The 66373-nt window shown below is 42.5% G+C and overlaps 1 protein-coding gene across 1 annotated transcript; it reads right to left on the bottom strand.

Annotated features, from left to right (window-relative positions):
• Positions 1 to 7879: 7879 nt before the first annotated feature.
• Positions 7880 to 65641, bottom strand: adamts6 (ADAM metallopeptidase with thrombospondin type 1 motif, 6). Its single transcript, XM_030084773.1, has 25 exons — positions 65555 to 65641; positions 62981 to 63405; positions 61892 to 62283; positions 58688 to 58862; positions 57822 to 58033; positions 56739 to 56822; positions 55391 to 55536; positions 54155 to 54198; positions 51550 to 51655; positions 48580 to 48726; positions 44055 to 44196; positions 40485 to 40592; positions 37557 to 37702; positions 34393 to 34456; positions 31074 to 31176; positions 29745 to 29878; positions 26792 to 26915; positions 25315 to 25395; positions 22052 to 22215; positions 19838 to 19976; positions 17995 to 18124; positions 15794 to 15998; positions 15183 to 15359; positions 11304 to 11460; positions 7880 to 9222 (listed from the first exon to the last, which is right to left on the bottom strand). Exons 2-25 carry the CDS (start codon positions 63078 to 63080, stop codon positions 9113 to 9115), a joined length of 3390 nt encoding a protein of 1129 aa, XP_029940633.1. The 5' UTR covers positions 63081 to 63405; positions 65555 to 65641; the 3' UTR covers positions 7880 to 9112.
• Positions 65642 to 66373: the final 732 nt, after the last annotated feature.

The following is a 66373-nucleotide window of genomic DNA, read 5'->3' as shown; positions in this document are numbered from 1 at the left end:
AACACGACTCCCCCAGCCAAACTTTCGGGGTACCTACTGTCGGATTTACAAACGCCGTAGACACACCGCTTCACCATTTTGTTTTTTGTTAGAGCTTGACGGAACGTGTTTATGTGATAACGGTTGCTATGATGTGTGATTGGACAATGAACGTTTGGGGGCGGGACTTTACAAGGGTTTGAATATTGGCTCATAATAACAGGTGAGTTTTATTCTTTTTTATTAGTTATCTGAGGATTAACAAAGTCAAAGGAGTTTTTTTTTATTACAATGGGAAACTCATATTGACCAGAATAAACCCAAACCTGAATGCCACAGGTCCAAACCAAACCAAACCAAACTAAACTAAACTAAACCAAACCAAATTACACTAAACAAAATTAAACTAAACCAAACTAAATTAAACTAAACTAAACTATACTAACTAAATACTAGTTTAAACAGTTAAGTATCCACAAAGCTGCCCTAGGAGCTAGAATGCTGTGGGAAGTACGGTGCACTGAGCCCTGTCCTCCTCTAATGTCTGAATGTTATTCCCTTTAGTCCGTTCATTGCTTTTCACCTGTTGTCCCCCCCTTCGAGGGGGAGTCTTCTCCAGTTTCAGTTGCTGACTCCACTATTACGAGGGCCTACGAACAAGCTCCGTCCGGACCGGGAGGACACTCCTGTCGGTCCTGCCCGTGGACTGGCTTCGGTTCTACTGCTGGGATCCGTGGTTCTTGTGCTGGACCGTCCAACTGACTGTACTCAACATTGTCTTAGGCTTTACTTCTTATTGTCTCATGCTAGCTGTTGCCAAAGCTGTCCGTCCCTGGGAGAGGGATCCCTCCATACTGTGGTTCTCCCCAAGATTTCTTCTTTTCCCACTGGGTTTTTGGAGTTTTTTCTTGCCGGATGTGAGGGTCGAAGGCAGTGGTTGCTTCGTTCTGTCTCGTTACTGTAAATATTGACATATTACCATTATGCTTATTCACTGTTTTTACTTTTACCGACCAATGTAACATCTTGAAGCCCTCTGAGGCAACTGTTGTTGTGATACTGGGCTATACAAAAATAAATTGATTGATTGATTGATTCTAATCAGTGTCTTCATCTGGAATACCTCACCTGCACTTGCTCAGTCCACGCCTAAAAGCCAGACAAGTCCGGCAAAAACAGATTTCTTTGGTTTTGCTCATCAGGTGGTGATGAGCAAAGCCAATGAAAGTCATTTTGCATGTCATTCTTGTTAAACCTCTTTTCCTGGATGTCTGCACCCTTGAGTCCATCCCACATTTTCTTGAACAGACTGAGCGAAATGAAACTGCATGGACCGTACACTGACTTTGTTTTTCGAGAGAGTTTGGAAAGCAGCTCTTTCACAAACAGTAACACTGAGCGTTTGTACTGCAGATTTCTCCGTTCCTTTGCAGGAGTTGCAGGAAGCCTTTCCATGTTGACTCTTACTGACAGATAGTTAAGAAAAAGTGATCCTTGCAGTCTTTCTCCACCTTTTGGGGTGTCTGAGAATGTTTCATTTGTAGGTCGAGTCGACAGAATTCTGAAAAATACAGTCTGATACTTTGCACAGCCTGTCCATTTGAGTGAATTTCTTGGATATCAGTATTACAGATGTGCTCTAAAAGCAGATCTGAAAACACTGACGTCTTCCCATTACTGTTCTTTCCATGATCTATGTGGATGTTCCAAAGGTTTCAAAAATTTAGAGCACTAGAAAATCTTCTTTGTGTCCTTACTCAGCCAAAACTGAGATAAGCATCTACTACTAAAACTGCTGAGTTCTCACTCCCTGAACAGATAAATATTTTCTCTCAATTTCATGCATCTCCACTGAGGGTGACTTTTCAGCAGTGGTGTGGCATGATTGATGTGATAGCTGAGAAAATTATGGAGGTGGAGATAAAAAAAAAAAGCCTATTGAAAAAGATTGTTCTGAGTCAATATTGAGCACAGCCTTTTTTTCAAATCTGCTCCCTTGGAAGTCAAAATGCTGCATGTTTTAAGCTTCCATACATGAGTCATTTTTAACGAAATCTATTTACATGAGCATGCAGTTCAACTTTATCCAGAATCTTAGTAAATGAAATCTCATGACTGCCGTAGGGAATCACTGAAATAGTTTATGCTTTGTGTTTTTGTCATTCATCACTCTCTTGATGTGTGCTGACCATAGCAGTTTGCTGAATTTTCTTGTTTTGTTTTCCATTATGCACTTTCTTATTAAATAAAAAGTCCTTCAGGAGAAACAAAAAGCTTCCAAATAGTCCAAACAGATAATCTGCAGTCAGAGCAGCCATGCCATTGGTTTGCTTGTTGCCACATGTCTCCTATTCCCATATCTAACTTGCCTTTTGGTCCCGTTCACTCAGTTGTCATGCGTCCATGCTTGATTTTAAGATTTTCCCTCAGGTGGAATGAAAGACATACATCAGGGTCTGCAGCACCGCCTGCACGTGGCAGCACGTGCCACCGGCAACTGCCACTTCCTACTTGGCAAAAGCATACAAATGCATTTCACTGTGACACTCTCTGATGTGACAGAGCACTTAGAGAACCATCCTGTGGAAATGTCAAGGTATAGCATCCATACACAGAGTAGCATGTTAGGTTCACAGCTGATAAGGGAAGTGCAGAGCTCCAGACGGTGGAGGGAAACACAGCTGAAGCATTTCTTGCCACATCTTTGAAGGTGTGAAGGAAAAAAAAAAAAAAAAACATCCTCCCATTGAATGGGGTGGCGTTTGCCCTCTCCTCTGTGGCTTTGATCTCATGCATGGCAGTTCGGTCTGTGCCTCAGCTGTGGGAAAGGAGCACCGAAGGCTTAACAGAACGGAGCCCAAACAGAGCTCAGCAGATAGCAGGTGCTGGAGCCGTGACCTTCCCATCCCAGGCCAGCATTCCTTCCTGTCAGACCCCCCTCGGTCCGCGCATGCACTGTCTCCCACCACACCATCTGGAGCTGGTTGTCCTGCGAGCACTGTGTTCAAATTGGAGAGTGTTTTAAACGCTTCAAGCACTCATCGCACACACTGTAGTACCACAGCGGCTTTGATTAAGCGCAGTGAATCCTCAGGGAGCTACTGTATGTTGATTGCCACTGTGCTAATCCTCACACCTCGTAGTTGGAGAATAAAAGATACAAACAGCTGCTGGACTGTAAGTCTGGAGCTGTGATATGTCCCCAGGACCGCAGCCAAAGGCAATGCCGCAGGTGTTTGGGGTTTAAAACTTCGACGAGAGGCTCATTATTAAGTTTGACACATTGCAGAGGGCTTCCTGAGGAATTTAGACACATTTTCGAGCTTGACCTCTCATCAGTCTTATCACTGGTGTATCTTTGCAAAGGCTTTGTTTTGTCGAGCAGCTTGTGAGCGATATTTTATCGCTGCTAAGCCCTGGCAATGGCTTCTCTCATTGTCAGTTGCTTTCTATTTGAAGTGAAGAATCCTGAAGAGGAGGAGAAATCTGTTCCTCATCCTCCGTACACCTCTTATCATAAACAGATTCTGAGCTTCCACTGCACAGGGAACTCACCCAGTCCCTTGTCCAGAGAGGCTAATATTATCCCTTCAACTAATAAAGAGGATAAAAAAGATCACAAAGCACTTTTTCACAGCTCTTGTTATAAACAGTTGTGATCGTGGAGTGAAAGCCTGATCTCGCTGGCGTCTCAAACTGCCATTACTCACCCAAATCTTGGTTTATTCCCACCTAAGTGCTGGTATTAATGGATTCTCCTGTAAAATACCATCAATCTGAATGACTTTTTTTAAAGACTTTTGTCAGTTTTGACCTTGAATTTTGCATGGCTTTAACAATAGGAGATCCATCTTCACTGTGATGACCTTCAGCAAGACGTAGAGCCTCGTCTGTTTCAGTGAATTGTTTCTTTAGTTTCGCAGCAGTGGAAACAGTTGCAGGGCTGAAGTCAACAGTAAAAACATGTCTTTAAACAACACAGAGTCTCACTTAGATTCACCAACTTCTAAGAAAACTGTCGGATGTATAAGTGAGGGGAGGTCTTTGTGTACATCGTGAGATGAGCTATTCATATCATCAGGAGGCTATCAATGGAGATGATAATGTCTGTGGCCTGAAGCAGTTAACAGGCATCGTCTTCATCCACAGCCAATAGAAGGACCCAAAAGAGCGTGAAAGACACTGGAGGAGCCACATGTGCAGCGACACCTGGGTTGGATTTAAAAGTTTAAAGCTCACAACCAAACCAGCAGTAGCATCTATCTCGCTTAGAATTATGTACAACAATTCATCTTGTTACAGGGACTTTACTCGGCTTGCTGCTGTACTGGTTTACTGCTTTGCAGCAGATTCACACACTGCAGAGTCCATTATAATCTAGTTGTGAGCTTTCTCTATTTTTCACAGACTTTTAAATTGCATCAATTGATTATGGGATCCTTTTTCTGGACTTTGCAGCTTATTTCCCCAGACAAGAAAGTTATTTTGAGATCCTCCCTCTTCTGCATAACAGAAAGTAATGTATTTTGGATTTTTGGGAAGCGTGTTTGCACTATAGGGGTCTGCCACTCTTGCTGTTTCTTCTTGTTTCTTCAATTACTGTGGATTGAAGCAGGATTCAGTGTGGAGAAGTCACAGGTTCATCACAGGGGAAACAGAGAAACAATTACATCTTACATTCACATCAAGCACTGATGAAAAGAGTAAATAAACAAAACAACGCCAAGAAGCATTCTGCAAAGGTATTCAGACTATTGTAGTTGTCCTACTTTCAGAGGTGACTCGGGTCTTAGAATCCACTAAAATGCTTGTACGTCAAAAGGTAAATCTTGTTTTCATTGTCTCTTCATGCGGCTGCCACGTGGCAGTGTGTACATGCACAGTACGCAGTGGATGGTTTTTGTCTTTCTCTGCCTCTGTGCTGAATGTACAGTGATCTATCGTCGACGTATGCGCGCATGTGTGTCTGTGCGTCGTCTTTCAAGTCGGCCACCTCAGAGTCGCGCGAGTTGTCGTCTGCAGACGCGCGCTATTTTTCACCCTGAACTCTGCACATTAGGACTAATGTAATCACAGACGCTCGCAGAAGGGCCCGGTGCACGAGGTAAAAGCCGAAAGAGACGTACAGGTATTCTGAACTGGTTGCTTTAAAACAAACAGGCCATCTGTCTCCCTCTGTAATTGGACACTGTGGATTAGGAGGAGACGGCAGTGTTTCCCGGCCAAGTGAGCCAGTTACTGTTTATTTAGAATTAATTACCAGGGAGAGTAAAGACCTCACAGCTCATTTATAGCGAATACAGACTCTTGAGGTCGGGATGAGAGGAGGGAGAGCGCCGTCGAAACACTCGCAGAGGAGCTAGGACAAATCGTCAAGGTGTTTGATGTTTATTATGCTTGAATCTCAGATGATGGTGATGCAGCTGGAGCGGTGGAGTTAGACAAGAACAAAAGCTCCTTTTCTAATTCGGTCACCCCAAACTGAAGCTGGGAGTGAATGGACTGGTAATGAGTATCCCTGGTGTGATGCCATTAGCTGTTCTCATGCCATGGATGCTTTCCAAATGTCGAATAAAGTTTATAACTCTCCTGTGTGACAGTCTGGGGCCGGCTACTTTTTTTGTCCTGGGAGCATGAAGAGAAACCTCAGAGAACCAAAAATCCTACAATCCATATGTAACATGGTTTTTAAAATGCTAAATCTGATGAATTGATTGATTTTGATATCTTTTCAAGTGAAGAATCGATCGCTTACACAGGGTCTCTTTAAAAGCTGCTCTTTTTATTGTATCTACTTAAAAAAATGTTGGTGAAGGGCCGTATCACTGCATTTTTTTCACTATGCTAAAATTCAGTTTGCATGCAGTGAAATAAATGTACAAGTGAAACAACGCAATAAATTAGCATATAATTTACATTTGAAAAAAAAAAATTAGTAACAGTGTACCAACATTAATACTGAATACAAAATATACGCAACTAATCACATGATGCTTTTCATTTCTTTTGCACTTTAGGTACAGGTATAAGCAATGTGACATTCAAACATCCAAGTTCACAGCAATGAGTACCAGTTTGATCGAGTTCACTTCTCTTTTGTAGAGGTTCCGTATTCGATCAGTAGACGAGTGAGTCCAAGCTGTCTGAGCGACTCGCATCATCCACCGTCCCCTCCCGAACCGCCTCATTCAAGGTAACCAATAAAAAAAATGTGTTCGACATTGTCATACTGAAGGTGGCTACAAAAAAGTAGCAGCAGCAAAATTAGAATTTCGTTGTTAACAGCTTCGATGAGTGAGATCCTCTCACATGACAACATTGTCTCTCCTCCTGTACTCCATAACAGGCTTTTTTTTTCTTTTTTTTTTCCGCCCTTTCACTGGCCTGGGTGAAGGGGATCGGACACGACCGGGCGAGCGTCCATTTTTTTGTTGGTTAAACAAACAACAACACGCGGTTAATAATGCTAATTCCCAGTGTGAGGTATAAACAGGTACAAACAAAACAATATCATGACCAGCATTTACCACCAGAGATTATTTGACACGTATATTAATTTCATATTGTTTGGATCCAGCCTCACTTTTTAAGCACACTGGAGAGGGTTTGAATGGAAGCACCCACTTGATAGCACCAGACAGCCTGGGAAGGCCGTAACCCTCGGAGCATAGCAGGAGGAAAAGAAGAGGTAAACACAGTACTCCATGGAAGTTTAAAAAAAAAAAAATACAAGAGGAGGAAAAGCACCATCAAGTTGGCTGGGATTTGTTCTTTTCACTCGGGGACAAAGAAGACGGGAGTAAAAGGGAAAGAGGACGAGAGGGTAACTTGATCGGGGGAGTAGTGTGGACCCCCGATTCTTAGTCTGGCAAGAAACAAAAAAGAAAGTGTGTATGTAAAACAGGAATGACTTAACATTTGAGGGGAAATGCTTCATCACTTCTTTTGTGAAAAAAAATCCCAGTAATCTTATGTCAAGATGGCATCTCAGCTCGGAAAACAATAGAAAACAGAAACAGTTTGCCTGGTTAAACTCATTTAACTAGTTCATTCTGGTTAGTTCAAGCTTGACTGAAACAGGATAACATTTAATATAGAGAGCAGATTTCCTTTTACCTGACAATCTTACTGAATGGTTATCTAAGTTTGGACACATTAAAAAAAGATCAATCATGAAACCAGCAGCTAAGAAGCTGCAACATCCGAAATGGGCTTTTTTTATGATCAGGCACTGATCATTTGGATCAGTATGTTTTTTTCTAAAGTTGAGAAAAGCTGCGTGATTTCATTCATTGTTTAAATTCATGCATGCAGAGTCATTTTCTGTCTTTTAAACTGCATGTTTCCCCATTTAAAGTTGACAATTTGATTGCAAACGTACAATCTCACACTGTCCTCTTGTTTGAAAGGAAGAAGCCTTATTTGTACATTACAAAGAGATTACAGATTACATGCACCTGCAGCCACACAGATTCCATGTTGCATGAAACAGCAGCATTATTTTGGTAAATAAGCTGAACAACCGTGACACATCAGCTGAGTAAGGAGAGTTCCTTCAAGAACACAGTGTAAGATTACAGTGAACATGTACAGATAACACTGTACAGGTGTTGTTTCATGTGACACTAAACAATGCACACCTCAGATGTACAGATTAAACAGATATGATTTAAAAGACTTCATCATCATGAAGCCTTGCCACAGTCTGATAAAAACACTTAACTTGCTGTAAGTTACTCTTTATCTTGTGAACATCCAGATCTCACTGAAACACAAACCGCGATCAGCTATTTTTTTTTTTTTCAGCTTTTAAAGAATGTAGCATGAACTTAACCAGAAAACTTGCAAAAATTTCAAAAACATCAACAGATCCAGGCAAGCTGTTTGTCTCGCTTTCAAGCTTTCGTGCTTATTCCACCTCTCGGGCCTTCATCTAAATGTTTCCACAATGAGTGAGTAAAGACCATTTCCCAAATGTTAAACACTTCCTGTAACTATCGAAGAGGATAAAACAAAAACGAGTGACTTCCACCTAACTCCTGATTACATCGAGTAGCGAGTAAGAAATAGTGACTGTGATTCCAATGAACCATCAATGCTCCTTCAAAACAAATCCTTCAATAGTGAACTGAAAGCTCCACAGCGGGATGTTAAGAAAAGGCCAGCTCGGTAACAGCTTTCCATGTGGCGCAGGCACCGTCTGATGATACACTTGGACTGAAGACGCTGGCTGAACTTTTGTTGGACTCTTATTAGCAACTAAGGCACCCATCTGGGGACAGAAACAAAACCCTCCCACTGCCACACGGTGTTTTCTGGTCCTGGGTTAACATCGCATATAATATATAAATCCTTACAGTTATATAAGGGTCTAAAGTATGTTACAGTATGTAATATTTTCATTCCAGCACAGAGACGGTGAATATGAATTCAATCACATTACATTCCCTTCCATGACAGTAGGCTACTATCGGACAAAAAAATATGATCAGAGGACAAATATCTCAGCTCTGCTTGGATTTGTACAATAAATATACAGTACACTGATGGGGTTTCTGCCTCGTATTTGAGCTGGGGGATTGGCAAAAAAGTATTTACATGGAAAAAAAGTGCACCGAAGCCGAAAGTCTACCTGCCAATAGCACCACTGCGGTCGTCCTCTAAAAGACGGGAGTGCGACGCTCCCGTCGCCCTTTTCTGAATCTCCGGGGTACATCCTCTTTGAGCGATGTGTCCAGCACTTTGGATTCATAAAACAACAAACATGGAGGAAGACTAACAATGATATCAATAATTATTATTATAATAAAAATAACATCACCAACAAATAATCTTCCGAGTTCCACTTCACAGAAGTGAAATTTTAAAACAAATAGAAAGTTTGTGTCAGCGCCGCGGGCTGAGCAGTGGTTTGGATTCCACCTTGATGGAGGGCAGGAGGATTATTGGGGTTGATAACAGGGAAATCCTTACATCTCTTTTCCCCCCTCATGCTTCTTTCTTCCTCTGGTCCATAGCTGGGGTTTTTTTCCTCGTCGTCTCAGTCTCCCTTGTCCTCTTGGTCTCACCCTCTCAGTGCCGTCCCCCTCCATCCTTCTTGCCTGGATTCGGCGTTTCTCTGATGCTCGGCGGGTCAGTGGCCTTGGCATGTCTTGCAGCACATCTGTCTGAAGTAGGCTCGGCTGCAGAACTTGAACTTCAGCACCAGCGGACAGTAAGCCACTTTATTTACATCTTTGCATTCTGGCGAGAGAAACAAAGACCGTGTTAAAAGACCGAAGCAACAGGCTGAACATCCTCCATCTCCCGATGAATAGGACTCTTCTCAACTGACTCATTCAAAACCCGACAAAGAGACAGGAGAAACTGAATCACCAGCAGTAAGATGAAGTAATAAATACACAAACTGACAAAATAAATTCAACTATTTCAAACTCTATTAGCTGATTGATATTACAGATACCAGCATATATTATGGACAGAATAAAATCCCCTCTAAACAAATGAATGTGATATTGGCTATGCTGTAATTGTGATAGTCCTATAAGAAATATAGTGCAAATGTGTGCACAGAGTACACATCTGAGAAATACAATTAGTTTTCATCTGCCTTATTTAGTCCGGCATTAAACCTTCAGATAGAGTTAAAGCTTGTTATTGTTTAAAAAAAGATTAATTGTGGACGATACTCATACTTCGAGTTTAAAACAGCGGACTATGAGCCAGTGTCGCACATGGAAAAACCGTTTCGTATTTAATCACTCAGCAGTTTTAAAGCAACATTTGTCATCAGGAGTTATATTCTGACCTCCTGATACAGGCTAAACATTTTGTTCTGTTCAAGCTCTGGTTTAGGTTATACTCAACTACTGTACAAAACGTTTGGTGTTCAGTTGATAAATGATGCACGATGCTGAACAAGGCTTACATAAGCAGTCTTTCACTGCGATAAGAACAAAATGTAGTCAGCAAATACGTGAACGAAGAAACGCTGTAATCCACACAAGATCCTCAAATAAGATATGATAAAATGTGATGCTAACATCTTTTACACCCATTTAAGATAGAATAGACATTACCGTTTAAAGGACACTTTACACAGGGACAGAGACAAAGGGCAAACACAAAGAAACACAGAATCATTCAAACAGGCCGACAGTGAATGTAGAGATGCTAATTATCATAACAAGAGGGAAAAAAAACCTTCTGCTGCACAGAAAAGCCCATCATTCAGCATATTTAGATGACAAAAATGCTTGGGAGGGAACAATGCAAAACCACGGCACTACCTCGTCATCCTATATGACAATTTCAAGTCGTTGCGGAGTGATTGATGTTATGAATGCATTTCCTAACTCATCAAATCCTTTTCAAACCATCAGGATAAAACAAATGCCGAGATTCACTCAAAGCCCATTTTTTTAAAAACTTGAGATTGTTTAGAAAGTCCTAAATGATTATAAGGCTCCTTTCAAGTTGTCAAACAAACTGGCTTTTACGAAAATAATTAGGTATTTTTGGGCGGCGAGAGATAAACTTGGAGAAGCGCAAACTGCAGTCAACCTGCTGCATGAGGGCTGGTGTGTCTCCTGCGGGGCTCAACCCAATAAAACTCTGTAACTATACTTGGATGCAGAGCTTAGACTGAGGCAGATCCTGGCCTCGTTCACTGGGCTGACTGCCATCCCCACGAACCATGCTCACTTAAACACAAGCGCACGCACGCACGCACACACACACACACACACACACTCTCCTTTCTGGATGCTGGACAGCCAGCGCTCTAAATGCCTTATCACGATCAGAGTGTCTTCCCTTATTAGGCTTTGGCCCCTGCCTCCGCAGAGCCAAATGAAACGAGACATTGCCTCACTGCTGTCCGTAAAGGAACAATTAGCCTACAGCTAATCCCATTAGCCAGCCTGTAAACGCTGCTCACGTTTTCCATTCAGGCTAATCGAAAGGCCCTTCTCTATGCATCTGAATAGCCATCCATCATTGGTAAGTGTATATGGAGGGTTGAGCTGTTTCGCTTTGACCAGGAGCCAACCTCACTGGAAAGATTAATGTAGCTGGCAAAGTGTAGAGGAGTGTGTCATCCAAGTGTGTTTAGGTCATAGAAGAACAGTGAGGATAAAGATAAAGACAGTTTATAAGCTTTTCAATTGGGGCTTTGTGTGAAAAGCGGCGCACAAGTAGCGCGGTGGTGGATTCACATAAAACCATCTGTCTGTGGATTCCAGGCCGCCGGAGCACCTCGGGCAGCTGCTCGCACAAACGGGTCGAGTCACATGTTTCCGCATTTTCGCATTTCGTCATCTCACCGTCAGCGTTGGAGATCGGGGTGGCGTCGCACTTGCTCTCGCACTGCTGCATGGAAGCCGGTCGGAGGGACTCCGGGCAGTCGTGCGACGGCTGCCCCGTGTAGGACAGACACTGCACCGTCCTCATCTGCTGGCCGAGGCCGCACTGTGCCGAACACTGTCACAGGGAGAGGAAAGAGAAAAAAAAAAACACCAGGGGAAAACTGATTATGTGTGTAGGACAGGACCATATTTAGGAAATGGATTTCACAAGGTAAATGGCCAATCCCTCCTCTGTGACCATGAGCGTTCTGCTGGGGGAGTGTGTGCACGCTCTGGAGTAATCCCCACGCGTGCACGCCACGGCTTGATCCAATCATCAAGGCACGGAGGCAGCAGGCAGACGGTCAAGCCAGAGTCACCTTCCCCGATCTGATTCAGTTGGCTGACTCCGTGCATTTTATCCTCCGTTTTATGTCTTTTATGAATGTTTTATTCCCCTCGCTGCCCATATTTATTCCCTGTTAAGCACTTTTACACATGCTCGCTCGCTGTAGGAATAGAGTGTAGGCAACTGACGCTTTTGGCTTTATAAAGTAGCATTCACGTATAACACTGTGCTTATAATTGAATTTTTAGAATTTAGTTGTAATTTGCATCACTGATAATGAAAAAAAGCTGCAAAAATCCTTACTATTGAAAGCTACTATAACTTGCAACATGACACCATGCACAATCAGCTCTTATGAATACAAGCTGATGGTAATTCAACTCTAATGCATCCAGTGGAAATGACTGTTCTGTATACTGCTAATACTAACAGTCAGCTTGGTTAGCAGGCCAGAGAGAGACAGCGGCTCTGCCTCTCTCCAACTCTTTTCATGTCCAATAGCAGTAATGAGTGACGAGCCCACTGACACTTCAGTAATTGAAACTACATTACTAATTTTATAATATTAGTCAGTGACTAATGCATAACAGCCAGAGCTGTAGCGATATACCAGCTGTTGGAGTGCTCCACGTTTTGGAGGGAAGGGCAGGAGTTTTCTGGGATCTGCTCTCTAATCTTTGGACAATCCACCAAGTCTGCTGGTAAATGTCTCTGCGTCCTAATAAAAACAACCTGAGGATACCTCCTGTAGCATATGGTCCATATTGAACTCATTTTCTCAACAAGAAAAGAAGCAAACTAATAAAGTGTTTGTTGACACGTGAAAGGTTTTTGCCTTACCAAGCCCAGAACGCGCTCCTGCCTTTGTCTGACTAACTTCTATCAGTGTGCCAGTTGTAATAAAAAGTCGGACTGGTCCAATGGGGTGGCCATTAAACTCTTTCGCAGGAGAACGAAAGAGCAAAAAACAAAAGAAAGACTAATAAAAAAGAATGTTTGTGGGTGCCAACTGACTTTGGGCAAAACACAAGCCTGGAATAAAGCAGATATCTGGGTAATGGATCTGACATTGGAAACTTTGAGAAATAACACACCTGTCTGCCATCACTCTGTGTGTGTGTGTGCGCATGCATGTGTGTGTGTCCATGCACAAGTGCATGATGTGAACACAGCTACCCCCACCCACCTTTCTGTCACCTTCAATGATTCTCTCAGATCACTGAGCCTGCATGTCATCCCTTCCAAATTAGAGGGTCTTTATTAGGACCCACTGCCGGCCATGACAGACGGCGTACGTCAGTGCTGCAACTTAAATGTGATTTGAACTGGTGACCTTTTGGCCCGGGAGGACCATGGGCTCAGTAAGCTGGCAACAATCTCCTCTTTCTGACGGTTTTGAGGGCCTGGCGAGCCGCGGCGGTCCGGAGCGGAGAGGGCAAAGCTCCTAATTACAGCCCGTAAGCAGAGATGGAGGGAGAGGACGAGGAAAGCGGTGTGTAAGAGCAGAGTCCAGCTGCTGATCTACAGGGCATTAGCCTTGGCTTGGCGTGTTGACGGTTTGTTCTATTTAATGGGATCACACTGTGATGATTAGCTTGGTCTGCTTTGTTTATGGGTCTTATTGGCACTGACTGAACTTCGACGGAGAGAGACGCTGATGCTCGGGCTCGTGAAAGCTCTGGTGTCGGTGAGAACGACTAAAAAAAACTGAACTCATTACGCCGACTTATTTCACCAACTCTATCGAATGGCTAAAAAAAAAAAAAACACTCCTGGAAAAATGTATGATCTCCCTTGATCGTCCGTCCCAGTATGGTGCAAATTTATAGCCCCGGTCCATTTCTCCCATGGTGTTTATACAGTCTTCTCATCCATCTGCACTTGTAAAGCTCTTGGTGGTGTTACTCCGCATAATGTCTCAAAACACTATATCAAAGGCCAGAGACAGACCTTCACAGCTGTTTGGAGCAATACTTTGTAGTTGTTAGTATTGACTTGTAGCAGTACATTTTCTTTGATTTTTTTTTTTCATACATATACAAAGTTATGAGGTTTTATTGAATCAAAAAGAGTCTGCATAATGCTGAGAGTGCTCTAACTTGTTACAGCTGGACAAATCACTCTTCTCAAACTAATCAATTGATCGAAACATGTAATTTTAACTTATATTACCAAAGAATAAACTTTTTTACCAAACATTAATTCAATTTCAAAAAAGAAAGGAAGTTCATTATTAAAGACTGTACAGCTTTTTTTTAATGTATTTTGTTTGCAACAGTATAACATGTTTACACTTGCGTGGAAAAAAAAGTATTATACTTATGTGGCTTTGTTGCAGGGAATTTTATTATAACTCATAATCATTGCTAAAAAAAAACAAAAACCAAATATTAGAAGAAATTAGGGTAAATTAGGAAATAGAGGAAGAAGATTAAAAAAAAGTATGGAAAACAAATGCTGCTCTAGCTGCTCTTGCGTAACACATAGGTAGTATCTAAATGAAGTGTGTCTCAATGAAGGCACCATAAATAGATTAAAAAAAGAAAAAAACAAGGCCTTGCAAAGACTTTCTTATATTACTTTCTTTAAATACATTTTGGTGGATAATAGATATTTGTCACTCGGGGCTTGCGGACGGTAAAAAGTGAAAAGTAAGTGGTTTTTAAATTAGATAAGAGCCACATTGGCAGAGTGACATTAGGTGAACAGAAGTGGACGTTCAATCAAGAATTCATAATTCATCGCCGTAATTACTACCAATGCACAGTTCAATCCATCAGTAATGAGTTTGATATGCATGACTCGTCACTTATGTCCTGTGACCGTATTGCTTTTGCGACGAACACTCAAAGCAAAGAGAAATCTGAACCGCCCGACTTCTGATCTTTGACTTCTAACCTAAACAAGACAGATAAAACCGTGACATCATCTCGGCACACAGCCTTCTAAACATCTGACCGCACTGTTTAAACGTCCGCTTTTACATTAAATTATTAGTAAATACGGCAAAATAACAAGTCATGCTTTTTGCGTATACGAGAATCTCTGACGCACGATTTTCTGGCGCCCTCTCCCCAACGTGAGTCAGCTGTGTATCGCAGTTTTTCCTGAGCTCGGTAAGTCATGTCGGGGTAAGCCCAGGAATGCTAAGTCCTTGGTCTTCCTCAAAGTCATGTTCCTGGAAGCGACAGAGAGGCCCGCTCCGACGCAGAGATAAACTTCAAACAGCCTTGGGGGGATACGACTGCCACCGATCATACGCCCCGGGCCTGCTGGAGCACTTGGACTCGCAAATACAAACACAATGTCTACGGACACGCGCGTCACAGGCCTGCTTGGATTCCCCCCCTGCACGTCATCCAGCGGTAATTTATACCAAGCACTCACGTTCACATGGAATCAATCAGCGCGTTTTGTCTTTTAAATATTTAAACCATCTTTTCAAACCGGCCAGTTGTTGCTTGGGAGGCTAAAATATATATTCCAGAAGGTATGAGGCGTAATCTTACCTGTCCCCATTCACCAGGGATCCAGCGAGGGGGAGGACAACGGCCCAGGCTGCAGCGGATTCGAACCGGAGGTTTGTTGTCGCTCGGGCAGTGGGAGGGCGGGAAGGTCTTGGTCAAATCGCTGCTCTTGCACAGGACAGTGCGGTGCTTGAGGCCAGGGCCACATTTAGGTATGCACTAAACAGAAAAGGAGAAGACATCGCCAACAATGAAGACTCTGACTGATTGAAAATGCAGCTGCAAGATTATTGAACTATAAAAGCAATACTGTTTGACAAGGCTTACAATTTAAGCCACTTTCTTATTTGAGCTGCTTTAGGTTTAGACTGTTGAGTTTGTTTACACTTTGAATTCTATTGTCCATCTATACGGTCTTCATTCTGTCCTCTATTTTTGTTTGTTTTTATTTTACTGATCTTTTCTCTCTTCACTATCCATCAAAGTCTGATTCTGTTGGTTTCTTCCATTCCTGTAACATTTACGGTGATTCCTTTTCAATATTTCATTTTAATGTTCATGGCTGTGACTTGAGCTAAGTTGTCACTGGTCCGATATGAATAAAACCAACTTGAACGGAGTTAAATAAAGTCATTTCTGGTGATCACTTTTACCTCGGACCAATCCAGAGTGACCCACTTGGGCGGGCAGGACTGATTGTTGCAGGACTCTCTCTCAATCGGTCGGTGAGTCAGACAGTGAGAATCCTCCAGCGTCTCCTCCTCGGCTGGGCCGATCTTCCTGATACAAAGGACCGTCCTTGTCCTTATCCCGCCGTCACACGTCTTCCCACATTCAGACCAGTCACCAATAAACCACCTAAAAAAAAGAAAGAAACCGCAGCTCTGTTGTAAAACTTGTCAGTGAGGCAGAAAACAATTGTAAAACTTCCTTCAAAGCCAAAAGTTGCTGAAGACAGCATTGCTTCAACCTCATAATCCCCTTTGTTTTCATCTAATTTGACAGCTACTAAATTAAACTACAACCACTTGCTTTGGTTGAATCTGTCTGCCAAACACTGAGGTCACAGCTGATATTAATGTCTCTTCAGACTCTTATAATAGATATCGTGAAGAAGCCCAAGAAATCTAATACGAGGCTGGAAGTACACACTCTGAGGTCATTTTGCATCAACTAACATATGACAAACATGAGCTCATTAAAACCTTTAACTATTAGATCTAATCACCCTCACTCTGCAGGCAATGCCTAAAAGGTACGGAGCATCAGATCACAGATGGTCAAAATTTTGCAGAATTACAATTAATTCACACAAAATCAAGAGCAATATTCTTCAGTTTTTGATAATTTCACTCAGAAAATAGCATGTAGTTCTTTGGATCCCAATATTTCTGAATTCTTTGGCACTAATTCTGGGGTGACGCAAATGATGCTAGAAAATATCTCAATTTGAAATATTTAAGGTCTTTCACATTAACCTGGTGGGTATTTTGATGAGTGTCCATTTATGTGCAAGGTCATGACAGACTGAGCGCGAAACAATCCAACCCCTTGTATGCAGACCCGAAAGTTAATATCATAAAACTACACCGACAACAGGCCTCTAAACACATCCAGCCTGTGAGATATTACATCATGTGCAGGAATGTATACACAATTAACGACGTGTTCAAACATCTGTGTTAGCTTTCATTACCCCGAGCCCATAAAACCCCGGCTGTTCTAAAACAATCGTGTTTACACGGTCTCCTTCGGTCGGCCCGTCCTGACGCAGCAGACGGGGCTGCTCGCCCTCCTGACAGACACGGCCGCCACGTGCACGCCGCAACTCGCACATGTGCTGCCGCGGCCTTCAAGTGCTAATCAAAACAAAGTCTGGATCCGCTGCATCCAGATGTGATTATAAAAAAAACCTGATAGTACGAATATATGAAAACAAATTGCCGTCCATACAGTAGATTTACAACATGATTGGACTTTTGGCAGAAAGTCACCAGAACTCAACCTTGTGCACAAACAACTGTTGGTCAGTCAGAAATGAATTAACTTGAGGCACTTAATCCCTTTTTTTTTTTTTTAGATGAATTCCAGACGAGGTCAAAGACACTCAGCCACCAAAGACAAGTTCATATTCCACCTTTGTGTGTGTGTGTGTGTGTGTGTGTGTGTGTGTGTGTGTGTGTGTGTGTGTGTACGCTGCCCCTAGAGGATCGACCAGGATGCCAAAACAATCACATACAGGTGGCCGCTTGCTGAGCTCTTATTTTTGGCAAGAAGCAAAAAATTGGAAATAGTTAACATATGAAGTTATAAATCACTGCGCTTTTGTTTTATTATTTTTGTCAAAACACATTTTACTACCAGGCCTCAGTGATGGTGTATTAATATCACAAGTCAGTCTCCGTTTTATGGCTTTTTTTTTTTTTTTTCTTTTGAAAACAAAAAAAAAATTAGTCAATATTTTTATATTAACAGCCAGAGTTGAGCAGTTGTTGGAGAATAACTCGTCACTTACAGCACGGCGTTCGGTATCGACTCTCACCAATTACTTTGGTGAAATTATAAAAAATACAGTTATAATTACCAGCTTTTGTCATGCATGAAACATTTTCAGAGTAACTCTCAATCTATCCACTTTGTGAATGTTGTCTTTACTGTTTATTGTTTCAAGAAGATTTACTGTCTAGATTACGAAGCATCTTCATCCAACAAAGGTCACTGGATTTGACCTTTGATCTTACATCCTTTAAAAACATGATGTAGACAGGTTTATAACGGCAGGACACAAAATGCGTGTCTGGAAACCTTGGTAATTATTGGCTAGTAAAATTAATTTCGCCTGAGCATTACGTACTCTGGAGGACATGGCTCCGTGTTGCAGTCTCTCTGGTTCTCCGGTGTTTTGCTGTCTGGGTCGCAGTAGCTGTTCTGCACCACCGAGTTGTCGTCCAGCCTTTTGCACACCACCTCCTGCTTCTGAGAACCTTTGAGTTAAAAAAAAAAGAAAAAAAGAAAGCGATCAATAAGAGCCCAGGTGATACAGAACATTAAAAAAGTCTTCTGGAAACAGTGTGTCAAGTGCTGCATTTGGAGCGGAGGACGGTATCGTTTTCAGTCTGTCGTAAATCCAGACATGTAAATTCCTGATTCTTTGTAGGATATGTTGGCAAATCACTTTTACAGAGAGGAGAGCTCTTTTCTTTGGCTTCTGTCAGGGAGAGCGAGGGCTACCGTATCGGTGTCACACCTCCCACTGCGCGAGCCTCCATACTTTCTGTGCATGTGTGTGTGTGTGCCATACCAGTTAAGACAGGGTCTGTTTGGACCCTCATGGGACGTATCCCGCAGCAGACTTGTCTGGCAGATGTAATGAGATATGGATGTGTGTATGTGTGTGTGTGTGTGTGCGAGAGTGAAGTATAGAAAACCTGCCCATCTGTGCTGGACGTGAAATACAGTGTAGAGGAGCAGTGCAAAGCAAGGGGTGGAAGAGAAGGTGTTTTTCATAGATTTTACTCCTGTGATGTTATCCTAAACAACACTTGGTGATTAGCTGAGCTAGCGCCATCAAACGGGTGTGTGATTGAATAACATTTTAATGATTTAAAGCTCTGTACAGTCAGAGAGACACTGTAGACACAAATTAGATCATTTAGATCAACAATGCTCAGGCATGTTTTATGACGCTGGAGGATGGCGGGTGCTCCCCCATTTAAGGTATATCTTTGGAACCTCTGCTCTGGACTTGAAAATCCTTCCTCAGAAAAAAACCCACACGCTTATTCAGTTATGCTTTTACAAAATATTATAAATCCGTCCAGGCCACGCTTGACAACTGGGAAGAAACACTATTTATTGTTACATGAAACCCATTGCTTTTGGGCTAAAAGGTTTGGTTTAGTCATTCTTGAGGCCGTGGTCACCATTTCACTGCGGTTTGGGATTTTAAAATGTTTGACTTTGTAGGACAAGCGCTTTGGAATAGCGGCTGCATCTCTGCACAGCGCCGGTAAACCAGAAGCTATGCAGAGCAGCTCATTCACAGAACTTGCACCATATTCATTTCTTTGGCAAATATATGGAAAAATATACATACTGAATTTATTAGACGGCTGAATCTCCAGCTTTAACGTAATGATTCTGCTGAAAACCCATCTCAAATTATAATCTCGGGTTTCTGCACACTGCTCTTATGTGCATTTGCGGAATTATTGGATGGAGAGGATTTACAGATGGGCACACAAACACACGGACAAAAGTATGTATGCGCTCGCATGCAGACACTACATGTTTGAAAAGGTTACAATGAATCAAAAATAATATAAATACCCAAATTGTGCTGTGGTATTGAAGACCAAAATGCTTTGCAGGCTCTATTTTAGAAAAAGCACCAGACCTCAGCAGTACGTTGACACAGAGAGTGTGAGCATTGTTTCTATAGATTATTCAGTTTTGTTTTGGTTTTTTTCCAGACACACGACGGATGCAATCAAGAAATAGATGCTGTGGTTCAATGAAGCACCTATGTTTGAAAACTATGTTTAGGAAGAATTTTCTTCTGTCTGTAATGTGAGGCTTCAAACTCTCTTCGTTCAGCTAACCCTCAGAAAGTCTGGGCTTCTGTGCAAGTCACTGGAAAGAATCACGTGATAACATCAGGACTTCTCATGAGGAGAAAAAACTGCAGCTTGGCTTACCTCCAGCACAGGTAGCAGAGCATTCAGACCAGGGCAGGTGATGCCAGGAAAAGCCCACCTCATTGTCGCCACTCCCTGTGCGCTGTATCGGCACGTTGAACTTGTAGCGTATTCCCAAGTTTTGCTCCTGAAGGAGGACCTGCAAAGAATGAAAGTTGCCTTAAAGTGATCGCTAAGAAAAAAGCAGTAAACTACTTGTCACATAAGTATTTCCATCCTTGCACTTTAATTTTTTTCATACTCATGCTTTTGTCAACTGTACCCCTCTTTGACTTATTGGTTCAATCTCTGCCTGATCAGCTTATGTCCCTCCTCCAATACTCCTTTCTTTTTGGAATGTGTGTCTGATCTCATGCCTTCACTGTGATTCTATTCCATGTGTTTCATTTCCCTCCGATTGTGTATACAATGGTGCATTCCTGCATTGGGAAAATAAGTCCTCGTCTCTCAATATAAGTCAACACGCAGATTCTTGTAAACAGAATATCATATTATGACAGATATTGCTTTCAGCACTAAAAGAAACATGGCAGTTCCTTAGCTGGCAAACTGCACATGCTAAGCTAATTAAGTCCATCAAATTTCTTTTCAGCTGCAAGAAGATTGGTTTGCTGCAGACTATATTTCCATGGAAATAATCCTTCTTGTGTAGATGAACAAATGACATGTAGGACGATAGAGAAAGGAGCGCACAAGACATGTTGAAAGCAGTTCGTTATACGTCTGACTTGTGCACCTACCTGTCACCCTTCCTGCTTTTCTTCCTGTCACTCTCAACAGAAACACTATCTGTTTGGTCTTTGCTGTCTCACACCGAGTTTGATTCCCTTTATTATTTTTTTTCCTGAACTTTTTTTTTTTTTTTTTCCTTTTTTCGGTTTTGGAATATCGTCTAAATTAAGCGTCAACCTTGTTTGAACTTTGTGTGCCTCGGGCTGCAAACCTGAAACTCCTGATAGTATCAGCTTCATCACTCATGACAGTAAAGCTGTTTGCAAACAGTGGTAAATTTAGACCTGAAGTAGTCAGGGATCACATTATAAATATTTTAGAGATATGTTTTTGGCCAACCAACAAATCTAAGTCAACTTTTCATGCTTGTTTTTTGGACAAACTCCACTCCAGAGGTATATGTCTGTCAGGTTTGCCCCTAAATGCTCCAATGTGTTCAGCAACTATTTTCTAACGCTGTCTTTGTGCAGTTTGTTGCTGAGTAGGTAACTGCGTTTTGGTAAAACCAGCTGAATAGGGCAAAGAATGAAGAAAAGCAGTCATGTCAGGGGTGTCACGTAACCAACACAAAGAGCTAAAAGGCTGTAAAAAAAAGTTTCTTGCAACTAAAAAGGACAGCAGAATTCAGTAATAACTCAAACCAGGCTGGATTATTGAGGTTCTGTGGGGTTTATATTAGTCTGTTGGATTCAGAGGAGGACTGAGGAAACCAGACTCTGAAAGCCACAGAGAAATGGCGAGTGGTCAAGCGGCCAGTTGCTCGTCTATTCCAGTGGTGCTGTGTGGTCTGGTATTTTCAGCATTCATGTCAAGACAGAAACCACTGAGTGCTACAACAAGAAAAACCCTCAGCTGCCTCACATCAGCTCAAAAAAAATGGCCTGTCATAAAACATTTTAAACAAGATGAACGCGCTCACACTAACATGTATGTGATAGGCGATGAGCAAACCACCACACAATCACACAATAACGCAGTTGTTCACCAAACCAACTGAAATCACAACAGCATTTTTCCTCCACTATCCACATTTGAGTGGGCTTTTAACTTAAACCGCTGGCCGGGGGTCACGTGAGGTTAGCAGCCAGATGTTGAGCATAAGCAGCAGGACACAGCCTGAAATGGACATTATTAACAAACTGATGTAAACACAGAGTTGCAAAGCACAAGGAGTCATATAAGGTCATTCAGAGGTTCTCTGCATACTTCCATTCCTCTGGTGGACAGTAAACCGGTCTGGCTGATAGCTGCAGGATGATATATCTAAATGAACATTAAAAAAGTAGCTAAATCAAAGTTATCTATTTATTCATATCTATAACCTACTCAGAGCCACCAACTAACAAACCAGGTTTGTTTCTGCAAACATGACTTTTGAGACTTGGATTGCCACTTAATCAGGCACACTTTGGACTGATATGGCATTAGGACACATTAGGAAGTTTTTAAAGTGCTTAGATGTGAAAATCAATACTACATTACCATCACAACTAGATTTTCAGTGGTGGCCCCCAGCGCTTCCAGGGACTCCGGCTCATCCGTGGGTCTCCTGTAGTGGAAGGCCGTCCCGGCGATGTCGAACTTCCTGGGCCAGTCGATGGTCCACGCTCCGTTGATGTAATAATCGTCGCCCTCGGATTTCAAAGCTGAGGAATCACAGACGGAGGAGAAACTTTCAGAGAGGCTGAAATCAAGAGCAGACGGGAACAGTAGCAGGAGACGATCTTATGATTTGACGTAACTGCCATTGTTCGTTCTCATCATCATCATCATCATAATCATCATCACCCTCAGCCTACTGGATGTCACCGACAGCTCGCTATCTCAGCAGAAACACGGCGCCAACCGAGACACACGTGCACCGACACGTACGTGCGTCTAATTAGGAAGGAGAAAGAAAACAGTTCAGGTGAAAGCCTGGATGAACCCCATGCCGCTGCTCTGTGTGGTTGTCAAAACAAAAGCCGGTCTCCAAGCACAACAGATAGGAAAATATCCACTTTCACTCCATTGAAACAGAGAAGCCATCCAAACACTCACTATTCCGACTCTCTGGCTCATGTTCAGCAGATCCCCCCCCTCAGCAGATTCTACATATGCAGCGCAAAGAAAAGCTTTTGGCTTTCTAACTCATCAAAATCCTATTTGCTATGTTTTATTTTTAGAACATTTTACAGTGACTGCACTGTGCTTCCAAACAGCACATATGATAAAGTGGTCAAACTAATTATTCTTAATCAAGATTAAATACAGAATAATAAATATAATAAATTCAATATACTTTAAAACACACAAACTGGGACAGAAACTAAGAAAACGCAATGAAAGAAGACAAACATGATGAAAAGTTGGTTCAGAAAAAAAATAAATAAATCAAATCAAACCAGTCTATTTAACAGAGATAACAGAAGGGATTTGCATCAACAGAGAACTAATCCAACCTAAGCAAAAAGAACCATCTTCTGAAAACCTCCCCACCCCGCCCACCCCCTACAGACACTATGAAACTAAACTATTCATAAAAAAAAAAAAAACTAATCACACATTAATAACTAGCGAAACAACACGACACACAAATGTGTTTCTATGTAGAAATCAAAGCCCATGCTCCCCCCCTTTTTCCCCCCACCACTTCCTGTGGGCGGAGCTTGAAAGGCCACCAAGCATGTGAGGTATTTACGCAAGCAACAGGAGATAACGGCGTGTCTGAATTCACTGGCAGACTAAATCAATATTAATGTTAAACCAAGTGACAGCTGTTAACTCGACTGTATGCAATTGTCAAGTTGAAGTAAATGGACTATGTCATTATTTACTAAATGTTAACAATAACTGGACGTCTAAACAAAACCGAACTCGTAGCGTCGGATTAAATTGATAAATGTTCAACACTTTATTGGAGAAACGAAAAAAGAACAATACAGACACGCAATATTCCTGTCTCTGTAATATGACGCAGGCCTTACTATCAAAGGCTCAGGCAATGCTACAAAAGAAATATATTATGATCACCCAGGTCAGCGATTAAATTCATAATATAGAAAGTTGGTTCCAATAAAAAATGAAATCCCACACAACATGCCAAATTTGCACTCATTAAACTCTGAGATCGAGACATCACATCCCTGGTAATCCTGCTGGAGCAGGCTGCTGTCACCACGGCCCCATAAATATCTGACGCAGCTCTCTGGTTCAAAGTGTGACTCCTGTCGTCGCTCAACACCATCTGCTGTAAATTCAACATGCTGTCACATGTTTTTCTCATGTTAATGCGAAAAGCAGAAAAAGAAGAAGCGAGACATGCCTAATTGAATCCAGTTCGCGTGATTGTTTTGGTTCTGATGCTGCGGAGTGTTGTCAATGATTCTTGTTTAGTCTGGAAGAGGAGCCGACGGGGCCGGTGGCAAGGCATGCATCACATATGTGAAGATTCATGGATTTCTTTTTTTTTTTTTTTATTCCCTAGCTCTGCTTTGTGGCTTTGCGTTTGGCAACAGGAAATTAAATGATGCCTTCTTCTAATTCGCTGTTGAAAAAGACACAAGAAAATGACTGGAAATGTGGTTGAGGCAGAGCTGAGCAGCTAATGCGAAACAGCCTGAAGTAGCACGGCTTCATCTCGCTGCAGCAAATGAACGGATTCACAGAGATGGGGGGATTGATAATGAAATAAAGATGCATATAGTTGTCAAATCTGGTTTCCTAAAATACATTCTGTGTGATTTTCTAATTAATTGCAGCTCATCTGAACAGGGGGGTCGACCCTGGGGTACGAGAGACTACTTCTAAAACATTTTTAATCAATGATCAAACAAAACTGCTGACAAGGCCATTTCCATTGTTGCGATCAGTATTGTGTGTCAGCAATTTGAGTCATGACTGTAAAAAACATAAAACATTTCTGAGTTATAAGTTGTCACTTTCTTAGTTTCGTGACTTGAACTTTACATGGAATAAAGAAGCAACTTGCGAACAACGACTGGAAATTGCACCCAGGATGCATCACGCAGCTAGCAAGGAGGTCGTGGCATTGATCGCTCAAGCTGGAGTGAAGAGTGAAACCATCGTTTTGGGATGGAGAAAGGCCAAACTCTTCAAAGCTGAAGAAAACGTGGAGGCATCTGTGTTAGCGTGGGCACACACTTTGATGGATCATGTGACGCACTTCAAGTCTGCTCAAGTGGTAAAATGAGCTGTATCCAGTAAGCAAAGTCCAGTAAACCATTTACAATGCTGAGTCAGAGGGATAGTGCTTAATCCTCCTCCAGAGATGGCGGAATTGTTTAAAAATGACGCAAAAGATGAAGAATCCGATGATTTAATGTTGCACAGTGGAGTAGGACACTCTAGTGTTGTTTTGCAACAAAGGACACTCAGTCTCGATTCTTCAGGATGTTGCAAAGTGTTTTTTGGACTAAGGGAAAAACTTGTACCACTGATGCAATGCTTTTTGTCATTCAGTCTTTTGTTTTGGGAGGTTGAGGTGATAAAAGTGGCAAAGGTATCTTTAAGATAAGGTATCAAGAAATAGTTTCGCTGTGGTAGTGATATGAATGCTGCTGTCTCAACTGACGAGTAATCACCTTATTACAGCATGAAAGTTTGCTGCGCAGCATTGTTCTGCAGGTTTGAAAAGTTCTGCCTGTCTGCGCCTTAAAGTCGCATGTTAAAAATACAACATTTTGAATCGCTTTCAGGACCGCATCATTTTTTTTCCACAGTCAAGAGCAGTGCAGACCACTTACCGATGTAATTCTTTGATATGGCAATTTCTCTGATCTCAATGTGAACCGATCCTTTTGGGATGTGAACCACCTCCATGTATCCTAGAAGACAAGAACAGACATTACTAAAGGCACTAGGGTACACGTCTCTGTAAACTCCCTTATACTCATTTCTGTGTGACTTATTTTACAACACAAAGTGGACATAAAGCTGCACATCACATGAGGTAGGAGTGCATATACAATAAATACCAAATCACCCAAAAAGGACAACGCAACCCTGCAAGAGGACAAAACAATCCCCTCCTTTTTTTTTTCTAGTCACACACACATGCACACACAGTATTTTTAGATGGTTTACCAGCCATACCATAGAAGGAGAAATATGTTTTCTCTCTCCCTCTCCTGCTCTCTATAGACGACCTGAGGCTATAGCCAAGATCCAGTCTTTTTTTTTTTTCCTCTACAACTCCTGATTTCTTAGCTGTATGACGTAATTAATGGTAATGATAATATGTCTTGATCCACATTCTGACAGCGTAATGCTAAACAGCCAAAAACACACGCAGTCATCAGGAGGTGATAAAGGCCAAGATTGTGCATTTCAGTGAAATATTATCTTCCTGGCTTTCGGGATGTTTTGGCATTTGAACTGGAACGGCTTTGCCAGGAAGGAAGATGATTACGCTGCTCGCTGTGAAGTGATCTCCGGCGACTTTTACATGTGCCGCATGCGGTCATTAAAGACAAACAAACAGCGCTCGCCCTTCAGTTGAGGAGACCGAGGACAGCACTGACAAGATCACACTGCTGTAAAAAACGAAGACTTCTTCAATAGATACAGACTCGTTACGAGTGCCTTCAAATAACAATACAGTGCAATACAAATGCATGCACGTTTTAGTGTTTAACACAGTGTGGTTCAGTACAAAGAGTGTTGGTAATGAGTTATGACGTTGTACACATTTACTAAATTATTAAATAGTAATGTGGTGGTAGTAGTAGTAATTCACTTGAAAATACTAAATTTTCAATATGAGGAGCTGTTGTCTTTGTAACCCCCTCATCAAGCTGACTGCAGGCTAAAAACTTACTGAACTCTTCTTTACTGGAGGATAAGCTTAACATTAAAACGAAAGACGGCAAACTGTAAGTGGTGTATCTTAAGATGGATTAAATGTTTCAAAATAATTTCTTTAGTTTCAGCAACTGTTAAGTTAATTCCTCAAGAACTCACTTTTTGTACAATAGGGTAAAAATGTAAAAAAAGAATGAACACTGTGGTCAAAAAAAGAGAAAAAACCTTGATTGACTGCCTGATGGTCACACAGTGGTGCAGTGGGTAGTCCCTTCACCACATCGTGAGAATGTTATGGGTTTGAATCCGGGCAGGTTTTTCTGTATGGATTTTACGTGTGTTCCCAGAATACTTTGTTTTTCCCCTACAGTTCAAAAACATGCATATGAAGGGGTAAATAAAAGGGCAAGAGGGTTTTACCTCCTCTGGATAAAGAGTCATTGAAGAGCCCCTCCGTGGCCTCGCAGGTGCTGCCGTCGCCTCCACAGACCCGGCATCGGTCTTCTTTCGCGTCGGAGCCCAAGATGTTGTCACAGCCTACGTGCTACAAAATCAAAGAATTGAAGTGAGCATTGCTTTTAATCAAAGCTGGGCAAAGGATATAAGTTTGTTATCAACCTGAAAGAGTCAAGCTCAAAGATTTCTTTGTTGTAAACTTGTAGATTCTCTGCCTCTTTCTAAAAACACACCCATCACCACCCTTCGGATCACTAAAAAAATACTTTTTATTGTTCTGAATTCATGCAAAAAGTTCTATAAAACTGGCACACATTAGCTTGACTAGGTTTCACTGCGACGACAAGACCTTGGCATTCATATCGATTAAATAAACATGATATAATGTGCTAATTATCGTGCTTTAGAGGTGCTGCTCAAAAGAATTTGTTACCTTTGGATGGAGCCAGACAAGGTTGTTTTCTCCTTGTTCTCTCTGTGCTAAGCAAAGACAACCAGCTGCAGGCTGTAAAAACGTAACGTTCAACTGTCTATAGAGTATTTCTGCTCAAAATGAAGCGACTGACTGGCACAATCTGGGGGATTTTTGAGAAAATTACTTGTTTATGTGCTAATAAATTACATCACCAGGTTACAATGTGTATTTTTCTTTTTATTAAAGCAGCATCCACACAGTCCCTAACAAGTACAGTCCTCAAATATTACTTTTCAGTGAAGCTATATCTTCATATTTAGATCAACATATTTCAAATCCCAGTTTTCTGCCTTTTCAAAGTGACAATGTATCGCCTTTCTCACTGAATCTTTCTTTAGTTTCAGAAGACTGGAGACATCCAATGACGCCTGGCATAACTGTGGGAAAATGTGACGACTGTTTTCTCCCATTAATAACATTTTTATGGACCAAACAGCTAAATAAATAAATGAGAGAATAGTCTGCTGGGTTGAGCAATTACATTTTCCCTTTTTATTGACAATAAGACAACATAAACAAGCACAAAATGAAATGAGACAGGACTGATCAAAACCAAATGCAGCAGCACAGCGAGACAACAAGCTGCACTGCATGCAATAATTAAAGTAGCTGTTGGCTGCAGCTCCGTGCTGCTGTGTCTCGAGCTGTATTTCTCCAATCCTCAGCTACAAAGTTTCACATTACTAATGTAATTGTTTATTCCGTTATCCACTTTTTTAGGTTCACTGGGGTCGGACAGTGACGACCATGAGAATTTTTCTTATTTGAAGTCCAGGTCGAACATCTGCGTGTGTTAGTTTGCATGTTCCTCCTGGGGGTGAATAATTTCCACTATTGCAGAATGGTGTTGTCATGGTTATCGCCGTCATTGGTGGTGTTCTTGAAAGTAAACAGAAGATAGCTTCAACCTATCATTATTCTCACTACAGATAAACGCCCGCTTCTTACAGGTTATTGATCACTGTAAGCTTAGAATTCAAACTTTTCTTTGAATTCCAAAGTTCCCCATTTAAAAACCTTTGCTTTTGTTCCAAAGAAGAAAGTGAGTGAGTTCCTGATGGAGAAAGTTGGAAAGTTGAATAGAAAGAGTCGAAAATAGTAACAATAAGTTTGAAAAATATCATAAGTTTAGCAATTTTGAAGCCAAAAGTCAGAAAAAGAGAGAAAAATAGCTCGAGTGTTGGTGATGACACACCGTCGGACACTTCCACTCTGCTGGATCTCCTTGTTTCTTCCCTCTCGATCGCTCACTCCCGTCTCCCTCTCTCCCCACCACATGTGCACAGCATAGCACTTTTAAACGTTTTTGAGAGCTTTCCAAGCAGACAGTGTTCCAGAGATTTATCACCGCGTGGCAGCGGACCCGGCGAGAGCCAGCCTCCGAAATAATACGGCGAGCTGGATTCAGAGTGGAAATAAACCTGTGAGGCTCCTCTTGGTAGGAAATATTCCACCTCGCGGAGTTTTCTTCCCACTAAAACACACATCATGTTGTGTTTTTATATTAGAATCGGAGTAGTGTCGCGGGCACGGAGGTGGGTTTTTTTTTTCTTTTTTCACACCAGACGGGATTCAAACTGTACGGTCAGGTGGAAGTCAAAGCAAATACTTAAGAGAAAAAGTTATTTCAGCTGCATTTCAGAAAAACTTAGGGGAAAAAAAACCCCTTATCTTCAGACACAGAGCTATACAAAATCATGTATGCCCATGAAAACAAAGACAGCAGCTGCTGCTAGCCCATTTCAATAAAGCCTTGTTTTTAAATCAGCCCTTTCAAAGATATAAAATCATCATTCAATAAAAAAAACAATGATTTCTGTGTTTTATTTACCACAAAACAATCGTAGCTCAAGCTGCAGAGAACTGATAAGAGTCAAAAGCGGATATTTGAGCAGCACTCGATTACAATCTGCAGCTCAAAAAGGCCTGATTGTTCTTCACTGGAGTGAACAGTGCTTTTGGAAGCTGTGTTCAAACAAGCTGTGTAGAAACCGGCACATGTTGAACGCTTACCAAGTCAGCTAGTGGAGCGGCAGAAGGACAATCTATCACTTTTATGCAACGGTTCAGGATTGTGAGGTTCACCAGGATGATCCCAGCTGACAATGGGTGGAGGCAGGTTAAGTTCTAGACATGTTACCAGTCCATCAGAGGGAACACACAGAGACATAGACAACCACAAACGCTCGTATTCACACATATGGGTAAGTCATAACTTTGCAAATATGCAACTTTGGGTTCTCCGTCTACCTGGCAATAAAACAGCATCTGAAGATTTTACTGGGCTTGCACCTCCAGCGCCAACTGTTCTTGATGATCACAAGGCCTTTTCAAAATCCTCCATGTATCAGACAGTTTCAATGCACATATTCTCACCTGGACTACATGACTGAGAGTCTGTGGCACTGAGCTGACATTCGATGGCAAACACTGCTCCCTTACCTTACATTCTCCATTGATGCAGATGTCCAGAGAGTCGGCCTGACATCGGGTGCCATCGATGACTGCAGGAGAGCGCTCCGTGTAGAAGTTGTATCCCTCCGCCAGGCAGTTCAGTGCACAGGGCTTCACACCACCTGCATGTGAAAAAATAGCATGCATGACTATCTAAACATCATCCAGCAATGAAAGAGAGAGCTTGATCTGAACCCTAACAGCAGGTGGAGGCCAGAAATCACTACTGTTGTCCCAAGCTCTGGTCTGATCGCGTTCTGAGGTGTTGACAATGATAATCATGTGGCGGAAAGTCAGAGGTGTTCGCATCTGAAACCCTGAACCTGACCTCGCCGAAGCACTGAAGAGAGCCGGCGCAACCTGCCAACAACAATTACTCCGACATCCGCGAGGAGGTTATCTGCCGTTTTTACATGACAGCTCGTAAAAAAAGGCAGAAGGTGATAGATGTGACTAAACAGGCCCCCTTTGATAGAAATGAGATGAAACCCAAGCTCCCCCATCTCCCTAAGAAAATTCAAGCTGTGTTTACATGCTTCAAACTTTATCAGGTTTCTTTGAGGTGTTTGTGTTTTAAGTTAAGTGGATTTTTTCCATGATCTGCTGACATCAAGGAGAGAACGAGGCGAGGCCTGTCCTCCAAAAACTCAGCCAAAAGCACAGTAGTAGTTTCACTAACTCCGACTCAGTCACATCGAACTGAAACACGGAACCCCAGTCCTCTTTCTGTGTGATTTAGTTTTTCTTGACCCTGTATCAAACACGTGGAATCTTCAAGGCTGAAGCAGTAACTGTGGCTGGGCCCGCTCAGAAAACAGGAATCCAAAAAATCCTCCTGCAGACAAAAAAGCTGAGGGGAAGGTTTTGCAGATAAGCAGCTTAGCCTAGACACAAACCAAATGTTAAATAGGTGATCATAAGATAAGAGGGGGCTCGAGTCTGAACTCACAGCATGCACAGTCCTAAATAGATGGTTTTCCCCATAATCTGGCAATTGCTTTTTTGAACTTCATCCATGTGATCCTTTCAGGCTCCTTTTTTATAAATTGTGAAGTCTGACTTGGGTGGCCTCATAATCTTGAAGGTCAAAGTGTTTTCAAACAGTTTATGTTGCTTGACAGTAAGTATTCTCACTAATCTTGGTCACTGCACATCGTCATCCCGATATTGCATTACAGGTTAAACGACCCCAGATATATTCAGGCAAAACTGAAAGTGAATCATTGATCAAGTGTTTCTAAACCAGTTTACCTGTTAATGTTCTTGTGTTTTAACCTGTGTTGAAAGTAAATAAACTTAAACCTTTGATGAACTCACCACCAGTATAAGGCTTCCAGTTGTAGTACTTTCCACGAAATGGCATGTTATCAAAATCCGCACACTGCTTCTCTCGGAAATCACGAGATCCTGCAGGACAGGCCTGCAAAATACAAACAGAAAGAAGTGAATTTCGGATGCTAAAAGAACGGGTTTTCCGCTCATGTTTCACACTAGTGAAAGCACTTTTCCCTTTCACTTGCTTCGCTTTTGCTTTTTTGTTCTGAAGCGAGCTTTTCTTTATTGTCAGTTGTGATGCAGAAAGTTGTTATTCACGAGGACAGTGGCCATCTGGAACCAGGAACAGACATCTGTGCCTCAGGCCGTAGCTATGTGCATAAAACAAGGTGCATGTAAATATCTAAGTATTGCCAAGGCTGTTAATGTTGTTATCTCAGTCATTGTTGCCACACGCTTTAACGATTACAAGTAATGATGGTCAAATTAGAAAGGGCCCAATGACAACTTGCAGCCCAGCGTGTTTAATGTGTGTGTGTGTGTGTGTGTGTGTGTGTGTGTGTGTGTGTGTGTGCCTGGAAACGAGGCAGTTGTTTTCATTTGTTGTGCTTGAAATAAAATTTTATTTTGCAATAAAATTAAAGTATCAAAAAAATGAGCTCGCCCAGGTGGTGTAATCTATCACGGTGAAAGTGATGAAGTTAGCTCACACAGGTTGTAGCAGGGAAAAAAGAAGAGGTGATGGATAGAACAATAAAACGTCTAAACATCTGAGCCCACATCAGAAAAATTCACAGGGAAATCCATATGATTGGTAGTAAAGAACAAATGTTAAGCTTTAAGCGTGGGGATATTCAGGCTTGCGTGTTGAGTAAGAGAGTTATTTGCACGGACAACAGGATTATTAACAACGGGACCGAGTTCATATAAAATGTCACATTTTATTTTCAGGCACTAAAACAGACTTGTTTCTTGGAAGTCCTCATGGAGGGCGGTTGTGTTTTGAGTTTGGAGGGATCGCTCCAGCGTGGGTTTATGGCAGCTAATGAAGCATATCTCTCGGCCGGGGTAATTAGAAACATAAACAGAGCCAGGGCAGGCTGGTGCAGACCTGGCTGCTCTGCTCTGAAGCTGGAGATGTGGGATGCCACTCGCCTGTGTGTCTGAGCGGATACTACTCCAGTAAGGGGAGGGTTTCCAGAAAAAAGGAGAAGAAGAAAAAAAAAAAAAAAAAGGAAGAAACACTTTACGGGTTTGAAAAGGTCCTCAGAAAACCCCAAAACACTCTCCCTCGGGACAAATAAAAGCTCTCAGGTCAAAACTGTATTTCACATGCTGAAAGCGTTCCGTGTCGTGGCGGGCCGCAGAGAGGCCAGGCCACTTTCATTACCACTCAAGTGTTTCGCCAATATGGCAGCTTTAAAGCTGCACATCAAACATGCAGATCAATTCAGAAGAGACAGAATAATATTGTTGCAAGTGTGCGCTGAAATGGGATTTACATGTGGCAACTCGTGTTTAAAGGGAAGAAAAAAACCCCACCATAATCACATTACCAAAGCTGCGTAAGCAATATGGCCATTATTAACTAGTTCCATAGACTCTATAAAGTACCAGGTGGTGAAAAAAACAGCAAGAGCAAGTTTAGAGTTTCTATAAATACCTCAGTCTTCAGTTTTCAGGGCTAATCAAATCATTGAATTACAAGTGGACAGGAGGCAGAGGTGGAGGTGGCGGAGCTGAGGATGTTGAGGTTTTCAGGGGAAGTGACCAGAATGAAAAGGATTAGAAATGAGCACACTGGACGGTTCGCTCGTTACTGGAAAGTTTGGTGGGGAAGGGAGAGAGTGAGAGAGACATGGTTGGAATAGATTTTTTTTCTTTTTCTTTTATGTAGGAGAGATGATCACTATGCAGGGAAAGAGGATGCCAGGGACGGAGCTGCCAGGCAAGATTAGAGGAGGAGTAAGGAGGTTCATGGATGCAGACAGAGGACATGAAGGAGGAGACAGAGGGCACTGGAAGAACATGATTCAACTCCTCAGGAAAATGCGAAAAATAAAAGAAGAGGAAACTTCATGCTAAAGTAGCCAGACCAGCCCCATCAAACATCTGGCCTCTAAAGTAAGAGAGGAATACAACAAATTTCATGCATCATATCATGCAAAAATTATGATGCAGTCTGCAAAAGCAACGCCATGAGGATATGAGGGTCTTCAGATAGTCTGAAAAGCTTGAGGCAGATTAATTTCAAATCATCTACTTGAGGCAATACATCTTCATTTATTCATGGTAGTATATAATGTTGAACAATTAACTGCAAACAAGTGAATCAAATTTATTGTTTACCTGTTTAAAATGCAGTGGCACTATTAGTCAGTCACTCAGTAAGCAAGTACGTAAGATAAGTAAGTTCTGTGAGCATTACCAGCATTGTTCTCATGTTTTAATTTCCTCACAAATCAAAATCAAATCAAAACATCTCAATTATTACCAACATTTTTTCTTAAGACTGGAGTCGACAATTTATGGTGTTAATGTCCAAATTCTGTCGAGAATACTTGCTTTTCAACATATTAATGTATGCATGGCTCGGGCGTGTGTCCTGCATTCCCAGAGAGAAACCATAAAACACACCAGGACACAAAGCAATTCATCAGTCTGTTCATGATAGGATGTGAGGATTTGTCATCGTATCTACATCTGGCGCCTTCTTTCATGCACACAAATTTCCTTGGATAAGGTGTGGTCAGCGTGATGAAATAGTGGTTTGAGGATGTTATTTGTTTTCCAACAAAAACACTCAGTTCTTGCTCCAAGCTGTTATTTTTAAGACTTGTGGTTAAACGTCCACCAGGGCCCTAACTATTTCAATTTTCACCTAGTGAAAAAGGGCCACCTAGAAATAGTTGAACAGAGGGTCTCCACTTGCAGCCATGTTAAATATTTGTTTAAAACATTGCTCCAGACCTCACAAAAAAAAAAAAAAAAAAAAAAACGGACCGTGAATTGCTTTTCATGAAATACATTCTGAAACTGTCATCATCGTTTGACTTGAGCAAAATGTCACAAATAATATGTGAACTATAAAGTGACAAAGAGGGAGAATAAAACCCAGAAATCACCGGGGGGAATATTGAATCACCGCCTGTGCAATTTTATCAATGTGTGTGCTGGCTTCCAAGCAGACAATATGTCAAAAAGCTTAAAGGCGGCGTGATGCTGCGAGCCGACGCGCGGCCCTGTAAACCCTCCTAAGATAACATGTTCTGCAGGGGAAATGTGGACCTGCTCAGAAGAGATTCAGCAGTTTTTGAAGCTGCTCAAATAAAACATCCGGGGCAAAGAAATAGAAACTTACATCAGTGTTACATGATCTGTATCGCTTCCTCTCTCCAAGACAGTACTTGCCTCCTCCAGATGGACTGAAAGACACAGCAGCATGAAATGAGTTTGGAACGGGAAAGCACGAACTTTAAATCAGGCGTGGAGAACTCAAAGTCTGGAGAGAAAAAGTACAGAAATCATCTCTGGTATCTGATGAGAGGGTGACGGATCAGAACTGAGGAGTCAAAACCTTTGTGAATATCATAATTACTTGACAAAAACACATCTTTTCAACTGCATATCATGCATAAGTAATTAAGATCCAAATTAAAAAGTAAACATTAGTATAAAAAAACAATAAGTGTCAGGCAGTTATAATGAGACGCGCTATCTTTTGAAGCTAAAAACCTACAACTTGTAATGGTCAAAGGATCCCAAAAGCTATGAAACATCCTAAATTTAAATCTAAATTACATGAGGAAGTTCAGCATTCAAGCAAAGATTACTACCTGGCATGAGAGTGAGAGTTTAAACTTTGCTGCAAGAGATTGGCAGCCCAGCTTTACTTACATTTTAAAACATTTATTTCATGTGTTTTTGTGATTTCATAAAGGTGGATATGGAATACATTATTATAGCTTGTTGCAGTTTAGAATTCCGAGTTGTTTGTGAAGTTGCATAAGTTGTTAAAAAAAAAAAAGAACTGTCATTTTGTAGTCTTTAATTCTGAGTTTCAATTCAAACAACTTCAAGGACTCAAGGGTTGAGGCTGCATGGAGCGCGACATGTTAGTATAAACACTGTCTGAATGTTGCTTTAAGAGAACAATTTCAATGACTCACACGTACAGTTCTGCGTTTGAGCTGTCTCGAGGTATCAAACTGATGTCAGGGAAATATGTTTTAATTTCTTTAAAAAATAAAAAGCTGCTGCCATTTTCAGCGTAGTGATACATTACGCCATATGTATGTAGAATCAGAAAGAGCGACTGTCACAAAATCTTGAATTCTGGGACAATTCAAACCACCAGCGTTCCACGGAAGCAGGGAGTTGCTCTTTTTTTGATCCAAAGGTGGTGTGGTAGCACTATCCTGAACTGCCAAATTCAGGGAGGTCACCTGGATTCAGGCGTGTTTCCATCCTCATTTGGAAACACAGTGATTTCGTATATATGACTGAGTTATGCTAATGCATGGTTTAATAAAACAAAAGAAATATTCCCTCTGCCAACTACTGGTAAGCAGAACACTGGTACCCTAAAAGGCATTGTCTTGATACAGGACAGCTTCAAGGACGCTCACCAAGCGCTTCATTTTCAGGAGCTTTTTTTTCAGCCAATCCCCCCAAAAAGGCCGTGCCTATAGCTGTTGACCAAAACCAGACTTAAAAAAAAAAAGTCTCTGCCAGAAGACAAAGTGTGTTTGTGTATGTCTGCATTTGCTACTTTGCTGTGTGCCAATGATTCATTCATGAAATCCAAGCTGCTCTGAGAGCTTTTAAGTGTGACGTGACATTTAGGTTTGGGAGAAGGCAAAAGTCTGTAACTCTACTCACTCTTTTCTCCCCCCCCCCCCCCCCTTCCAGTCCTTCACTACACGTTTGATGCACCTCTGAAGGCTTTGTTTTCCCCTCTTCTATCGTCTCCTTTTCTCCACTCACCTTCGTTACCCTTTTTTTTCTTTACTTTGGGACTATTTCCACAGCGCCGCAAAAAAACCATGAGACAGCCTCTGTAATGAATGTGTTGGACGCTCGTCTGGCTGTGTTATTTCTGCCTCCCTCACTCCCCTTTTGCACCGATGCCTGAGCAGCAGCGATCACCTTTCACAGGTGTTCCACATTATGTCGCTGCCTTCCCCTCTCCTCTTCCCCCTTTTTTTTTTCCTCTTTCCCCCTCCGAGTTCCTCCTGGCTCTTTCTCTTGTCTCGCTCCATGTTTGACATAATACTTATCTCCCAAAACAAAGAAATGAAACAGTGGAAGAAGGATGTGTCTGCTTGCCAGCTGAAGATGCACCACTTCATGATTTGTCTCGCCAGGAAAACAAGGGAGGCTTTAAAACTAATGCACACTTCACTGTAATCTGTGGGGGGAGTCCGCTGTGTCTTAAGTTATTGCTCACACTTCTCAAGCACCTCAACTTTAATTTACAAAGAGTCCGAGGAAGGTTTTTGCAGATTATTCAGCAGGTTTTCTACAAGTAGACTTTTCCACTTTTACTTAGTTTTGGAAACTTTTTTTTTTTCTTTTTCTTGGATTTTTGTGAGATTTTGCGCAGGCAATAACGGCCCCTGGAGGATGAAGTTCACTGAGCCCGACGCCGATCGCTACCTCACACGCGAAGATGCACATTTGAGGTTTTGACTGAACAATTTGATCACTTTGAGCAGACAATCATTATTCCTAAAGGCAAAGCATCAGGTTTTAAAGGTTTACACCTGATAAATCAATGAACACGTATCTGCATCAGCTGTATTTCATGTGATGTGTTTGCATGTTTTCATTTGTGATTTGAAAGTCAAGCACATGATTGATGACACGCAAACATGGAGACAAGCTAATCTTGTAATTTATCTCCTCTTTTCTGATCCTCATATCTGTAACAGTGAACACCTGATTCGCAAATTTTGTTGGTTTCTGGAATAAAAATAAAATCAAGCACAGATCAATGCAACAATACAGCATCTGGATATTTTTTCCACTGTCGATCAGTAATTAAAACAACAAAAAAAAAAAAGGATGTTTGAACCTGAATGAAGGTGAGCCAACCAGTCTAATGTTTAAGAGCTCAGAATAAGCTGTAATGCAATAAACAAACAGCATTTATTACAATTTAAATGCGTTTTAAACCACACATAATTGGATAAAAGCAAAACATTTTTAATTTCAGAGTGAAACATTTGCCAAGCCAGGTCTATTTTAAATCAGAAAAATCTACTTTAATCCTCATCCTAAACCTGTAAAGTTATCCCAAAAAGCAGACCAAGATTCTGTATTGAATGTTAAAACGCTGTGAAGTCTGGTGTTTTCAGACGGTCTGCAAAAGTCAAAGCGTTCTCAGTTTTTTTGGCCCTCATAAAACGGAGAAATAAAAGGATCGCGCGCGCACACACATGCACACACATGCACGCACACACACCTGTAGGCAGGACCTGGATGTGTGTGTTCAGCTTGCTGTGGCTTACTTTGCCTACTTACGCTGGGCTGTCACAGTGCCTCATGGAGGAGGACACACCGCCCCCACAGGTTCTGCTGCACTCCCCCCACAGGGACCACGGCCCCCAGCCTCCGTCCACGCTCTGAGGCCAGGTACCAAACGCCACGCACTCCCCCTGGTAACACCACTGCCCCCGGAGGACACCAACCACAACACAGAGAGAGAGAGAGAGAGAGAGAGAGAAAGCTGTTGGAGAACTTTGTTTTCTTGCAAAGCTGGGACTATTTCTTCAGCTGCGACAAAAACCTGTTCCATCCACGGAGACCGGGACGATAACACACAACTCTTCACAACACTAAATACTTAAATGTCAGTTTTATGGTTTTCCAGCAGTTAGGAGTTCACATGTATTTGCATCTATATTTTGAAAAGTGGACTCGTGTCTCCGTCTTTGTGGGATCTGCCCATTGACTTTGAGTCTTACAGGTCACCGTGGCAACCAAGTTCAGGACCCTAAACTTGACCCTATCCGTAACCCTTAACCTGAGCCCATCTTTCACTCTCAAACCCCAGTTTACCCCTAAAATACATGTGAATGAGAGTGAGACCCTACATTTTTGAGTATGCCAGAGTCCCATAGGTGTAGTATTCTCTCACTTTAAAGGCACCGCAGGACCATACACACATGTACACAACAAAAAACAAACATTTGATTACACTATTATTCATCTTGCAACTTAATGTTCTTGGCCCATCCATCCTTTTGTGTCACATCTGATATCAGTCAGGTTCTTTACTTTCATTACTGTCCTGCTTTCTTCTTTGTGTATTATACATGAGGCAATTCAGGTTATGTGTTATTTATCATCAAATAAAATGCTGCATATTTTGAGAAATGTACTTATTTGCTCTCTTTCCATAAGAAGAGAGAATATCAACATTTTTTCCCCCATATTCATTTCTCTCGGGGGGTTTACTGGTATATCCTCACATATTCTGGTATGTCTTGGAGCTTATAGCCACTCCTGTCAGCAAACTTTGCCCAAATATTGACATTACTGAGTCACTTCGCTGGGTTTATGACACTCATTCACTGTTGCAGCCGTTTCTGCATTTAGCATCATCCCGCTCTCGACACTTCGCGAGTTTAAAAATGTGTTCAGCCTGTTTGACTTAATGGTGGAAAGTAAAAGGTGACAGTCAGCCGGGCTCCATCCGAAGAAAGGGGGAGGGGGGTCTGTTCTCGAGCTTCAGGTAACTTCAAAATGTTTCTCATTTTGTGAGGTCGTTTACGGTACGGCGAAGAGCTGTGTTTAAGCCTGGCACTAAGCTGTTCAGGGCTGAAGAGTGACCAGGGGATCAGTGACGGCCCTCTTGCCCCTCCAACTGTGTCAGTAGGTTAATAACCTCAGGAGACCGGGGAAGTCAAGGTGAGGGCTTTGTTTGGCCGCTGTCCTCTTTTTTTCTGACAAACTCGTTCAGGCTGCGGGACGCTGTCTAAACAAGATTAGCAGTGTGGCAGAGGACACAGCGAAACCAGGAGGAGAACCGCTTTGGAAGCTACTGTAGATTCCTGAGTTCATTTCAAACACTGAACTCCCTCTCGTTGGTCATTTCGAGCCCTTCTACCCTCCCCCAGTCCGATCCTGATCCCGTTGGAAGGGCCTCTCTACATGACATGCTGGGTGAGAAATGGCTGACGTTCATGTTCCTTTGAAGCCTTCCCCCAGCAGGGGCAGACAGGGTGTGCCACCGGCTCTCCTAAAGCTGCTCCGAAAGCTCTTCCAAAGCCCCCCTGGCTCAACCTGGGGCCCCCTGTGTTGTCCAGGACACTGCCCGTGGGCCCCGGTCCTCAAAGGCTCCACTGAGTTAATGGTAATGACGGGTGACAGCTCGTGACACTCTCCCATTCTTCCCTTTTAGACCTCGGACCATCCAGTGACAATGGCCGCCGTAATCCGCGTTAAAACCGTCTCCTCTAACCTGGCTGGCATCAACAGCGGCCCGATGATCTAAAGCTTGGCCTGCTTACGTGAGTGTGTGTGCTCATGTGGTAGCTCTCGCTGCATGAGTGCACACTCAAGCAACAGATGGGAGACGAGGCCGTGAGGTACGACGAGCAGAGGCTGACTGCTGCACCTGGTGCTGCGCTGAGCATACAGATGAAGGAGAGGTTGACAAAATATAGACCAACCAGACCCATAAAGACCGTAAAGATGTTGAGAGGACTTTCTACAATAAGTTAGAATTTTACATATCTCAACAAAGTTGTGTTATCTCTCAAAGAAGTGCATGTTAATTAACCCTCGAAGCATGTAATGCAGTTCATCAAGCACATTTCATTAGCAGGAAGCACACAGGGAGGTATTTAGTGGACCGTACAGAGCCGCACAGGCTGAGTAAAGTCAGTCAATTTAAATGTAAAACCTTAATTGGATTCCTGACTGGAGGCTTAACATTTTCAACATCGTCACCATTCTACAAATTCAATTAATGCATTAAGTTAAAACTTCAGCCCGGTGAGATGTACAGTGTGAGAGTTTATACACATATTCTCAGACAATGGCAACTTTCCAGGGACATCTGCAACTAGTCACTAGTCCCAGACACTCTGCGTCTAGTCTCAGACCTTGGCAACGAGCCCAAGAGCACAAGGACTCATCTTAGACTTGAAAAACAAGTCAGAGGACTCACAACTAGTCTCACACCTCATCAAAACGTCTCTGATCTTAACATCTGATCTCATACTGAAACAACTTGAATTTTCCAGTTAAACCTTCATTTTAACTTCAGATCTTTGCAACCAGCTTGGGTCCTCAGCATCGAACATTCAACATGAACAACTTGTCTCTACAATTAGTCCCTGACCTTTGAACTGATAGTGCTGAGCTAAAACTTAGCAAGACAGTTGTGGATGGAGAAAATATTTCTTTTGGATTTAAAGGAATAAGACAGATGTGAATACTTACCCCCTTCTCGATGCTGCCAGTCTGACACAGAGTCCCCTCTGCAGCTGGGATACTGTTAGTTACACAGCGGTTGCTTTTGCTAAGGCACCAGAGCTCTCTACACACTTCCTAGGAAAGAAGGCAAAAGCAAGTTGGTCAGAATAAATCAATTCAGGAGCCTCATGGGGCAGCAGACTGTTAAATAAGGGTGGGAATGATTTATCATCAGCCTTTGGTGGTTTTCCTTTAAGTGTTTTTTCTTCTGCAGTCTGGCAGCTGTGATGAGAATAAAAAGGAAACACAAACAGAGGAGAAATTCATCTTTCTGCATCAGTCCAGATCAAAATCAGAGGATGAGTGGAGCTGATGAGAGCACATCCAGACTGCTGAGAGGCATCAGACTCCGAGAGCCCATATGCTTTGGATCACTGTGCATCTTGAGCAACGTGCCAAGGGTCATCGGCTGCTCTTAATGTTCTCTTATGAGAAATGAAGAGTCAGCTGGATCAACACCATGACTAACGTTGCTAACGTTCCCCTCAGGACCACACGGGACCATGACATCAGTTCAAGAAATCACACTTTGGCCGCTTCGGGGAAATCAAGAGTGAGCAATCGGCCTCCCAAGCTTGAGATAAAGATGACCTGTAGGCCGAACAGATATCTTTAGCATTACCGAGCAGTCTGAGTAAGAACCATCCCTCCCCGGTCAAGAACATGAAGAGAATCCATTTAGATTACTAAAACAGGAGGCAGACAAGATGCCCCACAAATAAGGAAGAGCACACCATGAGCACATGCCACAAGGGCAGCGCTAAACAACCTTGCATTAGATTTCCAGTTAAACCAAGCTGGGTCCTCTTCAAAGGCTTTTACTGAACAATTGCGTTCAGCAGAAGAGCAGGCCCATGAAAGAGAGTTATGATCCCAGGCATACAATCTGACCCCTGGGGTCAGTAAATATGCTGTGGCCCCGCTGCACCCAGAGCCAATACAGATTCGAAAAAGCAAAGTGCCACTTGCTGGTTCGCGTAGAGTCCGCACGGCTCTGCCAGCTGGTTTCAATAAGCTGCCCCGCTCCATTTAGTATCTCTGCCCCGCTGAAAGGTCAGCAGGCAAAGTGGCGGACGCAGAGCCAGTGGATGTACTTTTAAGAGGGGACAAACTGGCGATAAAAAAAAGGTGCAAAGGCCTTGCTAATATAGCCTTCAATGGGTGTTTGTTTTTCTTGGGGTGAGCTTCTAGTGCCGCTCTGGTATGAAAAAACATCCGTATCACTTTCACATGTTTGTGGATTTTGATCTGACTTATGAAATGGGACACCTTAAGCAAAATGTATCATGATTTTTTTTTTTTTTTCCTTCTGCTGGAGCCGTCACCGTCTTTTTCTCTGACCCTTCTGCAGTTGAATTATCTTTAAAATTTTGGAATTCTAAAAGCCTAAATTTCACAACACAATCTTTATTCTTTTTTTTTAAGAGTGATTTATGAATGACAATAAAACGAAACGGCTGAGATAAACTACCAACAGGCAGATATCTCTGATAAATTGAAGCTGATACTTATTTAGGCTGTGTATGCGCCACAGGGGGTGCGGATATGGGCTAATGCTACATCTTACATTGTGCTGTCAGGACTGGATTAGATCAGAGTCAATGAGGCCCTGCTAGTCCAGCATACAGGTGTTCAGTGGATTAGCAAATGTATTTTTCTCTGTGGGTAATACTAATGCTGACAGTCAGTTCAGTAAGTGGCACAGAGAAAGAGAAAGACTGTGAATGTTTAGTTATGTCCAATAAAAACAGGCAATGAACCCACTCAACTTCAGTAATATTAACTGGATTATTAAAAGCCATTATTAAAGCCAGAAGTAGTGGCATAATAGTAGCATGGTGTTCTTCTAGGTGACCAAATAAAACTCAAATATCACAAAAAAGTAACACAGGCTACCCAAAAACACATTAGTCACTCGGGAGAAATGTATTTGCACAATAAGTCTGGTTTTATGTGGGAGAATTGACTTTTTTATTATTTTTTTTTACTCATTTATCACTCCAGTAATCGTCTGATGATCGCCACTCCCAGTCTGGATGTCGACCGCAGCAGATGGAGTTCACACCAGGTCATGTGGCAACATTTTATCAAACACAAATGAATATTGGTTTGGTTTGCTGCCAAGAATTTTAACACTTTCTATGGCTGGAAATTGTACAAATCATGGTGTTATCTCACAGCCTAAGCCAAAGGTATGGTGTTTTTAACAAACATGTCAACCAGTGAAATATAACTGCCACAGTATGAATGTGTTGTTTTATTTACAGCCATATCGACAACCTTTAAGATGCCGTGGCTACACTTTCTTTCCCTGGTATTTTGCAATGTTTTTCTCACATAAAACAGCAGTAGAGTAATCACTCAAAGCTGAAACTGTATTTTTTCATGTTTGTGTCCAAGCTTCACTAAGCTGACTTTCATTTGTTAGAACTTTTGTGCTTTGCATGGTTTCCCCGGATTTGCCTTAGAGGGCTCCTCTTTCACAGCTGGTTACATGAAGCAGATCTGATGGCCACATGAAAAACTGTGGCGCTGGAATCCCATCCACTCATAAATATGTGTCTTTCATGCTGATCTAAAACCACAATTATGAGCTTAGGAGCCAAAATTACAGAGCTCTTACAATTTGCTGTCAGATATTTCTTTCAATGAAATGAAATAAGTCTATGATCTCAGCTAATCCCTGCCACCTCTCCGCTCTTTCCCCCTATCGTGTGCCCAAATATTTATGTAATTCAAAGCAATACTACATTATTGTTCATTAAGTCCAAAGAGGAATCTTTCAGTCACTCATTGTGGCTGTTTCTCGTCTTTCACTGCGTGTGTCTCCTTCAATACCCAGGTTTTCTCATTAGTGGGTAGGCTGTGAATCATTATTATCACAGACTTTAAAAAAAAAAGAAAGAAAGACACACAGAAGAGAAAACAGATTAAGGGAGTGCTGACTTCAACCTTTCAACTCTTTTCTGGGAAGTGCAAAGATTAGAAACGAAGACAATGTGAGGAAAGATGCCTTTGAACTGGATTTTAATCTCAAACACAAAGAATAATCTGTTAAAAACTGAAAGTAATCCAGCAGCATATCAAGACATTATTGAATGAGTTTGAAAGCATATTGCGTTAGATTTAAGTGGCAAATGTATGGAAAAACATCAAGATGACTGCGGAACTTAACTACACACTGCAGAATAAGCAACAATGGCAGCCAACTGGAAAATTTGCCAAATTTTGGCCAAATTCCTGTGGGTGTATGTCGGCTGCATCGTCAAATTTCGACCTGCTGCTCATCCCACAAATGCATGTTCCTTGCATATGGCCGTTTTCCCAACAGTGCAAGATTAGAACAAAAACGTATTATTTACCAAACACATTCATTGATTTTATGCAGTTTATGAATCTGCACATGCAAATATGTGAATTTTTTTGGGTAATGTCCATTCATGTGCAAATGATGGCCTTAAAAAAGCCATCCTGTAATATGTTGCTCCAGAACAGGAAGGTCTCTTAGTCTGAGGAGAAAAGAGGCTGGTTTCTTACCCCATACTTGCACTGGCGTGAGGAGGCTCCGTACTGGAAGCGACACTGCTCATCGGCATCGTACACCTGCCCCGGGGCGACTGTTGGGTACAGGAAGTCTCGTTTCAGAGGTTCATTGTCCAGACACGTCCCCCGACCTGAGCTGTCAAAAAAGAAACCTACAATAGGACTATTTCTTACACAAAGGCAGCGTTCTACTTGGCTGAAGGCAGAGCCACAGGGTGGGACTAGTAAAGGTGGCCCCCCCCACACCTCTGGACCGCCGACATGTTGACTCGTGTAGCTGGATTCGTTTAATTTCACCAGCAAAGTACCATCATAACGAAGCTTGTCAAAGCCCTGAAATGCCATGTAATTAATGTTGATATTACACATCAGCACCTCCTCATCAAAGCCAGCGCCGAAGCACAAGCAGAGACATTTCACCGGAGGTGATGTGGGCCCACGATGAACCAGCCCTCTCTGATTATACGGCTCTGTTTCGTGTGTCACTGCTTAGACTGAATCCTACTGAGGAGCCAATAAAATGACAGTGCGGGGAGAGGAAGGGAAAAGTCTGGAGTGAGCCGTGGGTCATACGTCCAGGCCCGAGATTATGTTTAGTCTGTTTTGTCAGATAGAAATATGCGCTCTCGCTGAAAACTCAAATAGAATTCAGGAAAACACACGCACACATGTGGTACTTCTGTATTCTAGTAGCCGAAACCATGAAAGTTAGCCGGTGCAGACCGTTTACACTGATGAGCTCGGAGATAGAAAATCAAGTGCGGATGCTTTCTTTGTTAGCGTGCTCCAGTATAAAGCTGAGAGCCAATAAACAAACGCAGACGTATCTCATTTCGAACCTCTCTGCTTCAGAAGATCCTCTCGAGGCAAAACATTAGCGTGACTATTTACTGTAACAATGTGTTCTTTCCAGTTGCGGCAGCTGCAACGTGAGGTGAAGCGATTCCCGTTCCTCGAAAAAGAAAAAGCGGGCCTGGTGACAACAATAACGTCAAGTTCGACTTTATGATGGATCAGAGAGGGCGCAAAGATGTGAGAAAACTGACCACCGATCACCAAAACGCCATGAAATAATATTCATTCTTTAATAACCAAACTTTGAAGCCACTTATTGGATTCCATAGCAACCTGTTGCCAGTTCACCACTTTATTAACAAACATATCTCATATCCAGAATGTGAGAGTATAACTTGACAGAGTTCTAGAATTTTTCAGCATTTTAGAATTCCTTGATACAGCTGAATCAGCATTGACCTAATTTTCCACTCCACTACCTGGTTCAAGTGAATAGAGATACAAAGTGGTGCAATGTTTGACTTATTTACTCTTTAACTATCACACGTGACAACCAAAAGGTCGCCTGCCAGCTGTGCTTTGCAGAGATCAGTGACAGAGGAAGAAAAGGCCTGAGAACACTGCAGCACTGCGCACAATCACACATGCAACAAACTGAAATCACTTCAATTGTGGAAGGAAGCAGGAAGACACAACTTAAATGTTTAGGCACATGAAGTGCATGCAACAGACCGGGCCTTTCCACATCAGCAGAACTGGAGCGATGCTACCACAGTTATGTTTCAAAGCAAACATTTACATCAGGGCCAGAGGGTGGAGTGATTTAGGCTTAAAGCAAAATTGCAGGTTTAAGTCTCCTGAACTGAAAGAGCAAAGTAGTTATTTTCATTATCATTAACATCAATAGTATTTGTCCTGATACTTGATAAGATGGATTAAGTGAAAAACATACTATTAATTGTTATAAGAGATCCAGTGAGACATGTACCGATTCAACAGGCTTGTTGTGACTCTAAAGGGAAGCTGGTTTTGTAAGTTCTTGTGCAGAACAAAAAGCAGGAAGACCTGGTTTCGACTCCAGACTGTTGGTTTTCTGAGTGGAGTTACATGTTCTCCATATGTCTGCATGAGTTTCTCTGGATCCTCTGGCTTTCTTCCACATTCTTGTTAACTTAAGTGGAGAGACTCTGTGAAACATTTTTGTGTTGAGCGCAAAACAAAAAAACATGTCAACATGTGTTAGTCAGAAGCAGGAAAACCACACTCCCAAGTTAACTGGAATCCACCCAGTGAATCATTTGAAATCACTCAAATTTAAAAGCCAGGATGAGGATGGTATAAATATAAAAGGGGACAATGGGAATGAAACATTTAATATATAAAAAAAGCTTCAACGGTAAAAGGCAATAATAAATAAGAAGAATTAGCAGGCAAAGTGACACTGCAGTGGAGAAGCGGCAGTCTGAGGAGTTAAAACAACCACAAGCAGACCTCACGAGGCAGGGAATCGACTATAATCTTGAAAATCGTGTCAAAGACGAGCTTAAACAAGTCCTGCAGTGCAAAATCACGATTTGGTGTCAGGAAAAAAAAGCTTGATGTCGTACCAAATTAGGCTATAAGCGTCCTGTTCATTTGATCCATTGTCCCTTTCTTCTGTCTTTCCTTCGCTCCTCTAACAGCAATTACTGAAAGAAATAATTCCTGCTCCTTGGAGGACCCGTCTCATCACAGGAAGAGGCCGACAGACCGGCCTCTGGGGCCCCCCGACTCCCTGACTGCTCCGAGGGCAAAGCCTCTCTATTTATTGGTTTGGAGAGAGACAAAATAGTCAAAGTTTAAACATAAGCAACTATTATTTGACACTGTCGCAAAGACTTCCTGTCCGGCGGATCCAGCCAAACTCATTACGGCGAGCGGATGTATTTTCTAATAAAGCGGGAGGCGTCAGCCATCCCTGAACTTGGCGAGACGTGGCAGGAGTCACATGAGTCAATAGAGAGTGTTTTAACTGCCTTCCCTTTGACATGTATAACCAACTGGCATGTGGACTGCGGGGAATAAACTATAACTGAACTGTGAGTGTGATTATAAAAACCCAAACAAAGCACCACATATTGCATCGAGCAAGATGGTGAATCTAGGCCAATACCGCAGCCAAAGTTGTTTACTTGGCAGGAACACGCGTGTGCAATATCCAAAACTCTGAATGAGGGAGAAAAAGGGAGGATAAGTGGAGTTTACAGACAGAACCCTTTTGTCAGGCTTCTACAAAGAGCCACATAACATAAGTTAGGCGATTCTGCTCGGGGACGGAGCGAAGCAGCTTTGTCTGCGACGGTCCATCCTCACACGGCGGAGAAGCCGGGCTTTGTGTCCCGGTCGGAAGCTGGCATCCAGCACCGCCGTCTCTGTCACAAGTGCTGTTCGCCAGCGCTTCTCCTGCAGCTTTCAGCCGGAAACATCCTTTGACAACCGCGGTTTGCTTTTATCCGCTTTCTTGGAGGGTCTCGCCGATTGAACATGAATACACAAACAGACGGAGGGACACACCGCAGACTCGCAACTCAAAACTCCCAGTCTGCAGTCGGGTCTACGGTGATGAGAAAAAAAGATGAACTGGAAGAAAAAAAAAAAAGTGTGCCATGTGTGTGACTGCACTGCTGTTCCGAATTGAGATATGTGTAATTCCCTCAGCGTCTTTGCAGGAACAAACTTAAATAAATTATCGAGAGTGAAACAAAACACAAATTTCCAACACACAGGTGACATCTTATCTTATCTTATCTTATCTTATCTTATCTTATCTTATCTTTTCAAGCAAAGTAAGGCATACCCAGAAGGGTGTTTTTGGATGCGCTTTGTTTCACCCTTCATCTTGTTTCATAGAGAAATCGGAAATCTTTAACTTTCCAGTTGGAGAAAACAACCTGAATGTCTATCAGGAAGTATTTGAGAGCTTCAAAAAAGATGCCAGATCACTCAATTCATCATTTTTGCCTCAATTAAGCAGGTTGGAAGCTCTTTATCTTGTTCGAATCCAGGATGCAGAATCCTCAATAAATCCAAACTCAAATGTGAGGCTTCAGTCTCTAATGAGTCGTTTTGGTTCATGTTGGTTTGACTTTTATTTTAAAAAAGACAGAATTAGCCAGCAGATAATGTTGTGTCCCTGTGTTGTGCACAGAGCAGAATGGTGGGAAGTCAAATGTATCCATTCTGCTACTAATAAATGGTTTTATCTGGATTCAGTTACAATCTGGTTCTGAGACTGGCAGGTCTCGTCCATAAAGTCACTCAATAACCACTTTTCCCTTTCTCTCCATCTTTACGCCTTCTTTAGCTTATCCACAAAACAACAGAGCGGCGGTTTGAGGCAGCTGGCCTGTACATCACTCCCAAGGACCGCAGGAGCTCCAGCATCGCCCGCCTTGTGGTGCGAGGATGCAGGAACGGAAAGCGCTCGGTTATCACACACGGCCACAATGAGGTCTGGCGGGCGTCTCGATGATGAAATAGATTTGAATAAAGCAGGGAAGGCCTCGCATACGAGACGGTCTCGCGGGTCACCACAGGGGCCGGAAAGTGGCAGCGGCGCGTTGTAAAAAGCGTGACAGCTGCGAGCGGGCAGGAAAACAGGAATGCACCTTTTCCCTCACACACAAACAAGCAGGCCAGGCGCACTCTGAGTGTCCCTCAGCTGAAACCGCCGTCATCCACTTACTCCAGAAAGCTGGTGATGTAGTCCTTGCTGCAGGCGGACCAGGAAAAAGGGTTGGTGTTGGCTGTTATGTGGGCGGCCATCAGCTTGGCTGTCTCGTGGCCCTTGGTGCCACAGGAATTCCCGATCCCATCGTGGTTCATCCCAAAACTGGAAGACACAAAATAACAAATATTAACGCAGATGCGAATAGTGATCCTCTGATTTTAAAGTGGATCCATGGTTGGCAGTAAACTGCACTGTTCAGAGGGGAGAATACGGGACGGTTCAGGTTCCTGGACTGAAGGATGTCTGCGTCAGCGGCTCTGGCAGTAAAGCTGCAGGTCTGCAGCTCCGAAACAGCTGTGTGAAGGGGTCAAGGGTCAAACCCTGTCTGGAGCTCGACAGGAACGAGAAGAAGTACTAATCACCACTCTGATGCCTGCCTGTCAATCACTGCCTGCAGGTCTGAGCAGGCAAGCGGGAGCTGTGTGAGGATCATCTGGATCGATCACCGAGAAAACGCAAGTCCACAAAGCTCTAAAACGTGTAAAGTTCTAGAGAAAGTTCCACGAAAAAATTTTAAAAAAGTCTCAGCTAGAACAAACAAGAAGTACTCATGAAAACTTTTAAAAATATATATATAAAAGTGACATTCAGACCTGTAAAGACAACTTGTTCAATGATCCAAGAGTGTAATTATGAGCACAGTTATCATATGTCGAGTAGATTCAAATTACAAATAAATCATATTAACAATTCATTTGAAAGAAAAAAAAAAAACCCTTATCTGTCTGGGTATCATTTAAGGGAATATCTCAGGTTACAGCAGGATGTCAAAGCTTACTTTTCCTTACGGTCTAGGAGCACAAATCAGGTCTAATGTATATAACAAACCCTGACCGCATCGCACAGTCTGACCCTGTTTTTCTAAGGCTGGCGTTTATGACATTTTACCCTACTCTGGAAATAAATCAGGCCGGCTGAAACCCTACTGCAGAATGTTTTTTTTATACATCCTCTAGAAGCAGAGACTATTTTTACAACTGCCCCACAACAGAAGCAGACACGAGACATAATAAAGGAAATCGCCATCTTGCTGAACTCTCTCGAGGGAGATACGTAGACTAATACATCATCATTATTTTGCTTTATATTCAGGAAGAAAGAGCCAGAGGTATGTGGACACTGACATTTGCATGAGGAAATATGTGGAGATACAGTTCAAGATGTCTGCAGACAGAGAAAAAAGGGTTACATGCAAGTCTGGTGAACCCAAGTCGTAAGAATTGTTTGCTTAGGAGCAATTCCATTTAAAAACAAATAGAAGAGGCTGAAGATGAGCCAGAATAATAGAGTTTACTAGAAGTGTGTACTTCGAAAAAATGTAAACGTGTTGAGTCATATTTCCAAGAACTGAAGAAAAAAAAATCTTTGAAAACTAAATTCATGGCTGAAATTCAGCAGAAATGTTGCAAAAGCTGCTAATAACATTAAGGTCAGCATGTAGGAATTGGATCTATAGAGTCAAGGCTGCAGGGACTCGCGGCTACCTGCAGGTGTTTATTCAGAAGTGAAACTGTTGGAGAAAGTGAGCTTGAGGAGTAACGATGATGCGAGGTGAAAAATCAGCACAGTCCCGAATGTATGTACCAGATTTCATGGCAATCCATCACATTGTTGTTGAGCTGCTTCACTGACCACCGCACGTGCCAGCCAGGTAGGGTTTGTTTCCACCTGACGAAAACCACCTGCGTCTGTAAGACCTAATCTTCATCAGTCTAATTTAGTCTCTTATAAATTGCCGTATGAGAATATGGGAGGATTTAGGCTCAAAAAGTGCAACTAAAGAAGGTTTACGTGAAGCCAAAACACTACTGCTATAAGCAGTTTGTGGGATATTTTTCTCTGGCTGAAAAACAAAAAAAAAAAAACACTGTTTAGCAACTTTAGCAAATCAAGCTGAATGAAAATAAAAATTCCATGCATGGTGTGTAATTTCATGTTATGATTCACAGGCAGAAAGCAGAAAATTCACTGCACATCTCCAGTTTTGTTGTAGCGCTGTTTGGCTTTCTGTGGGGGATTTGCACGTTTCCTGCGGAGGTGCACGGGTTCTCTCTGGCTTCTTCCCACAACTTAAAGTCATGCTTGTTCGGCGAATTCATAATTGTGCATGAATGATTGTGTGTTTTTCTGTTGGCCCTGTGAAAGAAGGCCAACGCAGAAAAACGACATGTGTTTAAATGCAGCCTTCTAAATGAAATGTTACAAATGAAAGACTTTAACAACTCGACTATGGAGTCTCAGCAAACTTGTTGCATGGTATTTTACTTTCAAAGCTGCTGCCTCCCAGCCAGGTTCACTGATAAGCTTCAGCTCACTTTTTTCTGGAATCAGTATTTTCCAGAACTGCTGCCCCCCCCCCCGCAGTCCTCCTGGCTGCAGCATAAACAATGTCTCACTAATAATAGCCTGTATTGACAGTGGCTGCGCTGCATTAGCCGAGATAAACAAACACTGGTTTAAGTTTGTAGGAGCAGTCTGGAGGTTGTTAGTTTTTCTCAGCTTTTTTGTTGCTGCCTATCCTTTCTTGTTTTTGTTTTTTTTTTTTTTTGGGAAGTAAGTGTCTTCTTCCAACTAACTGATGTAACTGAGAAAGAACTTAAACAATAATTAAACTGAGTGACCATCACAGAAACACTAATAATATAACTACATGCTCATTACTGAGACAGATCCAACTGAGGGAGACAGAAAGAGCACTTTCCTAAGATTTTCTTTTATATGCACAAAAAAGTAAAATAACTTGACTACTTTTCAAAGCAGTAACTAGTAATCACTGATTTTGAGTAACTCGCACGGCACTGCTAGAATGAAACATCTGCGCCAGGTCGGTCGCTTGACGTTGTCCCTCTTCTGCGATCTGCATCACAGAGCGATGGTAAAGTTTTATATTTTATATTAGGATCTTAAACGTCTTTTAAAACTCACTTGTGGCCGATTTCATGCGCGATGGTGAATGCAGAACCGAGGCCGATGTCTTCATTGATGCTGCAGCTTCTCTCCGGCTCGCACATTCCAGCCACGGAGGCCAAGCCTACGACAGACACACACACACACACACACACACACATAAATACACACATGTATGCTAGACAAACATACAAACTCAGGGTCAAGGTGTACCAGCAGTCTTCAGAGACATGGTCATAAATGTGGGATTCCACGCGTATGAACTGCTGTTTGCAGCAGTGCTGAAAGAGAGATTCACGAGGGAGGGGGTGAAGGGGGTGGGGGTGGGGGTGAGGGGGGGTCCAGCTAGGCATCAGCAGCTAGTTGTGCCTTTGCTCCTTGAAAAACTGCTGGAAAACGTCTAGACAAGAATCAGATTTATATATTTCCATTCATGTAACAAGGGATCACGTCCAACGTGAGCCAGAGGAGGGAACATAAGAACCTTCCGTCCAAAGCCGTGCCCCCACCAGAAAACTGTCGGAAAACATCGGTGTTTTCCTCATTTCAGAACTGCAGTTTGAGGCAGGAAAAGGGAGAGGGAGGTGAAAGAAGAGGGATAGGTGAGGGTGCTTAAAGTTAAAACCACTCTGGAAACCAGGTGTCGCAGGTCCTTTTTTCCTCAAAGCCTGACAGGTCAGATCGGGAGACTGCAGGCAATTCTGAAGAGATTACATCTACAGGTGACTCGAAAGCAGATCGGATGACAGCTCAGGGTAGCTGTGTGTGTTGCATGTGTGTTAATATGCAAAAGGTCGATTCACTCAATTTACAAAACCAACATATTTATCTTCACTTATTTATTGTTTGGATCCAGTTTTGTTCTCATGTTTCCACATGTCACCACACAAAGATGCTCCATATATCCTAACTGACTCACATTCCATTGTGAATTAATTTTGATGAATTTCTTCATTTGTATTGCTGCCTAATTAATAACTGAACAACTGCTAATTCTGATTGTAAATTTTATACTTTTTGCCACACATGTTAAACTTTGGATTCTTTTTCATTATTTGTAATGACATGGTAAAAAGAAGAAGGAAAACGGGTTGAAAACACGAAGATGCAACCAAACTGACCATCAACAGCATGGTAGTTTCTTTCTATTGAGGCAGATTCGTAGGGACAAATACTCAGCGACTCAAGCCAGACAATACAGACTTGACACTTTAACTTGATTTTCAGAGATTGATTTCCTCCCCTCGTGTCCGACACACACAGGCTCACAGTCCAGGTTTGCTTCACATCAAAAACTTGGACCCAGCATAAAGGACGGGCTCTTCGGTCGGCGTTACCTTCAGATTCGTCTGTATAGTTTCCACGATCTCTCAGGCTCCCCTTGCTAAAAGTGGCATGACTTTTGTATCCTCTTTACTAAGAGGCTAAACAAGAATAGACTCGCAAATCAGGAGGCCACTGAAACCATTACTGTGAGGAGGAGAGCAGGGAGCCTGAAGGTGAAGAAAGAAGGAGGAGAGGGAGGGAAAGAAAGGAGGCTACTCTACGATTAGGTTAAGAATGCGTGTGTGTGTCGTGGGTGAGAGTAAGCACACACTCAGACACTCACACACACACACACACACACACACATAGTGCACTGCAAGCTGTTTTCTTAACACCGGGTGGACTGTGCATTATCTCCAGCCCCGTGATTACTCGGCGACCCTAAAGGCCAGCGATCTGACCTGAGACCGTGACCCCGCCAAGAGGAGAGGAGGCAGGGGGGGGGGGGAGAAGGGGGGGGGGGGGGGGGTGGAGGGAGGAAGGGGGGGGGGAAGAGGAGGAGGAGAGACAGCGAGGAAGCCAAGCAGATGCCAGGGCAATTAAAGCGACCGGGGAATGTGACGAATGCGGTCAATCTGTCAAACCACCCCTGAAGTCACAGTATTACCTCCAAGATATACTGTGGTGCCTGCGGGGCCTTTTACAAAGATAAGATGGGAAGAGAGGAGGGCTGGCTGAGGTAGGAGGTGTGGGGTGGAGCTGAAGAGGGTTGAGAGTCTTCTTTTTCCCACCCCTTAATACCCCCAGAGCCTGCATATCACCCACTTTATCTCCCTCCTGGATACTCTTAACACTCCCTATAATTGTCCTTTTCCCCTTCCATTTGCCTTTCAGCCCCTCTTCTTCTGCATTTCCTTCATCTTGCTCGGCTCTACTGACCATACCTCATCCTTTCTCTCTCCATTAACCTCAGCTGGAAGCGTGAGCACCTCAGACGAAGCGAGGACAAAGAAAGACAGAGCAGTTTTATAAACTGCGGGGAGGCAGTGACTGCCGCCGTCCAGATTCGAAGGGGTTCAGCCCGACTCGAGGAGGGAGCCGTGCCGAGGAGCTATAATAACACAAGTGAAAACATCCTTCTCATTATGTCTCGCAGGAGTCGTCTGGTGTTCCTCTGAAGGAGACTGCGAAGGCTGCTAAATAAGGTTTGTCTGAGGACAAGGCCGGACGAGAAAAAGAAAACTTCTCCAGAGGGAAAAGGGGGGTGTGGAGGTGGGGAGGGGGGGGGATCATCAACAACGGGTAAGGTTACCTATTTGGCAAGAAAACACACTTCATTCCACTTTGGTCCACTCACCTAAGGTACCGCAGGGTTTGTTCTTGTAGGTGCAGATGTCATACCTAAGAACAGACACAAAAACGGGGGAAAGAACACAAACAATTGAATTAACTCTACGTTTAAATTCTTTTCCTCCCCCTGGCTCATTGCCGTTTCATTCTTTCCTCGCTTAATCACAACGTCTGGCCAGATATAATCTCTCCCTTTAGCATAACAATAGTGTATAATGAAGTCATGACAGGTTCGGTTTCCAAAAAACACCTGGTTTGACTCCTCCGTCTATAGCATGAGGCTCTGGCTTCACGCAGACTTCAGTCATGAATGAAAGGAGGAAAGAAGCGGACAGGCTTCGGTCGCGCCGAGTCGCTGCTGTTAACCCCCGTAACTCACGCACAGGTAATCCAATAGAGCCACAATGCTTCAAGAACACATCATACATTTCAAATGAATGATCCAATCATTCCTAAAGCTTTTAATCTATTAAAACCAAGGGCACTGCAAATTTAATTTCACTCTCCTTCCTCTCCTCTCCCTCTCCCGTCCGCTCTCTCGTTGCTTTCCAGCTCCGAAACAGAGAGGTACAATTGTGACCTCCTTCAGGACGTCTATTTATTTTTGATTTATCTTCCCTTGTGTCTTTTTTTTTTCTCTTTCTTTTAATAAAGTTGAGAACCCATGGGTCCAAATAAGGCTCAACAAAGCAGCAGAGGTCTCTTCCATGATGATGAGTGAGGAAGAGTGTTAATGAAGGAGGATGACTGATCACCACGCTCCACAAAGGCCCCATTGTCTTTAAAAGTATTGGTATACACCTCCATGAGGAGTTCGGCATAAAAAAAAAATAATGTAATGATAATGTATTATTTAATGATATTACACACGACAATCACGGTGGAGTTTTCTCTGTCCTCCTACATTTTTAAAAAGATCCGCTCTCGACAACGCCGGTGGAGGGAATATACACCGTGGTTGCTAAGTAATGAGGCCCAAACAGTTCTGGCAACAATGAAGCAAATTCCAGGCAGTGACAGAGTTCTGCTGTGTTATGGTAACACCCCTGACATAAATTGCAGGTGACAGGTACAGTACGCCTGTAAAAGCACATTTTATTTTAAGAACGCCTCGCGGTTACAGGTAAGGAATCAGACCTTCTAGAACCTCTAGATTCACCGGAAATAACCTGCAACCTATTTGTTCCAAAAGTAGAAAATTACAATGAAACCAGTCGGTTTCACTGTCTGAGTCTGTGTTTACCGCGTGATGAGGACGGCGTTGTCGTGATGAGCCATCCCATTCTCTGGAATACTGTTTCCATCGCCGTGATGAGACAGGATGGACTTCTGCCACTTACAGAAGCTGTCCAGAGACTTGTCAGCATGATGATTGATTTCCAGGTTTGGCTGCAAAAAGAAAAAGAGGCACACATGCAAAACACCGCCTTGCGTTGCTCTTGTAGCATGGTATCAATCTGTGACAAATTACATTTTGCCATGATCTCAGATTGGGTTGCATTCTTTTATACATCTCATCATATTATATTATATTACATTGGATTATGGGTTGCCTTTATTTTGCATTATTACTGCCCATATACTCTGTGTCTGTGTGCTTAATGTATTGTGATGTTTGATGTCCTATTAGGTTGCATTACAAATTAAACAGAACATTCTTGGCAAAATGGGGTAGAGAGGTAAATTATAGACCCAAAAGATCCTTCTCCAATGTCTACCTGTTTGCTTTCCAATGAGGTATTTAAATGCAAAAAACGAGAAAAAACATCCTTAGAAGACAACAAGAAAGCAGCCATAAATTACTGTATTGTGATGACAGTGCTAACCAGCAGAGCCAGGGCACAACAATTATCTGGATGAATTATTTGGAAGAGCGCTGCACTGGGATCAGAGGAAGGCTAGAGGACCAGATTCTGGAAGAGCGAATGGTCCTCGGCCTGATTTAGGGGTAGAAGCGTTTGTGGTAAAGGTAAAACCATTCACAGCAGGAGGAGAATGACGAGTCAGAGGAGTCGATCAAAGGAGAAATGTCTGCAAAATCAATCTACTCCCATGAATTTTGACGACCAATCATGCAGTGCTGGTTCCAGCTTAAGTAATTAAACACAATCTCGAACAACTCAACGAAACATGTCTGCTTTTCTTTGCAGGTCTTCCAAACTGAGGACTGATGCTGCCTTCCTCTCGGATTAGAATGTGACTCAACTTTAAAGGAAAATGTCTTTTTTTTTTTCTTTTTACCTGACGCTAGATAAAAAGCTATGATGACCCTCCCCCCCCCCATTTTGGAAAAACCAGATGGTAGGAAGACACTGTTTCTCCCATCACACTTACATGCACATGTATGGTGCATGTAAAAATCCTCAATCGAGGCTCCCTGAGGGAAGATGCCTGAGCACATCTTTCATCTGAAGTGGTGGCCATATGGTGAATAGCCTCCCTTTTTCTCTCTCCCCCCCCCCCCACCTTATGTCACATAAAACACTGCAGCTCACTCACGCCAAGCGAATCTGATATACACTCGCTGCAGACGAGCGTACAGATACTAAACACTTGAAACGCAAAAGCAGTAACAGGGGACTTTATCTTACCTGATCTTCAGTCAGAACGATCAGTCGGGTCACTATAATGTTCACAACATTTCCTAGACTGGCATCACGGTAAAGTTTGGCAACCTGACCTCCAGAAAAGAAGAAAACACACAAAGTCAGACAACTGAACCACAACATCATCCAGAGCTGCTTGAGTTACCATGGCAGGAAAATATCTAAACAAATAGACTCAAAAATTAGTTGGTGCCACTTTTATAGCATTAGATGCCTTTATCTTACATTAGATACATGCAGACTGTGGACTGTGTTAACAGACAATGACTCCTGAAAATGTTTTAGGATCAATGCAGTTGTTTCCAGAACAAAACCATGCTTTAAATCTGCCACTGCATGAGGACCCAAAGATATCCAACATCCAACCTTCATAATAGCCCTCTGGATAAAGAGATTTCTTAAATGTACTTCAAACTTTTGATTTACTCTATTTTATTTATTTTTTTATTTTTTGCAAATTGGCAAACCTATCGTGATCATAACTTTTGAGAGACTTTATCTCTGTAAAGCACTCTTCTTTTTATCCCCAGTCATGTTGTTGACCTTTTGCACCAAATTCATAATGCAATATGATTTACTGTTCTGTTGTGAATAACACACCACTTACGAAATTTGAAAATCAATACTGTAATAGAAGCCAATTTGATTTGTAGCCAGTGCTTTCTCTTTTTTCTTTATTGTCTATGATATCCTGAATTGTGAAACAAAAATAATTTTCAAGTTATTTACTTGAGGGGTTCAATATTTCTTTTCAAGATATTTATTTTGTACTGGGGACTAAGTTCTGGGAATGATTCTCAAAGAAGTGCATGGAAAACAAAAACGAAAGCGAAGCGAGGCCAGTTTAAAATGTCCTGCGGTCAAACATGAATGAACTGTACTCTGCCTGGAAGTGTGACTGTCTGTCTCTCTGAGCTTGCCCTGCAATGACCCACATTACAGTCGACAAAATCATTTTAAAACAGCTAGTATTGGCAAACGTAACAACTTATCAATACATCTGGTCGGCCTCACATCTCACAACAGTCACAGAAACATCCGCAGAAACAATGTAGTTCTCAAACTTACAATGTTCATCACGGAAAGGATGTAGTGCTCGATGTCTTTGCGTCCGTGGTAGCCCACCATCATTTTATCAGCGACCACGAGCGTCTCCACGAAGCGCTCGGTGCTGATGGACCGCTTCTGCCTGCGTGTGGCATTTGACCGTTTGTTATCGTTTTCAGGAGCGGGGGACGAAGGTGTGCTAAACTGGCAAGGTGAACTGGTTTTAATGAGGTCTGTGAAACACGAGGAGACAAAAGCAGGTCAATGGATCTGCGGTACCATCCAGCCAGGGTTATGATGCGTCACGCGTCGGAGAGAGAGCTGGTTTGTATGTGATGGGTGCACATAGGGAGTCTGCCCCTTTGAACCTTGCAGCTAAAGCCTTTTGTTTTATGACCCAGATGCTCTGGGAAAAAGCTATAAGATGGTACATGTCGGGGCATGCTGGCTTCCTGGCGATGACAGCCTTTGCTGTTTCTTATAAGACCTTGGCCCAAATACCTAAATATCCACCTGGTTCTTTTTCCAGTTCGTCATATCTCAGCCGACGCAGCATTTTTTTTTCCGCCTCTGGAACCGAGTTTCAAAATCTGAACATGATTGTTGGTTCTATAAATAGGATGTGTGTTTCTATAAAAGCCGGAGCCAAGTGTTCCTCACACACTGAAGGGCCTCTCTTTTCGCGAAAACTGCAGCAGGAACTCACTCTTACAGGTTGAATGGTGTCCAGGGCCAACGGCAGCTATAGCACACAAGAGGCCCGGTCATGTCTCGCACAACCTGGGCCTAAAACCAAACCAGCACTTCCTCCAACTCGCTATGTATAGTTCTTCCTTTACGTCAGTTCCACCCACACAGAGTCCAAAACCAAATGGAGGTTCACCAACCTGAAATGCCACAGCTGAACTCCTGGCTATGCTCTTGTGGCGAGGGAATGGCAGACACTTTATAAATAACATGTTGCTGTGCTTCTTCCCGGCTCCATTCGCTGGAGATGGTGGAGGATATGTTCTTTAAAGGCTCTATTAAATACTGTTCTTCTTCTGTTGTTATAACGCCGTGCTTGTAGAGGGAGAGAAAACCAGTTGGGTTAAAAACAGCAAACATTCATGTTATAAATACAAAAAAATCTGATCTGATCTCTCACATGTGTTGGAGAAACATCACTTTAATTAATCTGGGGCACATGAAACAGTTACTTGCATTGTCACATTTCAGTTTTTCTTGTTTCAAACTGAAGGCAACATGAGTTGCCACAAAGACGAGTCAACACAAGTCGACTTCGTGTATTTACATCATAAACGGCTGCAGGTATGAGTGCCAAAACCTGGAAATATGTTTGCATTTTTGTATTTCTCGTTTCCTCATGCAAGGCACAGAGTTTCTGCTGTGAGTTTTAAAGATTAATACCTCAAAAGATAAAATATTAAACTCAGGGTTTACAATTTACAAGCTTTATTCATAAAAAAGGCCTGTGAATACCCGATTTCTGCAAGCATTTACACATATTCAGCATAGCTTTTACTTAAATGTACATCTAATTATCTCAATAAAGTCCCCCGCAATTCTATTTTGTTTATTCCCTAAAAGATCCCTTTCTTATTATCTTTTTTTATATTTATCTGGTTTTGAATCATTTCGCCTCTCCTAGGTCATTTGAATAATTTAGCAATATTTTTTTTTTTTTTTGTTAGCAAAGCATTTAATCTTGGCTGATTGGTAAATTGATCGTAACATAAACATTCCATGTCAACAGAAGCTGCATTGTAATAGCAATCCCCCATAAACGTGAACATACTTAATAACAGTCGCCTGTTTTCAGCATGAAGGTAGTTTATGTCAGCTGTTTTATGATTGCTTCTTCTTGTTCTAATTATCCAACTGCTGTTCCTTCAACAAACATCCAGATTAGAAACCATCTCAGTCCAACTGGATGATGCAATTTCAGGTGTAAAGAAAGAATCCAGCACTGATTTTCAGTCTCTTTTAAAAATTTCGTTAGTTTTTAAATCAAACATCAAGCTTTCTAGTTTCTCGTGAAGCTTCGGAATTCTTTCATGTTGTGTAATTGTGAAGATACCACGTAAGTTTCTTGCTTTACGAACGGAGCGCAAAGACAAATCTATTGTGCGAAATATGCATGATAGGCTATTTTAAGAGAATAAACACTTCAATTATTCAACCGCTTTGTTAAAGTGCAGCTCGCACTGGCTCCGCTTCCAACTCCAAACACATTCCCTCATGTAACCTCCTCATTCTGATTAAGGACGTGTTTAAATGCACACAGTGCATTAGCCACTAATCTGCACTCCGAGTCCAGAACCCCACACAATCAATTACATCGAGACCAACACTGAAACGTTTGTCTCTCCCCTTCAGTGCCCCCCCCCCCCCCCCACCCCTTGAATATAAACCGGGAAAAGTCCTTGAGTTTTGGGTTAATAGGAAACACTGGCTTGGCTCTGTAAAAAACCACAATAAGCACAATTAACCACATATCACACTGGCTTACAGAAACATTTTTCGATTTGGGGGTTTTTATAGTGTGTGATGTCAAGGTCTCAAACTGTCCAGACAACTGATTACATTAAAGCAGAGACACAGTTTTGTCCATTTTTGGTGCTGTAAGAAAAAAAAGAGCAAACACTAATTCGATTTATGATACTCAGCAGCGGGTCTTGCCAACACATTTGGCTTCTTTTTTTTTCACATGATTACATTTGCCAATAAGAAGCAGAGCCTTATTTTTGCTCCATCTTGCAAGTTATTGTGAAGCAATGGGGGATATTAAAATTTCTTCCAATTCCTTGATTAGTGAAGAAACGTGTGTGTGTGTGTGTGTGTGTGTGTGTGTGTGTGTGAGCGTGAATAAAAAGCCTGAGGACTAAGAGCTCAGACAGGTTAATCAGATGCCTTGTTAGTGCATTTGCTTTGAGACTGCAGGCTGGAGTGTGATCTCACCCAGTGAAGTGTGATAGCGCACAAGATGGGAAGAAAGGCCTTTATCGCAGGTCACTGACATGAAGTGATTCTTCAACATAAGCATCACCTGCCTGCAGGCTCGCCTTGCCAAGTGGAAAGAAGCCAACAAAACTAAAACCAGACTAATCCTCTGAAAAACTGCCTGCAACGAGAGCATCCCGAAGCTAAGTGTGTGTCAGTTATCTGCACCGCTGAGAATAATGTGTCATGAAATAACGTCTTACTGTAACACCAGCGCTTTTGGCAGTCATGCTCCAGTAACTGTTTTATGGTTTACAGTACAGTTTTCATTACTTAACATACTTGAACACGAAAGGAGTGTTGTGGAGCCGCTGTCTCTCTCTCTGTCTTACTCACTGAGCTGTTTCGATTTAGCATTAGTGTTATATGAAGCTGCTGTTTCTAGTCAATAGCAGCCGTATTGGTATCAGTGTGGTAAAAGGGGCAAACAATTTTTACTCAGCTGCAATCGGGGATAAAAAATGGTATTACTTTACTAGGTAATGAAAAAAGTAACTAGTTACGGGAGAAAGTAACCCTTGCACTCCCTCAGTTATTCATGCCTCAGTCATGTTCACGCAGCTGTATTATTTCAGTGTTCCCGTGTCTCTTTCGCTGAGTGTCAGTCAAATGGTTCTCTCATTCAAACCGAGCGAAAGCACTGGTTCGTTGGAGGAAGATGCTCTGTGGTGCGAACGTTGACACTTCTTTAGAAATGAACTAATGGCAACAAAAAGAAGCAGTGATCTAAACAGCTAAGATAAACTACAAACATGAACAGCAGCAGACTAACTCCTATAAATGGAAGCCGGCATTCATTCAGGCCTGCTAATAGATCACAGCTACTATGGATACAAACGAGTGTTGATGTTAATAATCGCAGCCGAACATCTTTCACGATGGGTTCAGGAGGACGGGGCCCGTTTAAGATGGATAAGACGTTCCTCCTCCAATAAATACAGGCTTAGTTAGATAATCTGCTATAAGGACCGACGGGGTTACTATTTCACTAAACTCTTGTTTACCGGTTTAGAAATGCCTCACTGAACCCTGAACTACATCTGTCCTCCTGACAGCAACGTGTGTAAAAACCGCCATCTTGGACTCACCAGGCCCTTGCAGTTGCTGAGTGCCACTCGGGTCGTGCTGTGCTGATTTTGCAAGAATCCAACATAGTGGCAATTATCTACTCCGTCATGTCTCCACTCCAGCCCTTCCTTGCCCCAGTACTCCACTGTGAAATGCTTCGACACCAGGTGGGGGCTTAGAGTCAGGTTCAAGTGAAAGTGCTTCCCATAGGCCGACAGTCTGTAGAACAGACGGGTGTCCGTGGGATCCGGAGGGTCGGACGCGGGCTGCGGTCCCACCACGGGGTCCCCGGCCCCCCGTCTCCGTCGGCCCGGCCGGTGGTGCTTCACAGTGTAGCTCAGGAACTCGCCGTTTTCATCCACCCGTACAGGAACAGTCAGTTGGTAGTGCTGCAGGTAGGACAGGAACTCCTCTTTTACAGAAAGAAGGAGGTGAAAGGTAAATAATAAGAGATGAACATGAACATAATCCAGCCTGCGAGGTGTCATCGTGTTCTTCTGTTCAGAAATAAGATAATGATGAGCAATGCTTCCTTCAACAAAACACATTCATGATTGATTTAATACAAACATTTCACTTTCTGCAGATGCAAACCATATCGTCAATAATTTTTAGCAGCTAAGGTATACTTGTTTAACAGCCTTGCATAGGAGTGACATGCATAATCGCTTCTTGATTGTACAGGTGGTAATAATTTCAGTCATATCAGCATTAAAATGGCATAAATCCCATTCTTTGACTGAAGACCCTCTGAGAGCCATTCTGGATACAATATTTTGTCTTGAAGCTGCCACAACTTAACCTTTTCAACTTTCATGATACAAGAAGCTGTTTGTTGTTGTTGCTTTACATAAAACACACCAGTCATCTGCAATACCGTGTCCAGTTATATGTCTAGAAAACAGAAAAACTTCAACACTGTTAACCTGTTTTACAAAACTTAGAAACTAGCAATTCAAATGTAATTGCTTTCTTCAATTATTTCATAATGAAGATACCTTTTTTGGAGGTGTGCATCTGTATAAACAAACCTACTTTAAACCTTGGACCACTTATCAACTTCATTCTGTCTTCAAAGCTACAAAATTCACTGATTCATTGCGAGATACCTTGAGAGTTGTGTGAAAGTCTGTTGACGCTCTGAAATTCGGAAGCGGCCATAACCACCAGGCTCAGTGTCCAAGTCAGCGTCTTCCACAAAATTTCCATAATTCAGGAAAAGCTGTGACATGGGGTAGGGGCAGAGGGCGCTACAAGCGGGTCATAAGCACACAGTCGGTATCACCGTGCCACACCATAACAGGTCCGTGGTCCCGTCTCCTTTGCCGAGATGCTCTCCTTGCAGGACTTGAAGGCTCACCCGGGTCTCAGATTTCTCCTGAAGGCGAGCGCTTCCACATCTCAGTGGCCTCTGAACTCATGTCAGCAGCTCGCAGAAAACACTGTAATCCATCAGACACTGTCAGTCTGCAGGTGGAACTCCAAACCGGAAGCTCTATATTGGAAACTTGTCTTGACCAATCCATGTGCATTCCTGTGGAGGGAATCAGTGGAGGACAGTGTTTGGCTTTGAACCTTCAACCCAAGTGTTTGTTAATGCTGAACCGATGAGCTACTGTTCCAAGAACTGATTGATAAAGGTCTCTGAGGGGATCGGGTTCTAAACAGGTTCTTCTTAATCAGTGTGGACAATACTGACTTTGATTATATTCTAAGAACCAAATTTAATTGTCAAAACTTGAAATGAGAATTTCCGTTTTTAAGCTATCTAAACTCAACAATGCTATCTAGACACAACAAACTGCTTCTAGTTATTATCAGAAATTGAGTTTCCTGATCATTTTAAATTCGATAGTTTGAACTGATTAACAAGTTATTTTGCTGAGCAGGCCCATTTGAACCCACTGTCTTGGCCTGTAATGAATGTTTTTTTCTGCATTTGTTGATATGTTAATGAAAATATGTCATATTAATTGTACATGCATTGTTTAGGGTTCTTTATGAGCGTTTCAAAATTTGTGTTTAATCTGGTAAAATATACATCCGCCACTTCCAGAGATTCTGCAGACCAGGTTATGACCACGACAAAAGCTGTAGTTACTGATTAACTAATCACTACATTTTAAAAAAATACAGAAACCTCTGCTGTACTGGTAACTCAGATGAAGTTTATCTAGGCGGCTTGAATGATTTGGGCAAACAGGATATTCAAAACATCTTCTTGCTAGAGTCCAGAGGACAACTCCCCAATTTCTTGTGATTTCAGTGACCAAATCAATAACCACTAAGGTTATTGGTATCATTTTAAAATCAATATCTTTGATTCACCGACATCCATTTAGGCAAAACAACACACGTCCACACATCCATCCACCTAAACTGTTTTACTCTAATTCAGAGCTGTGGGTGGCTGGCGCCAATCCCAGCTGGCTAAAGCCAGAGGATGGTACGCTCCGTCCTTCACAGAGACGAACACAGTCACACATACTGGCAATCCAGAGTCTCCGGCTAATCTCAGAGGAGGAAACCCACAGGGAGAACATGCAGTTCCAAACAGCAGAGATTCAAGACTCCAGCTAATGTCGGGTCTCTGAGGCATTAACCATGCACAGACAACGCTGTGTCTGATATTATAAGAACACTTCAGACACTGACAGCGTTTAAATGATTTAGCTTTTTCATAAAAACTAATTTTTGAGATTTTGCATGAGTCTTTGTCAACTATTTCATCAGCTTTTATGGAGCAGATTAGGATTATTATGAAAAACTGAGGTTGCCTGAAAAAGGTGGAAATGTCCCAGAATGCCTCTCTGATCTGTCTACCACTTCAAACCACAAAGATATCAGGTTGACAGCGATGAAAACCAATAAGAGCAGAAACTTGTTAATATTTATTTATTTACTTATGCTTTGAATTACTCAGTCAGTGGACTGATGGAAGCTGCAGCCTCTCTGAATGAATGAAACTTGATGTTTGGATTTGCTGCTCTCTCTCAGCAGATCGTCCTACATGAACACGTTACTTAAACAAATGCTGCCAGAAAAAGGAGCTTTGAAGTGCTGTGCACAAATATCCACCGCCTCGCTTTCATTTCTGCAGATTGTAAACTTTCTTGCTTTCTTCTTCTTTTTATTTTTTTTTTTTACTTACTGACGCGCGTCGCGGCAGCACGCGCAAACTTTCGGCAAACGCTCGGCGGATCCAGGTGATCGCGGATTGGTGTCGACCGGGACTCCAAAAAGAGCTCCCGGAGAGGAGGATCTTTCCTCCACAGCTGCACCGACAGCCCCAGCGGTCCAGACAGACACACAGACAGCGCTACCTACTTGGCCACTCTGACCCAGACAGTTGGCAGGCGGCCCGCATGCATTACGCCGGTACCTCAAGCCTCAAGGAGCGTCTGCAAGTCCGAATAAACCGTGGTTTTTCTTAAGCAAAGCGTGGGAAGCTTTCAGGGATGGTCTGAGCTGGCGGGCTCTTGCAGAGTTGTAAACTTTACACCCTGCAAATGTGTGTGTTTTTTTTAAGAGGAAAGCTCGTGCGTAAATGTTGCCAGAAGTACGCGTTTTTCCATGCAACTTTACCTCCCCAGAGCTTCCCTGAGACAGACCCACGCGACCAAGTCAAACTAACGCAAAGACAACTTTCGAGTGCATTAAAATAGATATAAATGTATATTTACCATGCTCATCTTCATTGTCAGCTCCGGTCCGAGTGTGCAGGGGAGAGCACAGGACAAAAGGCTTCTGCAGCTCTCAAGTTCCGCACACAAACCTCCTCTGCTGCCTTCTTTTCATCTCAATATGAACTCTTCCATCCTCTCAAATCTGCGCTCAGACCATACAGCAGCAGCAGCAATATCTCAGCTCCAGACGCTGTCACCCCCCCACAAAAAAAAAAAAAAAAGAAAGACAGAGCAAGTTACTCAGCTTTTTTTTTTCCTGAGTTCTGGATTTCCTCCAGCAGCAGGATCTATTTTCAGCCTATCTGCTCGTCTTTATAATCTGAACTTTGTGTTCATGGTTGTGGCTCAGAAGAAGAACAAGAAGACGAAGCAAAAAAAAAAAAAAAAAAAAAAAATAGTGCATCCAAACACCAGCAGAAGTTGGCCTGGAGCTGCTCCTCCTCACTACATTGCACGGACCGCTTGTGTCCGTCCCGCACAGCTTCAAATTGTCAGCTTTTTCATGGGGGAGGAGGTGACGTAAGTGCAGATGTGCCTCTCCGGTCCATCAGCTGTGCGCATGTCTGTCTATCAGTGCTGCCCTGAAATAACACCAAACCCTGAGCTCTGCAGCCGGCAGACCCCTCACTGCCTCACCCTCACACCCTGGAACCCGGGAGCTGCTGCTGCTGCTGCTGCTGCTGCAAACCCCCTCCCAAAATAAAAAAAATTCATTCATTCTAACACCAAACACAACTTATTACAAACAGTCACACCTGGAGATGCCCAATTCTAACTTTAGAGTACTATGGAGAGGAAAACAACACATTAATAGAG

This window comes from Salarias fasciatus (genome assembly GCF_902148845.1).
Source record: "Salarias fasciatus chromosome 7 unlocalized genomic scaffold, fSalaFa1.1 super_scaffold_4, whole genome shotgun sequence".
Classification (NCBI taxonomy): domain Eukaryota; kingdom Metazoa; phylum Chordata; class Actinopteri; order Blenniiformes; family Blenniidae; genus Salarias; species Salarias fasciatus.
This window is presented reverse-complemented; position numbering and strand designations above follow the sequence as displayed.

Coding starts and splice junctions, on each gene's coding strand:
- adamts6 (XM_030084773.1), bottom strand. CDS start 63,080: ATGGAAATTTTGTGGAAGACGCTGACTTGGACACTGAGCCTGGTGGTT. Junction 40,593..44,054: donor CACGCCAGTGCAAGTATGGG/GTAAGAAACCAG, acceptor CTTCTTTCCTAG/GAAGTGTGTAGAGAGCTCTG. Junction 37,703..40,484: donor CTGGCAGCATCGAGAAGGGG/GTAAGTATTCAC, acceptor CTCCGGGGGCAG/TGGTGTTACCAGGGGGAGTG.